We start from the raw sequence: 71,745 nt of genomic DNA, 5'->3' as shown, positions 1-71,745 counted from the left end.
GGAGTGTTCAGGGGTGGAGTCTGCAGAGGTGGAGTGTGCAGGGTGGAGTGTTCAGGGGTGGAGTGTGCAGGGGTGGGGTGTTCAGGGGTGGAGTGTTCAGGGGTGGAGTGTGCAGGGTGGAGTGTTCAGGGGTGGAGTTTTCAGGAGTGGAGTGTTCAGGGGTGGAGTGTTCAGGGGTGGAATGTGCAGGGTGGAGTGTTCAGGGGTGGAGTGTTCAGGGGTGGAGTGTGCAGGGGTGGAGTGTTCAGGGGTGGAGTGTTCAGGGGTGGAGTCTGCAGGGGTGGAGTCTGCAGAGGTGGAGTGTGCAGGGTGGAGTGTTCAGGGGTGGAGTGTGCAGGGGTGGGGTGTTCAGGGGTGGAGTGTTCAGGGGTGGAGTGTGCAGGGTGGAGTGTTCAGGGGTGGAGTTTTCAGGAGTGGAGTGTTCAGGGGTGGAGTGTTCAGGGGTGGAATGTGCAGGGTGGAGTGTTCAGGGGTGGAGTGTTCAGGGGTGGAGTGTGCAGGGGTGGAGTGTTCAGGGGTGGAGTGTGCAGGGGTGGAGTGTTCAGGGGTGGAGTGTGCAGGGGTGGAGTGTTCAGGGGTGGAGTGTGCAGGGGTGGAGTGTTCAGGGGTGGAGTGTGCAGGGGTGGAATGTTCAGGGGTGGAGTGTGCAGGGTGGAGTGTTCAGGGGTGGAGTGTGCAGGGTGGAGTGTTCAGGGGTCGAGTCTGCAGGGGTGGAGTGTTCAGGGGTGGAGTGTTCAGGGGTGGAGTGTGCAGGGTGGAGTGTTCAGGGGTGGAGTCTGCAGGGTGGTGTGTTCAGGGTGGGAGTCTGCAGGGGTGGCATGTTCAGAGGTGGAGTGTTCAGGGGTGGAGTGTGCAGGGGTGGAGTGTGCAGGGGTGGAGTGTTCAGGGGTGGAGTCTGCAGGGGTGGAGTGTTCTGGGTGGAGTGTTCAGGGGTGGAGAGTGCAGGGGTGGAGTGTTCAGGGGTGGAGTGTGCAGGTTGGAGTGTTCAGGGGTGGAGTGTGCAGGGGTGGAGTGTGCAGGGTGGAGTGTTCAGGGTGGAGTGTTCAGGGGTGGAGTCTGCAGGGTTGGCGTGTTCAGGGGTGGAGTGTTCAGGGGTGGAGTGTTCAGGGGTGGAGTGTTCAGGGTTAGAGTGTGCAGGGTGGAGTGTTCAGGGGTGGAGTGTGCAGGGGTGGAGTGTGCAGGGGTGGAATGTTCAGGGGTGGAGTGTTCAGAGGTGGAGTGTTCAGGGGTGGAGTGTTCAGGGGTGGAGTGTGCAGGGGTGGCGTGTTCAGGGGTGGAGTGTGCAGGGGTGGAGTGTTCAGGGGTGGAGTGTGCAGGGGTGGAGTGTTCAGGGGTTGAGTGTTCAGGGTGGAGTGTTCAGGGGTGGAGTGTGCAGGGGTGGAGTGTTCAGGGGTGGAGTGTGCAGGGGTGGCGTGTTCAGGGGTGGAGTGTGCAGGGGTGGAGTGTGCAGGGGTGGAGTGTGCAGGGGTGTAGGCTTTGAGGGTTCAGCAATTTGGGTTTCGGTGTGTGGGCGCAAGGTCACCGATTGGTTTAGACCTGACCACGGGTCGTGTGTGGAGGCGGAGCGGCTGTGGACGCGAAGGGTGGACACGAGCGGGCGACATTCGACATGAAATTAAGGTTTTAATAATTTCGGTGATGTTTATACAGTAATAGAAATCTCCATATATATAAAAGGCAAAGTTGTGATTGTGTGTCTGTTCGAAATGTTTAGCGTACTTCCCGACATGCAACAAACTGGAAATTTGCCATGTGGGTACTTTCCAGACTGTACACCATGCAAAAATTATAAAAATACACTTTTTTATTTTTGGGAGGGGGGTTGGGGAGCTCAATAATGCATTTATTTTTTGCACGGCAAGTGAGCTGTGATTTCAGTTCTGTCACGTGACCCGCGCATGAGGAAGCGTAACGCATTGTAGTGTAGTGGTTAGCGCGCCGCGCTACAAACCCGGCGACCCGAGTTCGATTCCCGCTCACGGCCACCACGATTATTTGAACCGGTCCTGGGCCTCCCCTAGGTCGACTCAAACGAGTAACTGGTGTGGTGTGTGAACATCGCCACTGGGGAGACAAAGACGGCCGGGCATCCCGGGCGAAGCCAGGTAGTCAAGCTAGTGAGATTATAAAAAGTAAAGATACATTTTATCATTATGGCCGGTGTCCTTCACGTGTTAGATGACGCTGTACCCATGGAGTACAGTCGCTGAACTACAGCATCTCTTAAGGACTCGTAAATGTGGCGATGGTGGCGAGGTGGCAGTTAAATGTTGGATGTGGTGATAGTCGATGTTGCTGCTGATGTTAAATGTGATGGTGGAGGTGAATGTGATGATGGATAATATGTGCCGGATATAGTGGTGGTGATAGTATGGTGTGACAGGTGACTGTTGCGATGTTTGTGGTAGAGGCCGACCGAAAACGAAACCAGACCGAAAGTTAAAAATTTACTTTCGGCCGAAACCAAAACTATGCCGAAAGAGGCCATTTGCCAACTTTCGGCGCCCAAACCGAATTTCGGTCGGCCTCTAGTTTGTGGTGATGGTGATGGTAGAGGTGGATATATTGACGTGGGACACAACGTAATAATGCTGGACGTGATGTTTATAATATCCGCAATTGCATCTCAGGGCAGCAGTTCTGTTGGTGGCTGAAGACCGTGGCTTTCGTCCTGGTGTGAACGCCTTCCTCCCCTCTTCCCTGCAGGCAGAGGTGCCCCCCAGGTTAAGGCAAGAAGCACGCATGCTGACGGCCCTGCACGAGCTGAGCGGCCACCTGGAGACGCTCTTCTCCCTGTCGCACGTGCCCCGGGTCCTCATCCTGCTAGGGCCGAGCCCCATGTCGCCGCTTGAGCTCTACGAGCTGGACTTCCACGAGCTGGCGCTGGGAGGCAGCGACGATTCACTGTGCCACGCTCGCAACAGCCGCCACGTGTTTCACTCACTCTTCGTGCAGAATGTGTTTGGCGAGCCGCGCGCTCTGCCTGTCACCTCGGCCACACTGCTTCTGTGGGCGCACAGGGACTGCGGCGTCGACTGGTTCAAGCCCAAGCTCAACTACAAGCCGCCCAACCGCGGGAGGAGGGTCGTCGTCGCGTTTAGCAACAGCCTGGAGGAGCTGCTGGGCACGGCCCTCGGCCAGCCATGCGAGGACGAATGCGTGTGGTTCCAGGCCCCTGTGGCCATCAAGGGCGTCCTGGACAGTGGGTCAGGCCAGGGTTAGAGGGGCTGATGGATGGGACCAGCTAGGCCAAAATTCTAGGGATGCTGCAAATTTTAATATTACTTATTTCAATATTATATCTGAATCTCCTTCCTTATGGTCAATCAAGGCCAACTATTAAAGATTCTGCCGTAAACGTATTCATCCATTAAATTGCCTAGTCTCACGTTTATATTTGGGGCAGTGTGAATTCACGCGCTACGTGGTTTTAATTTCGGAGCCGCAGTTGCACCCAGGAGAGTCTCTGATTCGCAACTTGTGCATCGGGCGTTTGCAACTCGCGTGCTTCGTGTGGGTCCGGGTATGTGCTGCCCCGTTGTTCCCATGGCAGTTGGAAGCCAGGGAAGTCGAGCTGGAATATAGTGCTTGCAAGGGTGTCCAGGGTATGGGGACACTTTAGTACATCGTACGATTCAAGGTCTGCAATAACACAATTTTTTTTGTTCCTGGGTAGTGAGTGTTATTTCCTAATTGCTTATGCCTCAAAAGTACAGAAAATGGCTATTATTCCCCACAAACTTTGCTTTTGTGACCAGGAGAGTGATATTTAGAAATTATCCTATTTTCCAGAACATTCCAGATAGATTCAGTGCTGAGTAAACTTGTAGTAACTTCTAGAACATTCTGGAACTTTCCAGTAATATAAATAGTAGTATAAATACAGGGGCCTTAAGCCCACCAGTTCAGTTTAGTTCCAGCTGCCTAAGTGGATACATATCTGCATTTTTCTGAGATGGCATCAAGAGGCTGCAAGCATCCGGCAGACGCATTTTGCCATGTCTGCGGCCAATTTATCAAGACAAGAGCGAAAAAGTACTCTGTGGAAGCATTACATATACATACACAGATACTCAGCTATTGTGAAAGCCTGGTGGGCCGTTTGCCCATTTCTCCACTAACAAAATTATAAGAGGCTTGCAGAAGTCTAAAGAGTTAAGAAATTGGGGAGTAAATATTTGATATAAAAGGTTCCCGAAAATTGTCGACCCCCCCCCCCCTCAAAAGCAAAGTATGTGCTTTGGTAACAAAGTTTGTGGGGAATAATAGCCATTTTCTCTATTTTATAGGCATAAGCAATTACGAAATAACACTATCCATTTCCAAAATAACATCACATTGTGATAATCTATACTGATTATGGTTTTTATAAATGTTATTTCCTGATTATTTTGTGAGATAAACTTTGTCATAAAAGTTGTCAATTTGTAGCCGTTACCCACAACATTGGTGCTTTGCAAAATGTCATGCAGAGTAATTGAACAGTGCTGGTTTTCATGATAATGTTAATAGTTCATTTATTTAATAGTTTTTGTTTTCATTTTACCGAAAGCATATACATGGTGAATGTTATATGTTGAAAAGTTTTAATGTTTGCAAGACTCATAGGCTCATGCTGGATGAACTGCAGTGGAAAGAGTTTACCGGTCTTTATTGGCACTGGAAGCCATCAAGGGTATAAAGACTGTCAAGGCAGCAGGCATTTGGACATCTGCACTGAACAGTTAAAGAATGTTGCACTAAAAACAAGGGATTGGCTCTTGAGAATGTTAAATTTCTGTGCTCATACCCAAGACACGGAAGACTTGTCACGTTTCCAAAGCCAGGAAAAGACCCATCTGACCCTAAGAGCGTCTGACCAATGTCCTTGTTCTGCTACCTCTTCAAACTTTTTGAGAGACTTATCTTGAAGCAGCAATCACCTATACTGGAGGAACAACTCTTTCCAGAACAATCTGATTTCCAGCCGCGCAAGTCCTGCACTGGCCAAGTGCTAAACCTCACCCAGTACATAGGAGACGGTTTCAAGAACAACCAAATTACTGGTGTCGCCTTGGTCAACCTATCAGCAGCATATGCCACTTGTTAACCAGATGTGTGTTAAATTTTAGTATTTGGGTGCTATAAATTTCCACATACACGCTTCGTTGAGCTATCAGTTATGTCCAGATGGCTTTCGAAAAAGAGCTATATAACTCAGCAGGCCTTACCTGGTAGAATAAAACATAGTTTTAAATCGTGTTATTACAGTCGCTGCTAAACCCAAAGCATATTACATCTACAGACCATACCCACCCTACAGCCTGTGTTCAAACCACAGACCATGCTCAACCCATGAAGTGTGTTCAATCCACAGACCATGGTTAACCCATGCAGTGTGTTCAATCCACAGACCATGCACAACCCTTAGCGTGTGTTAAATCCACAGACCATGTCCAATCCATTGCGTGTGTTAAATCCACAGACCTGTGTTCAATCCACCGACCATGATCAACCCATAGCGTGTGTTAAATCCACAGACCATGTCCAATCCATTGCGTGTGTTAAATCCACAGACCTGTGTTCAATCCACCGACCATGATCAACCCATAGCGTGTGTTAAATCCACAGACCATGTCCAATCCATAACGTGTGTTAAATCTACAGACCTGTGTTCAATCCACAGACCATGCCCAACCCATAGCGTGTGTTAAATCCACAGACCATGTCCAATCCATAGCGTGTGTTAAATCCACAGACCATACCCAAACCATAGCGTGTGTTAAATTTATAGACCATGTCCAATCCATAGCGTGTTAAATCTACAGACCTGTGTTCAATCCACAGACCATGCCCAACCCATAGCATGTGTTAAATCCACAGACCATACCCAAACCATAGCGTTTGTTAAATCCACAGACCATGCCCAACCCATAGCGTGTGTTAAATCAACAGACCATACCCAAACCATAGCGTTTGTTAAATCCACAGACCATGCCCAACCCATAGCGTTTGTTAAATCCACAGACCATGCCCAACCCACAGCGTGTGTTAAATCCACAGACCATACCCAACCCATAGCGTGTGTAAAAATACACAGACCATACCCAACCCATAGCGTGTGTTAAATCCACAGACCATACCCAACCCATAGCGTGTGTTCAATCCACAGATCATACCCAACCCATAGCGTGTGTTAAATCCACAGACCATGTCCAACCCATAATGTGTGTTAAATCCACAGACCATACCCAACCCATAGCGTGTGTTAAATCCACAGACCATACCCAACCCATAGCGTGTGTAAAAATCCACAGACCATACCCAACCCATAGCGTGTGTTAAATCCACAGACCATACCCAACCCATAGCGTGTGTTAAATCCACATACCATACCCAACCCATAGCGTGTGTAAAAATCCACAGACCACACCCAACCCATAGCGTGTGTTCAATCCACAGATCATACCCAACCCATAGCGTGTGTTAAATCCACAGATCATGTCCAACCCATAGCGTGTGTTAAATCCACAGACCATGCCCAACCAATAAGCGTTTGTTAAATCCACAGACCATACTCAGTCCCTGGTGTGTGTTAAATCCACAGACCATGCCCAACCCATAGCGTCTGTTAAATCCACAGACCATGCCCAACCCATAGCGTGTGTTAAATCCACCGACCATGCCCAACCCATAGCGTGTGTTAAATCCACAGACCATACTCAATCCCTGGTGTGTGTTAAATCCACAGACCATGCCCAACCCATAGCGTGTGTTAAATCCACAGACCATGCCCAACCCATAGCGTGTGTTAAATCCACAGACCATACCCAACCCATAGCGTGTGTTAAATCCACAGACCATGCCCAACCCATAGCGTGTGTTAAATCCACAGACCATACCCAACCCATAGCGTGTGTAAAAATCCACAGACCATACCCAACCCATAGCGTGTGTTAAATCCACAGACCATGTCCAATCCATAGCGTGTTAAATCCACAGACCATACTCAATCCCTGGTGTGTGTTAAATCCACATACCATGGCCAATCAATAGCGTGTGTTAAATCCACAGACCATGCCCAACCCATAGCGTGTGTTAAATCCACAGACCATACCCAACCCATAGCGTGTGTAAAAATCCACAGACCATACCAAACCCACAGCGTGTGTTAAATCCACAGACCATGTCCAACCCACAGCGTGTGTTAAACCCACAGAGCATACCCAACCCATAGCGTGTGTTAAATCCACAGACCATGTCCAACCCATAGCGTGTGTTAAATCCACAGAGCATACCAACCCATAGCGTGTGTTAAATCCACAGACCATACTCAATCCCTGGTGTGTGTTAAAATCCACAGCATACTGGCCTTAGAGAACACCGCTCGAGCACGTGTGTGCCACTGTTGTCGAGTGCCCGCCACAACAATCCATCTCCCCAGCCCGCCGCGGGCTGCCTGCCACACGGCACAATGGAGCCGAACTGCGGCGAACAGAGCGCCCAGTGAGGCCCGGCGAGCCCGTGTCCCCGTACTGCTCGCAGCCCGGTGAACAGCACAAAGACCCCGCTAGCTGGAGCCACGGGCCACGATGACCGCCGGGCGTGTGGCTCCGCTTCACGTGAGCCCGTGTTGCGGCTACTTCTAGAAGCGTCCTCGGTCGGGGTTCTTAGGGTTCGCCGTAGCGGAGTGATTCACGCCGACACGCAAAGGGCTGCGCAATGTGGAGTGGGATGCCGACGCGTTCCGACTCAACGCGTGCCAAGACCGAACTCAGCAGTGGATTCAAACGAAGGTCACAAAGTAGAATGCCCGTAAAATAAAATAGTTGTTTTCTGTTACACGTTTAGTAGTCTATGGGTAATGTTTTTACGATTAGATTCCATCGGCATTGCTGGTACCACGATAGTCTATGGGCATTACTGACACACCACGGTAGTCTATGGGCATTACTGTGATACACGACGATAGTCTATGGGCATTACTGTGATACACCACGATAGTCTATGGGCATTACTGTGATACACCACGATAGTCTATGGGCATTACTGTGATACACCACGGTAGTCTATGGGCATTACTGTGATACACCACGGTAGTCTATGGGCATTACTGTGATACACCACAATAGTCTATGGGCATTACTGTGACACACCACGGTAGTCTATGGGCATTACTGTGATACACCACGATAGTCTATGGGCATTGCTGTGATACACCACGATAGTCTATGGGCACGTGGAAGCGAAAGCGCTTTGAGAATTCTCGAGAGCGAGGGGGCGGGGCGGGGGGGTACGAAGAGAGGGAGAGACGGTGGGCGTGCCGACCCCCGCGGCACGACGGGGGGCAGGAGGGCGGCAGCGCCGGCGGTCACCGCCGGCGCCTCGCGGCCGGAGAAGGGGGCCTGGGGTCAATTCCAGAACTCGGGCGACTCTCCGCGTGGAGTTTTGCGCGGCAACGTAGGTGACGCACGCATGAAGCCGTCCCGGGCCTCCCTGGTGCGGTCGCGTGTAAAGCGTCGGTGCCACGCGCGGTTACCGGTCGTCCACCCCGCCTCGTGCGCCGTGGCCGTGCACCACGGGGGGTGGGGGGGGGCGCTCGCTCGCTTATGGCGCTTGCCCGCGGTACTTGCCCCGTGCGAAGGACGAGCTGGGGAACGTCGTCCCGCGTTCCCCAGGGTGACACGGGCGGCCTGAAGAAGCTGGAGAGGAAGTGGACGACGTTCCTCAAGTCGCGGCTCGACTGCTCACTGGGAGGGACGGCGTTCGCCGGACTCCGGCACGTCGCGTCGACCCGCGGCCTCCATGGCCGGCCCGGCACCGTGTTCTACGCCCTCTACACGGACCGCTGGTGCGCGACTCGCCCTCCGCCCCACGCCCCGCGGGTACCGACGCGCGGTCGCCGCGGGCTCTGACGCGCGGTCGCCGCGTCCGTCCTTGCAGGGGCGCAGGCGCTGTCTCGGCCGTCTGCTCGTACCGCGTGGACGAGGTGCGGCGCGTCTTCTCCGGACGCTTCAAGCACCGGGGAGGGGCCGACCGGCGGTGGGCCCCCTACGCGGGGGCCCTGCCCGCACAACGGCCTGGAGACGTGAGTACCGGCAGTGCGCGCCACGGTAGACTCCACGGTATACGTCACTGTACACGTCACTGTACACGTCACGGTAGACTCCACGGTACACGTCACTGTACACGTCACTGTACACGTCACGGCACACGTCACTGTACACGTCACTGTACACGTCACTGTACTCGTGACTGTACACGTGACTATACGTCACTGCACACGTCACGGCACACGTCACTGTACACGTCACTGTACACGTCACGGCACACGTCACTGTACACGTCACGGCACACGTCACGGTACACGTCACGGCACACGTCACTGTACACGTCACTGTACACGTCACGGTACACGTCACTGTACACGTCACTGTACACGTCACTGTACACGTCACGGCACACGTCACTGTACACGTCACTGTACTCGTGACTGTACACGTCACTGTACACGTCACGGTACACGTCACGGCACACGTCACGGTGTTGTATATGTGGGTGTGTGAAAATTGATGAAAAATAATTAAAATTAAATGAAATTCGAAATTTGCATAATTAATCCGAAATTATGCTAATTTGTGTAATTATGCGTGTAACTATGCTAATTAGAGAGGTAATCGGATTAATTTATACGAGTGGGTGTGGTTGTGTTAATGATAGCCTTTATGATAATCAGGCCCCGCCTCGTTGACGAGGTGGGGTTATCAATCAGGATAACGCAATCAATCGTGTGCAGTTACGCTAGTGTCAATTCGGCCTCGTCTAACTTCGTATTATTGATCAGCATAATACAATGATTCTCGCTTTAACACTCCCCGAGTGTTCATATTTTAGGTCCCAAGTTCATATCATTCGCTTTAAAGTTTAATGAGTGTGGATTGGTGTGTTTATAGTTTAGGTTCCCGAGTTCCTATCTCGTCGCAGGATACAGATCTTATGCAAAAATTTCAGGAAAGAATCACACGACCACTTCTGTATTAATCAATTTATTTTCTAATTAAACCTTAACTATAATATGTATGTGAACACTCAATCTCGGAACTTCAACACGGTATCCACACGGTATCAAGACAGTATCATCAACGACTGTACAATTTCACTTTGATAACACATGGACCCCACATAAAGCGATTGCTGTTAGTGAGAGAGAGAGTCAGGACATGCAAATGCTATGCTACACAAAAGCTTATACATTATAATATGAACGATCATTATGCTTGAAATGGTCAGCACATTATCACAGGCGATTGATTAACATGCAACGGTATTCATATAAAAAGACAATCAAGACAATCAAGTGTAGTGTATAGTAGTGTATAGTGTAGTATATAGTGTAGTGTATAGCAGTATAGTGTAGTGTATAGTGTATAGTGTAGTTTATAGTGTAGTGTATAGTGTAGTGTATAGTAGTGTAGTGTATAGTAGTGTATAGTGTAGTATATAGTGTGTTGTATAGTGTAGTGCATAGTAGTGTATAGTAGTGTATATTGTATGGTATAGTGTAGTGTATAGTGTAGTGTATAGTAGTGCATATTGTAGTGTATATTGTAGTGTATAAGTGCATAGTGTAGTGTATAATAGTGTAGTGTATAATAGTGTATTGTATAGTGTATAGTAGTGTAGTGTATAGTAGTGTATAGTAGTGCATATTGCAGTGTATAGTAGTGTATAGTAGTGTAGTGTATAGTAGTGTATAGTAGAAAACATTGCCTCGTTACGCGGTAAATGATGCGGCACAACAGGAGGGAACTGCAGGGATGAGGCTCTCCAGTCTTTGTGCTGAGAATTAAAACAGCGCCAGGGTGGAGTGTCCCGTCCCTAAAGGCTCGTAGCTGTGACGGAGAGTGATTAGCGGACAGCCACCATGGTTGCCAGGTAAGGGGAGACTTCACCCGGAACTCTCCCCCACACGTGTTCCCCTTGAACATTGTCGCAATAAACGTACGATCAGGAATCTTTAAAATATCCGACCTTTGTTGTTCCGCAAGAATATTAACGCTCAAACTCGTATCGAACTCTTCATGAATTCACTTGGTCAAACAGTTCAGGTACTCGGCAAAGCATTTCACCACCCGGTATGCAACAGTTAAACAATCTACTCCAAATCAACACCGAAATGTCAAATCATCATCCACAGTTGACTTCCACATCGATGGAAGCCATTTGCTATGACGTCCAAGCCATTAAACACCGGAACAACGAACGTGCCATTCAAGTACATCTTGAAACCCATTATCTGAAGCAGTTTGTATTAAACAATAACTAAATAATAGAAACACGTTTACAATATTGAGCGAAGTTATAGTCACGGACATTTTCCAACTTTAGCTCAACAGGACCACAAAAGCTCAGATATGTGGTTCATAATAAATGAATCAATCTGATTGAAATCATCAACTGGCTAAACACTTTTCGATTTCAACATCACCTTATAAAATAACATTTTAAATATAAGCGCACAACTTTATCTATGTGATGAGCGCTGCACTTTCCGTTGTTTTCATGCAGGGGGCGCTGCAAACCTACGCACCCCCTGCATGGACGACGGAGGCGCAGGGACAGACGTTCGATTACGTTGTAATCGATCTGCAGACGGCGGTCTTCTCGCACGGCCAGCTCCGTGTCGCCTTATCTCGATCCCGCGGTCCCAAACAGTTGAAAGTCCGCATCAAACCGAACCCCCGGCAAGGCCATCTACTTAACGACGAGAGAAAATTAACACGAAATGCCCTTTTCAATGAAGTCTTCCACATGTAAATTGATACAAGCTTTTAATGAAGAAATAAAATCATCTAATTCAAAACATAACACAATTCGAAGATGTTTCATTTTAAAACTTCAAAACGGAGCATGGGGTACTTGAGTGAATGCGTCCTTCGTGTGCAAATGTTGTTACTTTCCTGGCCTGAAGGCCGTCAATGTGTTGGACCCTTATTGGTGCCCAGCATCTCAACAACAGCAGTGGGGTTTGCTTCAACCGATAGGTAACGAACATCCAGACGTGAATCAGCAAGGTGCATTTCTAGTCCCAGTTAGACAAAATCTACGTCAACACGTAAGACAAAACTACAATTCGTGTTGTAGAGAATGTACCTCCTCCTATACGTGTAACTTTTAAGTGGTATGCCTTGTAACTGATGAATGATCCGAGCATGCTTCCTATTTCAAAGAAAATGAGTTGCTCCAGAGGCAGACGCTTCGTGAAACACAAAAGTACCCTTTGACCTGTATCACAAGAACAACGGGTCTCACCTGAGTTCTCTGTACAGGTTACTTCCAAAACACACACACACACTTTGTCCTAACATCACTTATTCAATGTTTGTTCCTCATACAAAATGTTACACGTACGCACACAATCAGACAAGTATTCATTCTAAATCATTGACGGGCATATTAACATTGGATTACTGCAGCGAAATTGACTGTATCACGTTACATCGTATTAACAAGAAGTTATTTAACAAATACGCACCGTCTGCTTAACAGTGTATGTACAACGTACTATTGTTGCGTCATTCAAAACGAGTAGGCCGTTGCATGCTGGCGTCTGGGTCAAAATGTAGCAAATTTAAAACATTACGCTACAAATAATAGATGACGGCGTTTCGATGGCAACACAAGCAATCGTCATCAAGTGGGACAAGCACAGCAGCAATAAGAGGAAACTACTGGAGTAGGCGCCTACTACTTCAGCAGTTTCTCTTGCTGTGGTTGTCCCACCTGATGACGATTGCTTGTGTTGTGATCTAAACGCCGTGATCTGTTATGTTTCTACCCACGTGGTGACTTTACCGAAAGAACTCAAGAGTGTGGATTCCTGCAGTCACGAAAGCTTCGAATCAAGATTACCTACAAACTACACAACTGAGATGACGCATCAATCATCGCCCCCTACTGACAGGCTCTTGTCCACATGCAGGCCGGTGCAGGGCCACCACCTTGTGCCACACAGGGGCAGCTGCTACTTGGGGATGCTCTTCGAATGTTTCAGACGAGGTACGACACAAAACTCTGAGTTGCTGATGCGATTAAGCAAGCACCGTGTAAATGCAATTATTATTATAACATAGCGAATGCTTGGGGGCTTATTGTCTTTCGCTTCTGGTTAAAGATCTACCCAACCCACAGGTCCACAAAGATTGGCCGCCCTTACTCTGCAGGTTGCACCTAGGAACTGAGTGTCCAACTTCACGTTCTTGTCATTAAAGGCCTGTGACAAAGGTGCTTCTATTGGAGCGACATCGTCTCTGGCTTACACATCTACCGGGTCACCACTTGACTTTGTATTGTCTAGGAGGAAGTCCACCCACACCTCCACTTCCACAAACTGCTGGGAGTTGCCTCGCTCTGCCTCACAGTCAGAATTCTCCTCCTGCTTTACGTTGCCTCCATCGATGTGAAGGTCCCATTTTGGAGTTGAATCTTCATCTTCACATTTTACCTTCACTTCTTCGCTCTTCACCATCACTTCTTCCCTCTTCACCATCACCTCTTCCCTCTTCACCATCACTTCTTCCCTCTTCACCATCACCTCTTCACCATCACCTCTTCACATTTCACCATCACCTCTTCACATTTCACCTCGATAACTTTAAAAGTGTCCAAGCTGGGATTTTCTTCCGGTTCGTGTTTCATGACGGGTGGGCTAATTGCGGCACTTTGACTTTCACAAGCTGATTTCAGACTGCACTCCTTGTGGATCTTCTGATGCTTCTGTGTTCTCTGGTGTACTTGAAGATTTGATGAATGTGCAAATGCCTTCCCGCACACACTGCACTTGAAGGGTTTCTCTCCCGTGTGTGTACTCTGGTGTGTTTTAAGAGCAGATGAATCTGAAAATGTCTTCCCACACACAGTGCACTTGAAGGGTTTCTCTCCCGTGTGTGTTCTCTGGTGTCTTTGAAGATTAGATGAATCTGGAAATGCCTTCCCACACACAGTGCACTTGAATGGTTTCTCTCTCGTGTGTGTTCTCTGGTGTTTTTTAAGAGTAGATAAATCTGAAAATGTCTTCCCACACACAGTGCACCTGAAGGGTTTCTCTCCCGTGTGTGTTCTCTGGTGTAATACGAGATCATATGAATGTGCAAACGCCATCCCGCACATCGTGCACGTGAAGGGTTTCTCTCCTGTGTGTGTTCTCTGGTGTTTTACAAGAGTAGATGAATGTGCAAATGCCTTCACGCACACAGTGCACTTGAAGGGTTTCTCTCCCGTGTGTGTTCTCTGGTGTGTTACAAGATGACATGAATCTGAAAACGCCTTGCCGCACAAAGTACACTTTAAGGGTTTCTCTCCTGTGTGTGTTCTCTGGTGTTTTTTAAGAGCAGATGAATGTGCAAATGCCTTCCCACACACACTGCACTTGAAGGGTTTCTCTCCCGTGTGTGTTCTCTGGTGTATTACAAGATTACATGACTGTGCAAACGCCATCCCGCACATCGTGCACCTGAAGGGTTTCTCTCCCGTGTGTGTTCTCTGGTGGTTCTGAAAAACTGATGGCCATGCAAATGCCTTGTTACACACAGTACATTTGAAGGGTTTCTCTCCCGTGTGAGTTCTCTGGTGCCGTGTCAAATTTCCAGTCCGGTCCGTGCTGTATGCACGCTGGTCGCATGGTTGACTTGTCATACCGAGCTGCGCTGAGGGCCTTTGCTCCATCAGACCAATTCTGCAGAGGAAGCGTCAGCTGCAGACATAAAAAAAGAATATCCACACCATCTACACGTCAGGCACAGAGGAATGCACATGTGACTTACACGTCTATACTTATTAATATATTCATGATGTAGTGAAAAAGTTTCTCAAATTCATCAGATTTGATGAACGTGCAAACGTCTTCACGCACACACTGCACCTGAAGGGTTTCTCTCCACGGGCTGTTATGGCACACAATGAGAGGGCAAATGTCATTAAAATGCCTGGAAGCCTTCATATCTTCAAGATGAATGTTAACCCAAAACTCTAAGCACACAATATCGGCTGTCTGACTACAAAAGGAATATTTATGAACGCTAAATTCAGCTGACATAGCAAAGGGTGTTGAAAACAATACTATTTGTGATATGCAGAAATGCATAAATTAACGTTCAATCGCAACTTAGAGGTGTGAATCCAGGCTCAGATGTCCTTTAATGCTGGGATGAACAGTTCCGACTTCAGCTGAATGTGTGTGCTGTGTTCACCTCCTGTTTCCATTCTTATGAAGAGTTCCAGAGGAAAACAAAAATAAACTATTGTTTTGATATAACCTCCGTGTTCAACAGAGTTAATAGACTTTACTGCAAACACAAACTTGACACTGTCACACACTGCCATGAGTAAACAGGTGGTGGTGTGACCAGAACCATGCCTGGCCACCTTCATCTGCTCAGCATTAATTCTTCCTCACTGCACCAAGTAATGAATCGAGGATCAATCAACATAGCCGAGGCTATCCGTGTGTCTGTCTCTCTCTCCCCGTGGTGAAGGTGTTCCCCTCCACACATTCAGAGTCAACAGCGGCACGCGCTTAGCGTCTTTGACCGATAGATACATTGACACACGTATTGTTGGTTCGTTCAGTAAAGTCACGTAGATAGAAAATAAGAATAACAGATTAAATTTAATAAGATAAAGACCACTTGTGTTGGGATCGAAACGTCGTGGGTTTTTTGCTTCATTTTCAATTTTTTTAAATTTATTATCTGTTATTTTTATTTTATTTTCTATCTACGTGACTTTACCGAAAGAACCAAGAATATTAATTCCTGCAGTCACCAAAGTTTTAAGTCAAAACATTCACACACGTTGACAAAGCCTCACCTTGTGTTGTTGTGGGCAGGTCGCTTCTGATAACAAGAGCGGTATAGCAGCTCAAGCGGGCTTGGCCTGCAAACAAAAGAACGAAAATAAAACTGCGTGAATATTTACAATAAAACAAAGTTACAAAGTGGCGAGCCGGGTGAAGACAAATTAAACTTAAGCGAGATAATTAAAGTGAATGCAATCAGGCGAGGGCAGGAGGCAAGGCCCCGCGTGGCTAGGCCCCGCGCTGTAAAGTTCCAACCTGGACATCGATTCCCATGCTCGCTGCTACTCAACTGACATCCCTACGAGAGAGAGGCTCTACCTTGGTAAACAACAACAACAACGACCACCACCACAACGATGAGAATGTCTCACCTCGGATTTCAGTGCAAGCGCGCACACGGCAGCTTCCTGTTACCTCGCGACAGCAGGAAGTAGTATGACGTCAATTCCCTCCCACGAGCGGCTCTGTAACTGAATAAATTATGTTAATGAGGCCGGCCCATATGTCGACGGATGGGGGCGTGGGCGCTGAACCCGTCGCAATAAACTCGTGACGGCTTTAACGGACACATTATGTTAATGAGCCACCAGTCACTGGGCGTGATGAGTACTAGGTGCCTCGGTGAATGTATATGCTCTGACTTTAACATAGCTATTTCTGTGACCAGTTACAAGCTAATCACTCAGCTATTTCAATGCTAAATTCTATGCTAATTCCTTTGTCAAGGGGTACCTCTGCGGATGTGTATACTTTAACTTAGCTATTTCAATGAGCCATTTCAATGCTAAATTATATGCTAATTCCTTTGTCAAGGCGCTTGGTCTTTTTCTTCTCACACAGCTTATAGGTCGTGATCTAAGCGTGGCTTCTTCCACTCCAGCGCTGTCCTCCAGACAGTCTCGTCCCTTCACCTGATGAAGGCCGCTTGTGTTGTGGCCGAAACGTCGTGATTTTTTGTTAATTTTTTTATTTTATTTTCACCTACGTGACTTTACCCAATAGAACCAAAGAGTATTGGGCGTAGCTTTGCCCAAATAAGGATTGCCACTGGAACGATATCGGCAGTGACCCAAGCGGAGGTGACGTCACACTCAAGAGCGCAGTGGACGGGGTTTGGGGTGAATACCTTGGTGACATGACGTCACTAGCGAGGTACACCTCCCCCTGGCGTTTCACGCCGATGAGGTATGCAGAGTGGTGACGTCACAGAGTTGGAGTTTAAGTTGATTTATATTCATTTTCCATTGCTCCCTCCCTTGGGTGCGTGGGCTCAGCAACGTGGACATTATTGTGTATACACTGTGTGTACACTATGTGTGTACACTGTGTGTGTGTGTACACTGTGTGTGTGTGTACACTATGTGTGTGTACACTGTCACTGTGTGTCACTGTGTGTGTACACTGTGTGTGTACAGTGTGTGTATGTACACTGTGTACGTATATACATTGTGTGTGTACACTGTGTGTGTACACTGTGTCACTGTTTATACACTGCGTGTGTATACACTGTGTGTACACTGTGTGTGTGTATACACTGTGTGTATACACTGTGTGTCGCTGTGTGTGTCACTGTGTCAGTGTGTGTGTCACTGTGCCTGGCACAAGCGTCGTGGTGACGTCACCGCCACTTAGTGGCGAATGGCGGTTATGTCACTGTGTCACTATGTGTATGTCACTGTGTCACTGTGTGTACACTGTGTGTGTCACTGTGTCACTGTGTGTGCACACTATGTGTGTCACTGTGTCACTGTCACTGTGTGTGTACACTGTGTGTGTGTACACTGTGTGTGTGTGTGTACACTGTGTATACACTGTGTGTGTACACTGTGTGTGTACACTATGTGTATACACTGTGTGTCACTGTGTGTCGCTGTGTGTGTCACTGTGTCACTGTGTGTGTCACTGTGCCTGGCACAAGCGTCGTGGTGACGTCACCGCCACTTAGTGGCGAATGGCGGTTGTTGTTGTGTCACTGTGTCACTGTGTGTCACTGAGTGTGTACACTGTGTGTGTGTACACTGTGACACAGTGTGTACACTGCGTGTGCACACTGTGTCACTGTGTGCCACTGTGTGTGTGTACACTGTGTGTGTCACTGTGTGTGTGTACACTGTGTACACTGTGTGTGTATACACTGTGTGTGTACACTGTTTGTGTCCACATTGAACCAAACCCCCGGCAAGGCCATCTACTTAATGACGAGAGAAAATTCACACGAAATGTCCTTTTCAATGAAGTCTTCCAGATGTATAGATTGACAGGTCTGGGTGTAGGCACTGATTAGAGATTTACAGGTCTGCGTGTAGGCATTGATAAGGGGTTGACAGGTCTGGGCGTAGGCACTGATAAGGGGTTGTCAGGTCTGAGTGTAGGCACTGATAAGGGGTTGACAGGTCTGAGTGTAGTCACTGATAAGGGGTTGACAGGTCTGAGTGTAGTCACTGATAAGGGGTTGACAGGTCTGAGTGTAGTCACTGATAAGGGGTTGACAGGTCTGAGTGTAGTCACTGATAAGAGATCTAACACCAAAATAAATATATAAAAACCTGTATTAGGGGAAGCCACCGTTGGCCAATTTGGACCCCCGGTTTTTTTGTTTTTCTCCGTTGGCTCCAAGCGCTTGATCATAGCCCCCAGGTTTTAAGGGCGGTCCGTGAATCGCTTCTTCTCGCCCCTTCCGCCAGGATGCTCGAGAGCGTGAATGCAAACATTAAAACGTTTCCCCGTCTTGACCGGGCTGTCTTTGTTTGTTACGTCCTGTTGATTTCGTTGCCTTGGGTGTTCTGATTGTCCCTGCGAGGCCATGCCGCCAGGACCCTTCTTGAAGAGACGCGCGGCCAAAGGAGATGCTGATACACATGGACCCAGAGCTGGAAACCCAGCATCTCGATGTCTCCGTCTTAACCATTGCGAATCCCCAGAGAGACACAGCCATTATGAATCCACTGAGAAAGAGAGAGAGAGCGCTATTATGAATCCCCTGAGAGAGAGAGAGAGCTATTATGAATCCCCTGAGAGAGAGACAACCATTATGAATCCTCTTTGTGTGTCAGTGTGTGTCAGTTTGTGTGTGTGTGATTTAATACCATTTGTAAAGGATGTGATTCCCAATCTCACTGCGGCAGCAGTGACATTGGGGAAACGAAACGACATGTCTCGGACCGCGTTCGTGAACACAAGGTAAATCTGAAACACCAATACCTCTGCCGTTGCCGATCATTGTTTTAACGCTGTGGGCTCACACGAAATTGATTTTTCCAAGACGAAGGTACTCTGCAAACCTACCGGCTACCTTCAGAGATTTGCTCATGAAGCCATCCAGATATATAAACACAGACAACTTCAACCGAGAAGATGGGTACAAACTGAGCAATCATTGGAAGGACTTTATTAACCAAGTAAATTATTAACTGACTGTGATGTTTCCCTCCTACCAGCCTATGTCAGCTGTTCTTTCCGACTCTCTGTGTGTCTCTCATCATGTGTACCTCTTGCTCTTAGGGGTTTTTGTTCCTGTTGCCCGGCTCTCTGACATTGGGCCGTCTCACGTTGACATGCTAATCTCCCACATTTACATTTATGTACAAATTCCTTCTCTAGCTCCACCCACTTATCAGTGGGTTGGGCCCACCAATATCCTATATAACCTCTTGTTGCAGCGGCTCTTTCTCCTACGGCAGCAGTCCTCCTGCTCTGTTTGTTTCACACCTGAAGATGGTTGCTTGTGTTGCGATGGAAACGTCGTGATTTATTATATTTTTTCTACCTACGTGACTTTACCGAAAGAACCAAAGAATATGAATTCCTGCAGTCACGAAAGTTTTAAGTCAAAATTTGAGTCTAAGGGTCGCAGTGTGGTGAATCTATGGATCCTTGCGTGATGCGTCTATGGATCTTCGTGTGATGCGTCTATGTGTCTATGTGTGGTGTACATGGATCTTTTCGTAGTTTATGGATCTTTGCGTGATGAGTTTATGTGTCTATGTGTGGTGTATATGGATCTTTTCGTAGTTTATGGATATTTGTGTGATGCGTCTATGGGTCTCTGTGTGGATTCGGGATCTTTGTGTGGTTAGTCTCCACTGTAATTGTAAATGTGGATTTACTCTCCAACATTCTCTGTACCAACGTTCAACGTGATAACACTTAGAACGTGAGAATTTACACCAGCCATGGTGAAAGTAGTTCGTATTAAAGTAATCTATATGTATTCGATACTAAACACAAAAGTTTACGGTTTAAAAACTACGGGTGGATTATGGCATGGCAAACAGTCATTGCAAGATGTTTTTGACGGGCTGAATTTCATAAACGTGTCAAGAATGTCCAGAATGCCATTCACATTTTTCTGAGCTTTACATCAGCGGAGGCCAATGTGGGTTGTGATCCATGATCCACATGGGTTGATCGCAAGAGATTTTATTGTGCATCTCAGGACAAACCAAGATATTATTTTTAACAATCTGACTTCCGAAATTTAGGTCGGACTTACGAACCAAACGGCGGATCTCTTTTGTTCAGCGGAGCAGTCCTCCGCGAGATGTAACGAGTCCCAAAATTCTGCACGATGCGCAACGAGTCAAGGTCAGTGAAATTGAATGCTTTTTTCTTTTCGTGTTACGTTATTTTATGTTTTATTTACTGCACGGTATTTATCGTATTACGTGCAAATATACAATATTTAATTTCATTTGTTCGTTTAACAACGCTTCCCTTTTTGTGATAACGCTGCCCATGTGTACAATTAAATATGAAGTTCCGAGATACGAACAAATGGACTTAAGAACGAGTCTCAGGAACGTACCCCGTTCGTAAGTCGAGGCCTGCCTCTATAATGTAACAAAAGTGGGATTTTAAAAATATAATATATTTTATGTTTTTTACACCCATGTCTGATTTAACGCTAGGTAAAAGTGATGTAACGTAAGCGAGCAACAGGTCCTTGTAAATAAATGCGTAGTGACCAACTCGGAGACAATAAGACGTGAAGGCAACTTCTTTATTAACGAGCACCATATTGGGTTAACATGCTTCACGTTCAGTCCGTCTACTCAGCCGGGACAGCTGGCGGGCTGCATGACCGTCAGCGCCCCCCCCCCCTCCCGAGATGGTGGAGACGGAGAGGACGACGAGAAGAATGGCGAAGGATGGACTTGAGCAGCACGACGGGGATCCCACTCCAACAGCAGCCACGAGGTGCCCCACAGGGCCCCACCCACTTACACTGCCGGCTCCGCCCACGGCCACGCCCCCTTTCTGGAACCTACCGGCGGGTTCCTGGTGGGCCCCTTCTGTGACCTTTCCCCGAGATCCCCCTTCTCGTGTCTATCACGTGGCCTGCTGACGTCAGGACTGCCGTTACGCCGCAGATTCCCTTTCCTGCCAGCAGCCGGCGCTGTGCCACTTCGCGTGTGTGCGTGATGACTCTTGGACAACACAAACTGTAGCAGGTCTGTAGGGGCAAGTGCTGCTCGTAGCGAGTAGCGGCACTTACGAAGACAGAGATCCCGCGTGTCGCCTCTGCAGACTGTAAAGGACAAAGCGCCCTTAGCCCTTTTGAAGGACAGCACTGTGGCACGCGGGGGTGGGGTGTGGCTAGAACCACGCCCGGCCGCCTTTGTCTCTCCCACTGGTGATGGTTCCTGTACACTACCACTACACCAGATACTCATTTGAGTGCGTGGGTTGAGAAGCGGGTGAATGAGCGGTTGAATGATTGAGCGTGCAGTTGAGCGAGCGGATGAGCGGGTGAGCGTGCGGGTGAGTGAGCGGGTGAGGAGTGGGTGAGGAGTGGGTGAGCGTGCGGGTGAGCGTGCGGGTGAGCGGGTGAGTGAGCGGGTGAGGAGTGGGTGAGCGTGCGGGTGAGTGAGCGGATGAGCGGGTGAGGAGTGGGTGAGTGTGCGGGTGAGCGGGTGAGGAGTGGGTGAGCGTGCGGGTGAGCGGGTGAGTGAGCGGGTGAGGAGTGCGTGAGCGTGCGGGTGAGTGAGTGGGTGAGTGAGCGGGTGAGGAGTGGGTGAGCGTGCTGAGCATGGGGTGAGCGTGGTGAGAGGGGTGAGCGAGGGGAGGATGGGGTGAGCGAGTGGTGAGCGTGGCTGAGTGGTGAGCGTGGTGAGCAGGTGGAGTGGTTCCGGTGGCGCCCTTCACGGCCATCACCGCTGCTGCTGTTCTCATATCTTGAGAACTGCTGCTGCTGCTGTTGTTGTGCTGTTGTTTAGTGGCGTTCACCTTCCCCCGCACCTCCAATTGTCTACGTATGGTGAGAAAGAAGTTCAACATATGTACATTTACCCAGCCAAATAGGGGCCGTCCATAAATGACGTCACGCGATTTTGGACGATTTCTGACCCCCCCCCCCTACCATCGTCACACAGCGTCACAAATGTCTGACCCCCCCCCCCCCTAGGTGCGTGACGTCATTTATGGACGGCCCCTTACCCACCCGCTCACTCACCCCACACCCACCCACCTAGTCACCTCGTCTTTAATTTGCACCCCCTGTGGTGGAGGCGTCTATGCACTGCGTTTGTCTGTGACCCAAAAGAGCTTTGTAGCCCTTCCGATTGCTCCTCCCTGCAGTCAAAGTAAAAGATTGAGACGCAGACAGACGGACGAAGCCCGCACGGCGTGAGTTGAGAATTCATTCGGTGGGGTCGGGAGGGGGGGGTCACTTACTGGAGGTGTAGCAGCTGCTGAGACTCGCTCTGAGACTCACTCAGAGAGTCGCTCAGAAACTCACTCTGAGACTCAGAGGCTCACTCAGAGACACTCAGAGGCTCACTCAGACTCACTCAGAGGCTCACTCAGACTCACTCTGCGACTCAGAGGCTCACTGAGAGACACTCAGAGGCTCACTCAGACTCACTCAGAAACTCACTAAGAAACACTCAGAGACACTGAGACTCACTCTGAGACTCAGCGGCTCACTCATAGACACTCAGAGACTCACTGAGAAACACTCAGAGACTCACTCAGAGACTCACTCAGAGGCTCACTCAGAGGCTCACTCTGAGACTCAGAGGCTCACTCAGAGACACTCAGAGACTCACTGAGAAACACTCAGAGGCTCATTCAGACTCACTCAGACACTCAGAGACTCACTCAGAGACTCACTGAGAAACACTCAGAGGCTCACTCAAAGGCTCACTCAGAGACACTCAGAGGCTCACTCAAAGACACTCAGAGACTCATTCAGAGGCTCACTCTGAGACTCACTCTGAGACTCAGAGGCTCACTCAGAGACTCACTCTGAGACTCACTCAGAGGCTCACTCTGAGACTCAGGCTCACTCAGAGGCTCACTCTGAGACTCAGACTCACTCAGAGACTCACTCAGAGGCTCACTCAGAGACTCAGAGGCTCACTCTGAAGCTCACTCTGAGACTCACTCTGAGAATCACTCTGAGACTGAGGCTCACTCAGAGACTCACTCAGAGGCTCACTCTGAAGCTCACTCTGCGACTCACTCTGAGACTCACTCAGACTCACTAAGAAACACTCAGAGACTCACTCAGAGGCTCACTCTGAGACTCACTCAGAGGTTCACTCAGAGACACTCAGAGACTCACTGAGAAACACTGAGACTCACTCTGAGACTCAGAATCACTCAGAGACTCACTCAGACTCACTCAGAGACTCACTCTGAGACTCTGAGACTCACGCAGAGACTCTCTCTGAGACTCACTCTGACTCAATCAGATTCACTCCGAGACTCACTCTGAGACGCATCCAAAGACCCACAGACTCACAACATAGAGACCCTTAACAAAGCTTTCTCAATGGGAATCGATTCACACATCTCTCGGTCGACCACTATCGATTCTCATGTTATCCCAATGGGATTCGATTCCATCCACTCGAATCACTAGCAAGATGGATTACCATGTTATCCGAATGTGAATCGATTTCATCAGAACAAATCACCATGGCAGATTCCCATGTTCTCGAAAAGGCATCCGATGCCATTATACTACTGTACTCGCTACTACTGTGGATTCCAATGCAGTTCCAATAGGAATTGATTCACTTCGTCCAATACTCTGCAATAATTAATTCCCAACGTCCCAATCGATTTTCTCTCCGTGTGGGGTTCATGGCGATGCGCAAACTCTGCACATTTGGCCTACTCTTCCACTTGATCCTGCCTCTCCTCCTCCACCACCACCTCGTCACGTGTAACTACGGTGAGCCGAGTCGGTCGATAAATCGGGTACCAAGTTGCGGTGGACGTTGTGAGTGGTGGTGCAGTGGTTAGTGTGGGGAGTGATGGTGCAGTGGTTAGTGTGGGGAGTGGTGGTGCAGTGGTTAGGTCACTGTGTGTAGTAGTGTGGGGAGTGGTGGTGCAGTGGTTTCGTCACTGTGTGTAGTAGTGTGGGCAATGGTGGTGCAGTGGTTAGGTCACTGTGTGTAGTAGTGTGGGGAATGGTGGTGCAGTGGTTAGGTCACTGTGTAGTAGTGTGGGGAGTGGTGGTGCAGTGGTTAGGTCACTGTGTGTAGTAGTGTGGGGAGTGGTGGTGCAGTGGTTTCGTCACTGTGTGTAGTAGTGTGGGCAATGGTGGTGCAGTGGTTAGGTCACTGTGTAGTAGTGTGGGGAGTGGTGGTGCAGTGGTTAGGTCACTGTGTGTAGTAGTGTGGGGAGTGGTGGTGCAGTGGTTAGGTCACTGTGTGTAGTAGTGTGGGGAGTGGTGGTGCAGTGGTTAAGTCACTGTGTGTAGTAGTGTGGGGAGTGGTGGTGCAGTGGTTAGGTCACTGTGTCTAGTAGTGTGGGGAGTGGTGGTGCAGTGGTTAAGTCACTGTGTGTAGTAGTGTGGGGAGTGGTGGTGCAGTGGTTAGGTCACTGTGTAGTAGTGTGGGGAGTGGTGGTGCAGTGGTTAGGTCACTGTGTGTAGTAGTGTGGGGAGTGGTGGTGCAGTGGTTAGGTCACTGTGTGTAGTAGTGTGGGGAGTGGTGGTGCAGTGGTTAGGTCACTGTGTAGTAGTGTGGGGAGTGGTGGTGCAGTGGTTAGGTCACTGTGTAGTAGTGTGGGGAGTGGTGGTGCAGTGGTTAGGTCACTGTGTAGTAGTGTGGGGAGTGGTGGTGTAGTGGTTAGTGTTGGGAGTGGTGGTGCAGTGGTTAGGTCACTGTGTGGGGAGTGGTGGTGCAGTGGTTAGTGTGGGGAGTGGTGGTGCAGTGGTTAGGTCACTGTGTGTAGTAGTGTGGGGAGTTGTTGTATATATAGGTGTTATGAAAATTGATGAAAATAATGAAAATTAAATGAAATTTAAAATTTGCATAATTTATCCGAAATTATGTTAATTAGTGTAATTATGCACATAAATTATGCTGATTCGAGAGATAATCGTATTAATTTCTGCGAGTGGGCGTGGTTATGATAATGCAGGTCGTTATGGATTATCAGGTCGAGCCTCGGTGACGAGGATTGTGTTATGAATTGGAATAACGCAATTAATCGTATGCAGTGACGCAGGCGTTGTGAGCGTGAATGAGAGAGAGTCGATTCGAATCTGCTCTTTAATTCCGTATTATCGATAAGGATACGATTACTCTCGATTGAACATTACGAATTATGTGTGTTATGGATTATGTGTGGTGATAGTGTGCTTATGATAGGTCCCCAGGATTCAGATCTCATACGCAGAACAATATTATGCAGAATTTCAGGAAGAATCACACACAAACCTTCTGCTTTAATCAATTTTATTTCTAGCTAACTTTAATTTTTGGATAATATAAAAAACTCAATCTCGGGATTTTGGAATTTCAACACAGCGTTAACATGATACCATCACGATTGCGTTGTTTCACCTCGATAGCGGCACCTGTGGTTAATTCCCGACGCGTAACGCAATCGATCGGTTGTTGAGAGAGAGATTAAAAACATGCTAACTATTCTATCAAACCTTAACTTTATAATATGCAAACTCGTATGCTTGAATTGTTACACAACACGGCACTTGGTCTTTGATTCGTATCCAATCCTTAATACATTCTGATATGCGAAGTTATTATGCTTGAAATCGTCAGCACAGTACCACGTTGATGTTCGTTCATTGATTCATAACGATTATGAATTTAAAGCGTTCGACTGAAATACTTCTAATTGCCTTATCAACACCACTCGATGGCCGCAATGCTTCGTTACTTGAATTGTCACACAACACAGCATTCGGTCATTGATCATGCGCGGCCCTTAATGCAATTATTGTCACGTTGTTAACAATAGGATGACTGATTATTATGCAACGCTACTCGTTGACAGGGCACTCCAACCAGTATTATTCTTGGAGGCACAAATATGCGTTTGAATTCGTTATTTCATTCGTGGATACCAGCAAGATTATGCAGAAAGACAAATATTAACGAACGACTCAAGTATTTCTAATCAACTTCTCAACGCGATTCAATGGGTGCCGATGTTTCCTTTTGAGATCCTTATCTCGGGCCAATCTTTTAATTAATTGTGGCCAGACCCCTGACAGGGAACCGGTTGAACACGCTCTCTATCCCCGCGAGCGGCGCTCCGTGGTGAGGTGTCAAGAATTAATCCTTGTTAATGGGTCAGTTGGTAATTTATGCGGTTAGAAGTACAGCCCCAGCACAATATTACAGAGAAAAATTATGAACACTCTTAAAAACGATGGATTATTCACTCGGTCGTTGCGATGTTTCCACAATCACGGATGGTTCAATGGCTTGAGGTTTTTAGGCTTTGTTAATGACCCGTGTGTGTGTGTGTGTTGAATGGTATGAGTGGTGAAAGAGTAGGCCAATGTTCGGAATCGATTCTTTGCGTCAAGCAGACGTCTGGTTTGTCGTGTAGTGGGGGGCAGTGTATCATACGTATCAGTTGATTCTTCTTTCAGTAGTTGGTTCGGACTCGACGGACGTTGGTGAACGAGTAGATGCGTTGTTGTAGCTGAGATGGCCGTCTGGTAGACGGCGTTAGAAGCACGCCCGCAGCGGCGCGGTTGTACGCGGACTCGGTAGGTAATGCGCGCAGTACGTCTGCGAGCAGCTGGCACGCTGGTGCTCCGTCGTCGGCGGTTGTAGATTGCAGGCTCACGATTCGCTCGTGGTGGCGTTGGCCGCTAACAGCGGCAGCGGGTCGCCAATCGGCGACACTCGCCAATTCGGCGAGTTGTAGAGACGTCTCCGGCGTCGGTGATGGTTGGTCTTCTGCTGAGATGAGTTGAGCGGGTCTTCTGCTGAGATGAGTAGAGATGAGTCTTCTTCTGTTGAGCTGAGATGAGTCTTCTTCTGTTGAGCTGCCCCCGAGGGCTGATGAGTTGGCACCGAGGGCTGATGAGCTGATTTCAATGCTGGAACGGCTCCTTTTTATGCCAAAAATCTCTCTCCTTCTCGGCTCCCCCTCACGAGGCGGAGCTATCTTTGATCTGATCGTATGTCGGTGGGGGGGGGTTCGTGTGTCGGTGGTGGGGGGGGGGGTTCGTGTGTCAGTGTGTATGTTTGTGTGTCAGTGTGTATGTTTGTGTGTGTGTCATTTATGACACGGTCCTGTTCGGGTCTTTCCTCAAGCCATAAACATCAAGACAACAGACACCTCGATTCATCTTGGTGGCGTCTGGTTGTCTAATCCCTCCACCCAGAGAGAGGGGCGGGTTCCCCCCCCCCTTTTCCGTACGCGTTCCGACACACAAAGAAATGGTTAAGATTTTTTTTAAGTTTAACATTTCACATCACAGTTGGTATCTTATCATACACAGTTATGATCCTGCTTGTGATTCATAGTATTTGATTTATTTCCAAGTGAAGATGCTCTTCTGAGCGTATGCATTTTATCACGTGCTGCAGGGAAAGACAAAGGTGGCCGGGATCTTCCCATCTTTCTATACTTTGCAAATATAATTTCGACTCCACATTCTACCAGCCTAATCCACCCCGTTACCTTGGCTCTTACTTAGTTTATTAATTTTCGTCACTTTGTGCGTTTATAAATGTGTGACAGTTTAACTTAAAGCTCGCTCGCTCTTTTGCTGCCCGTGTGCAGGGTGGGGTGGGGGCTACTACTAAGTTCCGTGTGTGGCAGATGGTCCCCGCGATAACGATCTGGTTGCCTTGGCGTGAAATTCCTCTCTCGCGCTCTTCGGGAGAGACAAAGGTGGTCGGGAGCACCTCTTTATACTTTCGACTTATATTTCTCAAATACCATTTGGTCCCATGTTCGCCACGACTCGTGTTTGTAACTACGTCCTCCCGACACCTCTCGGTTTACCGAGGTTCGAAATGTTATGATGGAATTATTAAAAATAAAAATAATTTTCATCCTGAGTTTAAGAGGTCCGTTTCCAGATTGTTGGAATCCATATCCCTTGGTTCTGTAAGGTTCTATAATGGAATATCGTTTAAGGTTAACACGTTGTTATTATTAATGTTATATTGCAATTTCTTTAAAACTTGTTTGTCTGGTTGCCGTGTGTGGGGTGGGGTGTGTCTCCTCATCAAACCCGGCTGGCTTTTCCAGATGGCCCCTTGTGATAAGGTGTAATTCCTGCTTCTCCGCGCTGTGAGAGAGACAAAGGTGGTCGGGGTTGCTTGGGATATTGTTTGAACTCTTTCGTAAGTTTGCCCGTTCGCCTCATTCCTTCTCGATAACCTTTGATGTGACTCGGTATTTTGTTTCCAAGCTTTGTTTTAACAGTAAAAGTATTAAAGGTGAAAATCATTTGATAGCGAATTAATTATTGGATAATAATTCACTGATGTATCTGGTGGCCTGGTCTTGATTGGAGTGAGCGCGAGGACCGCTAACTTTAGCTTATTCTTGTTATTGCATTTTAAATTTGAACCGTTGTTTTAAAAAAAAATAGTTTAACCCGTGGGCGTCCTCATTTCTGGCTTGCGGAGGGCTTCCCTCTGCGTGACCTCCCTTAGGGCACATCAAACTCTTGTTCATCTGGAGATCTTCGCAGATAGCTGCTAACATCCTTGCCTCGAGAGTTTTATTATTTCTTTATTTATTAATGGCCTGTTTATGACCGACACCTGGTTTTTCGTGTGCCTGGCTTACGGGTTTTATTAATTATTTTTTTCGTTTGTAAAAAAAATATGATATATAACGGCAAATATTATTGTTAATATCAATTTTGGAAAAGGCTCATATACAACAGAGTGGTGGTGCAGTGGTTAGGTCACTGTGTGTAGTAGTGTGGGGAGTGGTGGTGCAGTGGTTAGGTCACTGTGTGTAGTAGTGTGGGGAGTGGTGGTGCAGTGGTTAGGTCACTGTGTGTAGTAGTGTGGGGAGTGGTGGTGCAGTGGTTAGGTCACTGTGTAGTAGTGTGTGGAGTGGTGGTGCAGTGGTTAGGTCACTGTGGGGAGTGGTGGTGCAGTGGTTAGGTCACTGTGTGTAGAAGTGTGGAGAGTGGTGGTGCAGTGGTTAGGTCACTGTGTAGTAGTGTGGGGAGTGGTGGTGCAGTGGTTAGATCACTGTGTGGGGAGTGGTGGTGCAGTGGTTAGGTCACTGTGTGTAGTAGTGTGGGGAGTGGTGGTGCAGTGGTTAGATCACTGTGTGGGGAGTGGTGGTGCAGTGGTTAGGTCACTGTGTGTAGTAGTGTGGGGAGTGGTGGTGCAGTGGTTAGGTCCCTGTGGGGTGGTGTGGGGAGTGGTGGTGCAGTGGTTAGGTCACTGTGTGTAGTAGTGTGGGGAGTGGTGGTGCAGTGGTTAGTTCACTGTGTGGGGAGTGGTGGTGCAGTGGTTAGGTCACTGTGTGTAGTAGTGTGGGGAGTGGTGGTGCAGTGGTTAGGTCACTGTGTGGGGAGTGGTGGTGCAGTGGTTAGGTCACTGTGTCTAGTAGTGTGGGGAGTGGTGGTGCAGTGGTTAGGTCACTGTGTAGTGGTGTGGGGAGTGGTGGTGCAGTGGTTAGCTCACTGTGTGTAGTAGTGTGGGGAGTAGTGGTGCAGTGGTTAGGTCACTGTGGGGAGTGGTGGTGCAGTGGTTAGGTCACTGTGTGTAGTAGTGTGGGGAGTGGTGGTGCAGTGGTTAGGTCACTGTGTGTAGTGGTGTGGGGAGTGGTGGCGCAGTGGTTAGGTCACTGTGTGTAGTAGTGTAGGGAGTGGTGGTGCAGTGGTTAGGTCACTGTGTGTAGTAGTGTGGGGAGTGGTGGTGCAGTGGTTAGGTCACTGTGTGTAGTAGTGTGGGGAGTGGTGGTGCAGTGGTTTGGTCACTGTGTAGTAGTGTGGGGAGTGGTGGTGCAGTGGTTAGGTCACTGTGTAGTAGTGTGGGGAGTGGTGGTGCAGTGGTTAGGTCACTGTGTAGTAGTGTGGGGAGTGGTGGTGCAGTGGTTTGGTCACTGTGTAGTAGTGTGGGGAGTGGTGGTCCAGTGGTTAGGTCACTGTGTGTAGTAGTGTGGGGAGTGGTGGTGCAGTGGTTAGGTCACTGTGTGTAGTAGTATGGGGAGTGGTGGTGCAGTGGTTAGGTCACTGTGGGGAGTGGTGGTGCAGTGGTTAGGTCACTGTGTGTAGTAGTGTGGGGAGTGGTGGTGCAGTGGTTAGGTCACTGTGTGTAGTAGTGTGGGGAGTGGTGGTGGTGGTACAAGGCAACACCCGCGGGGTTGACGGATCACGGCTCGACCCCCGTCTGGACGACCCCTTCTAGGCGCGCCCTCGTCGCTGGCGCTCGCCTGGCCGCCCGCGGCTGTGGAGACGCCGCAGCAGCAGCAGCAGCAGCGCCGCCACCGTCGCTGCTTCTCCTTCAGCCGCTACGGCGACGCGGAGGAGGAGGAGGAGGCGGTGGGGGGGCTGTCGGCGGCCGGAGGCACCGTGGTTTGTGACGGTGTCGGCAGCGGTGGCGGCGAGGAGGAGGAGGTGGAGGAGGAGGAGGGGGAGGAGGAGGGGGAGGAGGAGGGGGAGGAGGAGGAGGGGGAGGAGGGGGAGGAGGGGGAGGAGGAGGAGGGGGAGAGTCGTCGCGGGTTCTGCTACGCGGCGTGGCGCAACGTGTCGGGCGACATCCTGCTGGAGCGTCAGGGCTGCTGGGTCCACGACTGCCGTGGAAGGTGAGGAGGCAGACCGGTCAGACCAGCACACAGCAGCCCCCTCCTCCTCCCCACCATCTCCTCCCCCCCACCTCCTCCCCACCATCTCCCCTTCTCCTCCTCCTCCTCCTCCCCACCATCTCCTCACCTTCATCTCCTCCTCCCACCCATCACCTCCTCCTCCCCCCCCACCTCCTGCTCCCTCGTCCCCCTCACGGTTTCCCACTGTGACCAGGAGCAAGTGCGTGGAGTCCAGTAGCAACCCGTTCGTCTACTTCTGCTGCTGTGACAGGGACCTCTGTAACATCGACTTCGCCCTACGGCCCAGGGCCCACGGTCAGTTTCGAGCCGGGAGAGACGCTGGAGATGGTTCGTGAGGCCGGGAGAGTTGATGCCATTCAAGCTCTCTCTCTCTCTCTCGCTCTCTCTCTCTCGCTCTCTCTCTCGCTCTCTCTCTCTCGCTCTCTCTCGCTCTCTCTCTCTCTTTTTACGATCAGAGGAAACAAGAAGATGCTCGGTGTAGTCGGCACTTTGCTCCGTTCATCATTTCGTTTTTTTTTGTTTTGTTTTAATGCTTTGCTTTATGTAAACCCCCCCCCCCCCCTTTTAAATGAAAGACCCAACAATATATATTTTTTTCTTCCCTCCTTTCCCCTTCCCTCTCTCTCTACCCCCCTCTCTGCCCCCCCTTTCTCTCTACCCCCCTCTCTGCCCCCCTTTCTCTCTACCCCCCTCTCTGCCCCCCCTCTCTCTCTGCCCTCTCTCGTCCTACTCCATTTGGCTTTCTCTCGCGCTCTCTCTCTTTTCTTTATAACTATGACAAGTGCTGCATCTGCACGCAGCCCTTCCCACAGTCAAATGGCCTCCGACGGGTAGCTTAGATCTGCATGCAGAGCTCTCCGTCATCTGCCACCGAGCACACGGCCTCCTCCAGCGCCCACTGCTCCTTGAAGGCCGGCGCGGCGTGGGTCAGTCGCGCGTGGCGGAACTCCAGCCACACCCTGGCTCCGACCAGAGTGCGGAAGATGCCCAGGCTGCTGGCTGGACGTTGCCCCTCCAGGGCCACCTTCCTCGCCCTGTATATGGCGAGCTTGGCGTAGCCGAAGAGCACGTTGACCAGCCCCTGAAGATGTTGGGGTCCGTCGCCCTTCGGGTATCCAAAGATGAGGACCGTCGGGGAGAAGTGGAGGCTGAACCTTAGGAGGATGTTTCTCAGGACCTTGAACAGCGAGTCCAGGCTCTTGCACTCCATGTATTGGTGCACCACCATCTCCACTTTACCGCAGAACCGGCACTCCGGGGACGTGTCGGTGAAGCGCGCCAGGGAGACGTTGGTGGTGACGGTGCCATGGGCGATGCTCCAGCTGAGGTCGCCGATGCGGTTGTACGTCGGGCTGGAGTAGAGTTGCCTCTAGCGAGGCCTCTCCGGAGAGACGCAGGGCAGGGCTTTCCTCCAGGCATGGTCCTTGTGGCTCCTCAGGGTGTCCTGTTGGTGGAACCGGACCATGTAGGAGTAGAGCACCTTCCTCTTTACATTTGCGAAGGCCACCTCCGGTAGGTCTTCTAGCTGGCACAGGTTGTGATCCGCCTTCGTTTGTCGGCATTGATGATGCAGTGGCACGACTGAGAGCTCCGGTGGAGGGGGATCGAGAGGGGCCTCGTCATCCCCAACGCCGATGGGGGGCGTTCTCCCCGCTGCCGCTGAGAAGGCCCCCTTGGCTTCGGCCAGGATCCGGGCAGCCACCCGGAGCGGCTGCAGCCCTGTCTTTGCGGCCATGTCTGCTGGTCCGAGCCACCGGCCCCGTGTTTCAGGCTCCACCAGATCCCCCATCCTGGTGAGCCGTGCGTTGGCGAGGTGCCTCTCCATGCCAGGGGTGGTGGTGGTGGATGGCAGCTTTGTCTGTGGGTTCCTGAGGATCGGTTCGAAGACCAAATCCACGGCGGATCGCGGTTGGTTCAGCCTCCTGACGGCAAGGGAGCTCCATGTCTGCAGGACGCTTCTGTAGAAGGGTGGCAGCTGTCCCAGTGGGAGGCCCTGCAGGTCCATGTAGAATAGTTGTTTTGAGCACTGCAGACCCCCAGCTGTTTCAGGAGGAAGGAGGCCGTGATGCTCCAGGCCGGTGCAGGGGCGGCGTGCAGGAACTTTTGCGCCGCCTGCAGTCGGAAGGTGGCCAGCTGACTCCGCACGCACACCAGCCCGTGACCGCCCTCGTCCAGTGTCAGGGCCAGGACCCCAGCCGCGACCCGGTGTCCTCCACCCGACCAGAAGAAGTCGAGGACTCGCTTCTGAAGTGCGTTAACGAGGCTCATGGGGGGGTGCAGGGAGAAGAGTCGGTGCCACAGCATGGATGTCACCAGCTGGATCACCACCAACGTCTTTGTCCTGAAGGTGAGGAACTTGCACAAGCGACCCCAGGTGCCCAGCCGCTCCTTCACCTTCTCCTCCAGCTCGACCCAGTTCCTCTGCGGTGGTTCCTCCTCTGGTCCGAGGAACACTCCCAGGTGGTGCAGCGATGTTGTGCTCCAATTGATGGCTTTTGCCTTCTCGGGACACTCGGTCATGTCCCACGCTCCAACCAGCAGGCCGCTGCACTTTTGCCAGTTCATTTTTGATGAGGAGGCCTTCGAAAAGACCTCCTGGCACTCATGCAGCAGGGCGACATCAGCCAGGGAGCGCAGGATGAGGAGGACGTCGTCGGCGTATGCCGTCAGGACCAACTTGACGCTTGGTTCCCTCAGCACCAGGCCGCTGAGTCTCCGCCTTATGAGACTCAGGAAAGGCTCTAATGCCAGGGCATAAAGTTGGCCCGACAATGGGCATCCCTGTCTCACTCCTCGCTCGAATTTGACCGGGGCAGTGAGGGCACCGTTGATCTTGATCATGCACTCCGCCTTGGTGTAGAGTAGGCAGATCGTTCGGACAAAGGCATCCCCAAAACCCAAGGTCTTGAGGGTTCCCAGCAGGTACTTGTGGTCCACTCTGTCAAAAGCCTTTTCCTGGTCAAGAGCCAGAAACGCGACTGGGATGCCCAACCTCTGGGACACCGCGATGAGGTCCCTGACCAGGAAGATGCCGTCGTGGATGGTTCGTCCGGGGATGGTGTAGGACTGGTCCCCGTTTACGACTTGTGCAATCACCCCTTTCAGTCGCAGGGAGAGAGCCTTCGTCAATATTTTGTAGTCTGTGTTCAGGAGGGACACCGGACGCCAGTTTTGTAGGTGCCTCAGGTCTCCGTTCTTGGGAAGCAGAGTGAGCACCGCCCTCCTCCAAGACTGAGGCATCACCCCGGCGACTGAGGCTTCCTCCAGCACCTCTCTGTAGTCCTCCTGCAGGTATGGCCAAAAAGCGGCGTAAAACTCCCCTTTTAGCCTGTCTAACCCTGGGGATTTATTCGGGGCCAGTCCTCTTACAGCTGCGTCAAGGTCAGTCCTGGTGAGCTTTTGCTCTAGCAGCTCTTTCCCGTCTTCCCCCAGGGTGGGTAGACCACTCCATGCCTCCGCCTGGGCCGGTTCCGATGTTTCTTCAGGGGAGAACAGGTTGCCGTAGAAGTCTCTGATGATGGTCGACTTCTGCTGGAGTTCGTGCACCAGGACACCGTCACCATCAAAGAGGCACTCCATGGATTTGTGTCTCCCATTCTGCCTCCCGAGGGAGTAGAAAAGCAGGGATCCCGTGTCGAGGTCCGTGATGAGCTTCACCCGGGATCGCACAAACGCTCCCCTCGTCTGCTCCTCATGTAGCCCTTTGAGACGCTCCCTATTCTCCTCGTATTCTTGGAGAAGAGCAGGGTCGCTGTCTTCGGCGAGGCGACCCTCCAAATTGAGGACTCGGGCTTCCATGTCGGTGATGTCCACGTTCTTCAGTCTGGTGCTCCCCCAGGTGTATTGTTGGCACAACAGCCTGGTGTGCACTTTGCCCATATCTCACCACTGGGCCAGAGAGTCGGACTGCGTTTTGCTTTTTCGCCACTCTTCCCAGAAGTCCTCGAACATTTCTAAGAAGGTGCCATCCTCCAGCAGTGAGTTGTTAAAATGCCAGTGGGACGCGCCCTCACGGGCCCTCTCCAGCCTGACACGGAGCACGATGAGGTTGTGGTCCGTGAAGGGTGCCGCCCTGATGCCAGTCGTTATGGCGCACATCACAAAGCTCTTAGAGATGTAAAATCTGTCGAGCCTGGACTGCGTCACCGAGCCATCGCGCCTCGTCCTCGTGTACGTGAACTGGCGTTGGCCCGGGTGATGTATGCGCCACACATCCACCAAGGCGGCGTCCTCCAGGAGTCCCTGCATTTCCCTCTTAGGCCCTACTCCCCCCAGCTGCCCCCCCGAATGATCCAGGGCGCCAAGTGTGCAGTTGTGGTCGCCACCCACAATCACGCACTCGTCGTCCGGAATCCCGGCCAGGTGCCTCCTCAGGAGGTGCAGAAACGGGATCTTCTCCTTGTTGGTCACAGGCGCGTACATGTTCAGTAGGTGGGTGGTGACATCGCCCACCCTGACCGTTACCGCGAGCAGCCTTCCCTTCACCACTTGGGTGTGGATGATGAGCTCGGGATGAAACCCTTTAGCGAACAGGGTCGCGACTCCACAGGAGGTGTTGTCAAGGTGGCTGTAGAAGGAGTCCCCTCCCCACTCCTTCCTCCAGTCATCCTCGTCCTCGACCGTGAGATGCGTCTCCTGAATGAAGAAGACAGAGGCAGCCTGTTTCCTCGCAAGAGACATTGCGGAAAACCTCCGCACTGCCTCCCTGCACCCGTTCACGTTCAGGGAGCCGATGTACATAGGCATTGCTTATTCCTTTCCCCCGTGGCCTCCCACCTTATAATTTGTTTGCGGAAAAATGTCAGCTTTGCCCTCTCCTTGCCCTGGGACTCGAGTCTCTGCTTGGCAAGGAGTCTCTCTGCTTGAGTCACAGAGGCCTTTATTGCCTTGCTGTCCTTCCATCGAGCCAAGGCAATGTCTGCTCTGTCTTTCCTCATGTTGGTCTCGTCGAGGAATTTCCAGAGATCTTCCGAGGAGATCAGGGGAGTCTGAGGGTCAAGGAGTGTAGACCCCTGGTTGCTCTCGCTCCCCATGCTGAAGCAGTCGTCCCGATCTGAATCGATTTCCTCGGCGTCCGGCTCCGCTAGAAGGGCTGCAGCGGCTGAGCTGGCGCATGGCCCAGCAGCGTCCTCTCCCCCAGTGTCAGGGATGGCCTGGGATGGCTCCTGCTCAGGCTCTTCGGGTGGATGGCCCGGTGTCTCTTCCGCTGGTTTTGGATCAGCAGTGGGACGGGGACCTTCCTCCTCATTCCCATCCATTTCGTCCTTGCCCTTGGTGAGTGTCTCTCTGCCAACTTCTACCTCTTGGTCAAGGACTTCCTGTATAGCTGGTGGGGAGTGAGTCTCTATGACAACAGTAGGCGGGTCGATTTCCGTGGTGATGTCGCCTTCATCGTCGACGGTCTCCTGCTGTAGAAACCCTTCCCCAGACGCACGCTGCTTCTTCCTCTTGGCGGGTTTCTTCCTCGCCGCCCACGCGTCACTCGGCGTGGCATCCGGGAAGGCAAAAACCGCGTCTTCGGCGTCTGGCAGCTGTTCTGCTTCCTCCCCTGGTGTGGGGGGTTTCACCGCTTCTTCCTGTTCGAGGTCTGGGAGGGGTTCCTCCTCTGAATTTGACCCTTGAGATCCGGGTCCTTCTGTATTCTTCCTCTTGCGATTTGTTCCTTGAGGCGGCGAAGTTGGGGCCACGACTTCAGGTGTAGGAGGATTCGTGGCTCGCGGGCCCGGTGTGGGCTGTTGGGGGGCTTGTTGCAATAGGGGCTCTTGCTGCTTTGCCCCCCTTGCTCTGCCTCCCTCCTCCCCGCTCTTTTCTCCGACCCTCGCCGTCGTTGGTTTAGGGCAATCCCTTCGTAAGTGCCCCTCTTCTTTGCAAAGATTGCATCTGATGCAATCTTTGGCATAAAACAGTCTATGGGCAATGCCTGCATTGACAATGACAAACGAGCCCTCTTCCTGCTGTCCGGTAGTCAGCAGGACGTGCACCTGCCTCTTGAAAGATAAAATGTGATTGAGAGCAGGATTTCTGCACCCCAGTGCCAGGGCACGTACTGGCACCACGATGGTGCCCAGCTTGGACACGTGTTCCAACACGGCCTTGTCGGGGATGTAGGGCGGCACGTTCCAAACGACTATTCGCGCCGCCACCGAAGCGATGGGTTCCAGCTGGACGTGGAGTCCCCCCACGGTCATCCCCTTCTCGACGGCCGCATCTGCCACCTTTTTCGTCGTCAGGAAGAAGACGGCTTTCCCGCTGACCTTCGAGGCGTGGGTGATGGTGGCTGGCGGGACGATGGCGGCCAGGGCCTCGACGTACGCCTCGATCGTGACGGAGCTCGAGGTGTAGCAGCGGATGCCGTTCTCGCGCAGCGGCAGTGGTCGCTGCGCGCTTGGGGGGGTTCGCTTTGGAGGAGAGGCCCTAGTGGGGGGCCTCGTGACTCCAGGCAGATTGGCAGCTGCGACCTTTGCGTAGGTGGCCATTTTATTCCTGCTGCCTTCAATTTCTACCTGACTGTGGTGCTGCGCTTCTGTACAGAGCTCCCCTTGAGAGAATGTAAACTGAGGATGAATAAAGAATCCTCGTTTAAGAAAATAATGAAAGGAAAAAAGAAAGGAAAGAGATATATTTATTCAATAAACTATTTTTATTGAATAAATTATGAAGCAGTAAATGAAAAAATAATTTGATAGTGATATCTAATTATAAATTTGCGTGTTAAATAAATTAATGTATTTTGCAAACAAATCTACTTTTTAGAAAAATGTGTTTATTAAATACATTCACTCATCGTTAAATAAATATAACTTAGAGTCCTTGCACACTCGTGGAGGCAAACAAAAAGCAGTGTTAAGGAATAATTAACTAATAGGTTGCTTTAGCCTCAAAGTAAACAATTGCTTGTGTGGCCTTAAATTGTGAGGCACCTTTGTCAAGGTTTGAAAGGGTCAAGGTGCCTCACTTCTGTAAACCAGCTTAAAAGACGCTACGAATCTTAACAACGTTCATTGAAGCTCTGTCGTCTCGACAGGTCTGTTCCTTTCACCTGAAGAAGGCCACTTGTGTTGTGGCCGAAACGTCGTGAGAATTTTATTGTGTTATTTTATTAATTTATTATTTTATTCTCATTCTACGTGACTTTACCGAAAGAACCAAAGAAGATGAACCCTTGCAGTCACAAAAGCTTTAAATCGAAATTTAAGATAGGAGAGTGGCCTCCTCGACGAGGGCATGGAAGTGGCGATGTTAATGTGAGAGATTAGCGTGATGTTATTGTAAAATCGAAGAGTGGTGCAATCCAAAGACATGCGTGCAAACCCAACGGGTGCAATCCAAAGGGCATGTGAGTATGTTAGTGCAATCCAAAGGCATGATAGTGCAATGCAAAGGACACGTGAGCATGAGAGTGCAATCTAAAGGACATGTGAGCATGAGAGTGCAATCAAAAGGACATGTGAGCATGAGATATCTAAGAGAGATGCATAGAGAGATACACACAGAGAGTCGGAAATAACAGCTGACATAGGCAGGTAGGATGGAAACATCACAGTCAGTTAAGACTGTACCTGGTTAATAACGTCCTTCCAATGATTGCTCAGTGTGTACCCATCTTCTTGGTTGGAGTTGTGTCTGTGTTTATGTATCTGGATGGCTTCATGAACAAATCTCTGAAGGTAGCCGGTAGGTTTGCAGAGTACCTCCGTCTTGGAAAAATCAATTTCGTGTGAACCCACAGCGTTAAAACAATGATCGGCAACGGCAGAGGTATTAGTCCTACCGTGTTTCAGATCTACCTTGTGTTCACGAACACAGTCCGAGACATGTCGTTTCGTTTCCCCAATGTCACTGTTGCCTCAACCATAACTCAGTTTGTAGACACCAGGGTATTGCATGTCAGGAATCACATCCCTTTCAGATGGGATTAAATCACTGATTTTGTGTACTGTGTTGAAATGAACCTGGATCTTGTGCTTGTTTAAGATTTTGGAAATCTATTTGGTAACCCCTGCTATGTACAGTAAAGTGATGGTCTTGGTTGGATCCTCAGAAGGTTGTCTCCGCATGGCTGGGGAGACAGCTTTGCAGATGTACGGTCCGAGTATCCATTCATCCTGAGGGCTTGGTGTACGTGCTCCAACTCACTGGCTAGGTGGTGCTGGTCGGAGATGCAACGGGCCCTATGGTGTAGTGTTTTGACGAGGGAATTCTTCTGGGCTGGATGGTGGTGGGAGTCAGGCTTTAGATAGGCATCCGTGTGGGTGGCTTTCCTGTAGACCGAATGTCCCAACAAGCCATCAGGTCTCTTCTCGATCAAAACATCCAGGAATGGTAGCTGATGACGTCGTGATTTATTTTATTTTATACCTACGTGACTTTGCCGAAAGAACCAAAGAGTATGGATTCCTGCAGTCACGAAAGCTTCAAATTCGATGGGAGCCTTTAACAATGGAGTCTATTGGAGCCTTTAACATTGAAGTCTATGGGAGCCTTTAACATTGAAGTCTATGGGAGCCTTTAACATTGAAGTCTATGGGAGCCTTTAACATTGAAGTTAATGGGAAACTTTAACATTGAAGTCTATGGGAGACTTTAACATTGAAGTCTATGGCAGCCTTTAACATTTAAGTATATGGGAGGATTTAACATTGAAGTCTATGGCAGCCTTTAACATTGCAGTCTATGGGAGCAGCCCCTGTGAGTGGCTTCACAGCTGAGCCTCCTGTTGCAGAGGGCACTCAGCAGCCTACGCCGGTGGCCAGGCCGGTGCCCACGCCGGTGGCCCTGCTGGCCGTCACGACGCTGCTGCTGCTCCTGCTGCTGCTGCTGCTCTCCGTGTGGATGTACCGGCGATGCCGCAAGCTGACGCACGCCACAACGCCTCCGCAGGTGGTGGTGGTACTATGTGTGCGTCTGTGTGTCTGTGTGTGTGTCTGTGTGTGTGTGTCTGTGTCTGGCAGAACAACCCCCTCCCTCCTCGTGGTGCCGGACGGGCAACGTCATGGGCAGTGCCGTGGGGGGAGGGCCAATTCCGATTGGCCTTTCCCCTCATTGCGTCTGTGGCCACCACAGCAGCTAAATGGGGGCTCTGGACGGGTGCGAGGGGCTGGTAACCCCTCCACCTTCAATAAATTACCACTAAACCATGTCTAAAATATCTAATGAATAAGCTTGTGCCGGAGGCCCCGGGGGGACAGGCGTCTTTGACGTCTCCTGGCCAAACCCCATTTGGCGGAGCCAGGAGATTGATTCTTTACCCTCGGGGCTCCTCCATAAACAACAAAAAGCCACTACGGATGGCCACGTGGAATGTTCGAACGCTCACTGCGGAGGAGAGGCTGCCACTCCTCTGTCGGGAGCTGGGCCGGTACCGTCTGGATCTCTGTGCCAATCAGGAGGTCCGGTGGACCAGCTATGGCTCCTGCCACTATGAGGAGTGGACAGTCCTCTACTCGGGGAGGAGACTACTAAACAACAGGGAGTGGCTCTTCTTCTGAACAAAAGAATGAAGGGGGCGTGGGAGCGTGGCGGTGATTTGTGGGAAGCTGTAAGCCCCAGGCTACTTTGGGCTCGCCTTCCCATCAACCGGAGGCGAGGAGTGGTGGTCAGGGTTACTTATGCCCCCACCGAAGACGAACATCCGTGGAGGGATGCTGGCAAGGTCGATGAGTCAGATGCCTTCTATGACCTCCTGTCATAGGTGCTGGCTAAAGTGGCCCCTCGGGATAGAGTCATCTTGTTGGGTCACTTTAATGCCCGAGTTGGTCATGATGCTGGCACCTGGTCTGGAGTGATTGGAAAGCATGGGCCAGATCAGCTCAATAACAACGGTAGGAGGCTGCTAGATTTTTGTGCAGCCCATGGGCTTTAAATTACCAACACGCTGTTCAGGCATCGGCGCATCCACACAACATCATGGACGCATGCCGGGTCCAAGCAAGAACATCTGCTGGACTACATAGTGACGGATCAGCGGATGTGGGTCCATGTCCTTGACACCAGGACCTACCGTGGAGCTGATCTGCCCTCTGACCATCGACTTGTCATCTGTAAGATGCGCCTGCCATTCTTCCACTCGGGTGGTGGGTATACACCCAGGACCCCATTCCAACCTAAGGTGGCCTGGTCTCAGCTAGCTGATGAAAGTTGCAAGCAAGAATTTAATCATCACTTGCGGCTGGGGTTAGCATCGTCCCCCACTCCTCCAGATGTCTAGGGTACATGGGTGAGGTTTAGGATTGTGACTGCGGTCCAGACCTCCCAGAAACCCTGGCTGACAGAGGAGGTGTTCAGGATAGTTGAGATAAAGCGACAGGCCCACTCGAATTGTCTACAGCATCCCACGTCAGAGAATGAGGAGGCTTACCGTAGCCTTCGCTCAGAGGTTCGGAGAGCCGTGAGGCGCTAAAAGGATGGGTGGTGGTCGCGGGTTGCTGTGGAGATGGAGTCTGCCTCAATGGCCCGCGATCACAAATCCCTATTTAACTCCATCAAAAAAGTAACCTGCAGCGCCATACCTATTACCATCATTAGGGGGAAAAACGGGGATCCAATCTCCGACCCCCACGAACAGGTTTGCAGATTTGCTGAGCATTTCTGTGAAGTCCTGGGGGAAGGGAAATCCCTCGACATGGGGATGAGCCTGCAGAGGCTGCGGTGCCCCAAATATTTTAAGAAGTCACCCCTTGTGAGTGGTTGGCTGAGGTGCCATCTGTTGAGGAAGTACTAAAAGTGATCCAGAGTCTGAGACCAGGAAAGGCACCGGGCAGAGATGATCTCCCAATCCACAGTCATTCCCTCCCTTCTCTACGCTTTAGAAACGTGACCCCCCCAAATGGAACATCTTCGCCAGTTAGAAACATTTTGGCTGGCCTTCCTACGATCCATCCTGGGTTTAACCAGGCTGGATTGTGTGAGGAGCTCACAAATCCTTGAAAGATTTGGACAAAGTCCCATCGGTGAGCTCCTACGGCAGGCAAGGCTGCGTTGGCTGTGCCATGTAGCCCGAATGCCCAGCCACTGCATGCCTAAACAGCTTTTGTTCAGCCGGATCGAGAGGGATAAATGGGCGCGGCACGGGCTAGAGAAGAGATGGAGTGATGTGGTACAAGAGGATGTGGAGCTGAGTGGATTTGCCGATGACTGGTACCAGCGGTGTCAAGATCGGCCTCTGTGGAGGAGGCTCGTGAAGGACGCTGCTGGGCAGTTGGAGGCAGTCGCCCTCCAACAACAACGGAGGGCGGAGGAGTGACGCTCACAACAATGAGCGGAGCGCTGTGTGGCTAAGGCACAGCAGGTTGGCACAGTAAGGGGCACAGGTGGTGCATCAGCCAGTCATCTCAGTCATCTCAGTCAGTCGACCCGTGGCACCTGCTGGGTCTGCCCCGTGACCTCCTGCCAGCGGGCGTTCGACACTTCTAGTGGCCTCAAGGTGCACATAACCTGGCACAAGCATCGTGGTGATGTCACCGCCACTTAGTGGCGAATGGCGGTTGTTGTTGTGTCTGTGTGTGTGTGTGTCTGTGGGGAGCGGCAGTGTAGTGGTTAGCGCGCTGCGCTATGAACCTGGCGACCCGAGTTCGATTCCCGCTCACGGCCAACACCGCGTGGATTATCTGAACCGGTCCTGGGCCTCCCCTAGATCGACTAAGCCTGAAATGAGTACCCGGTGCGATGTGTGAGCATTGCCATCGGGGTGACAACGGCGGCCGGGCATGGTGCTGGGCAACTCCCCCTCCAGAAAAGAGAATTGTTTTGAGTCAAATAAAAACGTTGTTTCGTTAAAACAACCACCACCCGACACGGCCAATCAGTAAGGTTAGTGTCACGTAAACAAGACGTGGCCAATTCATTACTAGTATATAGTGTAGTGCAGAGTGTCATGTATAGTAGTGTATAGTGTAGTGTATAATAGTGTAGTGTATAATAGTGTATAGTGTAGCGTATAGTTGTGTAGTGGACAGTGTAGTGCATAGTAGTGTATAGTGTAGTGGTGTATAGTGAAGTGGTGGATAGTGTAGTGTATAGTGTAGTCTGGAATATAGTGCAGTGTATCGTGTAAACTTGAGTGTATAGTGCAGTGTATAGTATGGTAGTGTATAGTGTTGTATATCTTGTGTATAGTGTAGTGTATGGTGTAGTGTATGGTGTAGTGTATAGTGTAGTGCATAGTGTAGTGTATAGTAGTGTATGGTGTAGTGTATAGTAGTGTAGTGTATAGTAGTGTAGTGAATGGTGTAGTGTATAGTGTAGTGTATAGTGTAGTGTATAATGTAGTGTAAAGTGTAGTGTATAGTAGTGTATAGTGTAGTCACTTGCCCTGCCGGTCTGTCGAGGCTACGCGACGGGGGGTCTCTGCCGTTAACGGCAGCAAGGGTGGCTGACGGTCCACTTCGCCAACAGGAGGCGGTGAGCCTGACGGCGCTGCTGCTGCGGCCGGTGCGCCTGCTGGAGTTTAGGGGCGGCGGTCGCTTCGGCTGCGTCTGGCGCGCTCAGCTCCTGTCTGAAATCGTTGCGGTGAAGATTGTCCAGCCCGTGGTGAGACCCCACACACACACACACAGACCCTACACGACACGTGTTTCTACAGACTGGCGGAGGCCCACAGAGACCTACAGTGACCCATAGAGACCCAAAGAGACCCACACTCAGAGAGACCCACAGGGACCCACAGAGACCCACAGCAACCCACAGAAACCCACAGTGACCCATAGAGACCTACAATGACCCATAGAGACCCATAGAGACCCATACTCAGAGAGACCCACAGCGACCCACAGCAACCCACAGAGACCCACAGCAACCCACAGAGACCTACAGTGACCCATAGAGACCCAAAGAGACCCATACTCAGAGAGACCCACAGCGACCCACAGAGACCCACAGCAACCCACAGAGACCCACAGTGACCCATAGAGACCCATAGAGACTCACAGCAACCCACAGAGACCCACAGAGACCCACAGTGGACCCATAGAGACCCATACTCAGAGAGACCCATAAACACCCACAGAGACCCATACTCATAGAGACTTAACAGCAACCAACAGAGACCCATCGAGACCCATAGAGACCCACAGCAACCCACAGAGACCCACAGCAACCCACAGAAACCCACAGTGACCCATAGAGACCCATAGAGACTCACAGCAACCCACAGAGACGACCCTTAGAGACCCACAGTGACCCATAGAGACCCACAGAGACCCATACTCAGAGATTCACAGAAACCCAGAGACCCACAGAAACGCACTGCGTGTGTCTGCGTGTGTTTCCATGCGTCTCCATATGTCTCCATTTCTCCGCGTGTCTCCCGTGTGTCTGCGTGTGTCTGCGGATCTCGCCACGTGTGTCACCCCACGTCTCCGCGTGCATTTCTGCTTCCCCCCGCGAGACTTCTGCGCCTCTGGACGTGACCTCGGACTGGGTAACTTCACGCGTTTGCTCCCTCCTCCTCTTCTCCCCGCCGTCGTCATCGGCATTGTCTTCGTCCGAGACGCTCAGCAGAACCAACGGCTGTGGCAGAACGAGGTGGATATTTTCGGCACGCCCGGCCTGAGTCACCGCAACCTGCTGGAGTTCATCGGCGCGGAGAGGCGGGAAGGGAACGCCGAAGCCGAGCTGTGGATCATCACCGCCTTCCACGAGCGGGTTCATAGACTCACTCACCATGCAGAGACTCATAGACTACTCACGTAGAGACTCATAGACTACTCACACAAACACACACGCACAAAAACACACATGTAGTGCGTTTAACCGAGGTGCACACTTGATCTTGGAGGCAACATGTTTATTACCACAGGTTAACATTCACAGGATAATGACTTAGGATGGTGACCACCACAGATGACTATATACTTAGGATGGTGACCACCACAGCTGACTATATACTTAGGGTGGTGACCACCACAGCTGACTATATACTTAGGATGGTGACCACCACAGCTGACTATATACTTAGGATGGTGACCACCACAGATGACTATATACTTAGGATGGTGACCACCACATATGACTATATACTTAGGGTGGTGACCACCACGGATGACTATATACTTAGGATGGTGACCACCACAGATGACTATATACTTAGGGTGGTGATCACCACAGATGACTATATACTTAGGATGGTGACCACCACAGATGACTATATACTTAGGATGGTGATCACCACAGATGACTATATACTTAGGATGGTGATCACCACAGATGACTATATACTTAGGATGGTGACCACCACAGCTGACTATATACTTAGGATGGTGACCACCACAGCTGACTATATACTTAGGATGGTGATCACCACAGATGACTATATACTTAGGGTGGTGACCACCATGGCTGAATATATACTTAGGGTGGTGACCACCACGGCTGACTATCTACACCAGGGGTCGAGAACCTATGGCTCGCGAGCCAGATGTGGCTCTTTTGATGATTGCATATGGCTCGCAGATAAAACAAAATATTCTCACTTGTTTTAATCCATCCATCGATTTTTCACTGCGCATGTCCTGTTCAGGGCTGCAGGAGCAATTGTCCATTATTTTAATTGGATGATACTGGCCTACGTTTGCCGTTGCTGGGTAAAACAGGTAAACGCCCCCTTTTGAATCAGTCTGAGACTGCATCTGCTCGGTCATTAGTTCAAAGCTAACCCTTCGACGAAGAAGATGGCGAAAAGAAAAAAAGACGACGAGTATCGTACATTTCAGGACGAATGGACCGAAGAATTCGCCTTTGTGGAGAGAGCGGGTTCTGCGGTGTGTCTAATTTGCAATGACAAAATTACATCGTTGAAACGGTCGAATGTAAAGCGGCACTTCGACACGCGCCACGCTACCTTTGCATCAAAATACCCTGCGGGAGACAGCAGAAAGAAAGCGTGCCAAGAGCTTCTGAGCAGGGTGCAAGCTAGCCAGCAGCAACTCCGCGTATGGACCCGGCAAGGTGACTATAATTCGGCTAGCTTTGCTGGTTCTTTAGCAATAGTGAGGAACGGAAAACCATTCACAGATGGCGAGTATGCTAAAACGTTCATGCTGGATGTAGCCAATGAACTTTTTGATGATCTTCCGAACAAAGACAAGATAATCAAACGGATACAAGACATGCCTCTGTCGGCAAGAACTGTTCATGATCGTACCATCGTGATGGCAAACAAAGTGGAGGAAACGCAAGTGAAGGACATAAATGCAGCGCCGTTCTTTTCTCTGGCTTTGGATGAGTCAACAGACGTGAGCCATTTGTCGCAGTTCAGCGTGATTGCAAGATATGCTGTTGGTGACACACTGCGCGAAGAAAGTCTTGCTGTTCTGCCATTAAAAGGGTCCACAAGAGGTGAGGATTTATTCAAGTCTTTCATGGAGTTTGCTCAAGAAAAAAGTCTACCTATGGATAAACTTCTCTCAGTGTGTACTGATGGTTCTCCGTGTATGGTGGGGAAAAACAAAGGATTTGTGGCGCTTCTCCGTGAACATGAAAATAGACCCATCCTAAGTTTCCATTGCATTATACACCAGGAGGCACTTTGTGCTCAGATGTGTGACAGGCAGTTTGGCGAAGTGATGTCGCTGGTCATTCGTGTGATCAACTTTATTGTTGCCCGAGCCTTAAATGATCGCCAGTTTAAAACACTGCTGGATGAAGTTGTAAATAACTATCCTGGTCTGCTTTTGCACAGCAATGTGCGTTGGTTGTCAAGAGGGAAGGTGCTTAGCCGTTTTGCGGCTTGCCTGAACGAAATCCGGACTTTCCTTGAAATGAAAGGCGTCGGGCATCCTGAGCTAGCCGACACCGAGTGGCTCCTCAAGTTTTACTATCTCGTAGATCTGACTGAACATCTGAACCAGCTCAACGTGAAAATGCAAGGCATTGGAAATACAGTGTTATCCCTTCAACAAGCTGTATTTGCTTTTGAAAACAAGCTGGAGCTTTTCATCACGGATCTTGAAACAGGTCGTTTACTACATTTTGAAAAACTGAGCCAATTTAAAGATGCATGCACAGCAAGTGAGCCCATTCAAAACCTTGATCTCCACCAGCTAGCTGGCTGCACATCCAGTCTCCTACAGTCCTTCAAAGCACGCTTTGGAGAATTTCGTGAGCACACTCGTCTTTTTAAGTTCATCACCCATCCAAACGAGTGTTCACTGAACACAGCCGACCTGAATTACATCCCTGGTGTCTCCGTCAGAGATTTTGAAGCAGAAGTGGCTGACCTGAAGGCCTCAGACATGTGGGTGAATAAGTTCAAGTCACTGAATGAAGATTTGGAAAGAATCACACGACAGAAAGCGGAGTTGGCGAGCAAGCACATGTGGACAGAAATGAAAAAACTCCAACCCGAAGACCAGCTGATTCTCAAAACTTGGAACGCGCTTCCTGTCACATACCACACACTGCAGCGTGTGAGTATTGCTGTATTGACCATGTTTGGATCTACGTATGCATGTGAGCAGTCATTCTCACATCTTAAAAACATCAAGTCCAACCTACGATCACGTTTAACGGATGAAAGCCTCAACGCTTGCATGAAGCTTAACCTCACCAAGTACCAACCCGACTACAAAGACATCAGCAAATCCATGCAGCACCAGAAGTCGCATTAATGGTGAGTGTTATAACAACATTATTTAAAAGAATAAATTCAGAGGCTTATTATACTGACATTTAGTTGAATTCACTTTTAAAATATATTATGTGGCTCTCACTGAAATAAATTTCCAAATTTTTTGCTTTCATGGCTCTCTTAGTCAAAAAGGTTCCCGACCCCTGATCTACACGCTGGACGGGATAATTACTGAGTCGGACCAGGACAGCGAACACGCTGCCTGGTCCACGCGCGCGAAGACCGGAGACCGAGGACCCAGGCTTGAAGATGGCGGATTGATTCCCAGAGACCGCCCAAATTTCAAAATTTCACTTTCCTCCGTCGAGACCGACCATAACAGCATTCAATTTGAAGAAATTAAAATCCCAATGCCTCCTTCCGATATCACCACAGAAGTCTTAAGCGTCCGTATCAAATCCCATCTCGGCCCACTCACTGTGATCAACGTCTACACCCCAACCGACCAGTTCTTGCCCTCGTAACTATCAGTTCAAGATAAATCGACTTTTACCAAACAACGACTCAATTTACACCATTGGAACCTCCTTTGCCAGTAGCAAAATATGATAATTGGTTTTTACCCTTATATCTGGCAACAAACTGACACCTTTTTTTTACAAGGAGTCATGTTTGCATTGACCACAATACCTGCGGTCCAACACCCATGTTAGACGAGGGCTCTAAGGAAAACTGTCTCGGGTGTGGACCAATCAATTTCAAGTACAGTGCCAATACATTATCAGAGTTCTGTGTTTTTTGTTTGCATTCTGACCGCAGGTATTGTGGTCAAAGCAAACGTGACTCCTTGTCAAAAATGTGTCAGGTTTGTTGCCAGATAAAAGGGTAAAATATCTTGAACGGCTCTCCCTATGGGGTACTCGGTGAAAATCAAACCAGAGTTCCATTATCTGGCCCTTCATCCTCACCAGATATCTCAATAGCATCAGGAAACCTCCTGTCGTCAATCGGCTGGTAAGTCTTTAGGGCCCTTGGATCCTTCTACCTACCAATTGTGTTGACCCTCAATGCCGCCAAGCCTTCACAAACTCCTGAACATCGCTTGTATTACAACTTTTAAAAAAACCAACTGGCCACTTTTTACTTCAGAATCAGAAGCATTATTCGCCGACAACATCAACCATATCCACACATCCGCACATAACTCTGAAAATATTTTCATAAGCATCATCGCAACCACCACCAATCACACCACCCCGGCGGGTTGCTACAACCAACGCCTCCCACTAGCAAAAACCCCCAAAATTCTAGGTGTAACCTTTGACACTATGTTTAGCTTCGCTCAACACGGCAGAAACGTCCATGCAAAGGTTAACAAACGAAATAACATCTTACGAGCCTTAGCCGGCACATCTTGGGGTCAACAAAAGGAGACTTTACTCCTAACCCACAAAGCCATTGGACGTCCCATCATCAATTACGCCAGTCCCATTTGGTGCCCAAACCACTCCTCTACAGGTTACCAAAAGCTCCAAACCTCAAAAAACCAGGCACTTCGCCTAGCTACAGGATGCCACCTCGTGGCGCCCATTGACCATCTCCACCAAGAAACCAAAGTTCTTCCGATTCAAGAACACTGCAAGCTTCTCACCGATCAATATCCGGCATCATGCCACTCGACAACGCATCCTTGCACAAAGCTACTCAGAGCCCCCCCCTGCACCTGCTAGGGAAATGAAATCCACCTTCCTTTACTTCAGCTCCACCAACGTGCAATAAATTTTAAACGCTCTTCCACCAAATAGCACCACCAAATCAATGTAGAACCACTTGTGCACCGCCACCACCGTGCACCGCCTGAACGCCTACAAGCCCCCAATGTCGTGCTAGGGGGTTGGCCCCCACCCATAGCAGACGATGAATAATCCCCAGACCCGGGCAACTCGCACAAGACCGGCTCGACTCCGTTCAGGTGACTGCTGCTCCGTGCTAGCCGAATACCAACATCGAATCGACCCAAACGTCCCAAACTGCTGCTGCCCTTTGTGCCAAGCAACGCCAGAAGACGTCTCCCATTTTCTCAGTTGCCCAAAACGCGGACCAAAAATTAGATCGATTGATCTCTGGCTAGACCCTTCCAAAGTGGCGATACAACGCCACCTATAAACAGAAAGTGCGAGGAAAAGAGCAACACACAGAGACTCATAGACTACTCACATAGAGACCCATAGACTACTCATCCAAAGACTTACACTACTACTACCACTGCAACCACCACTACTATAACCACTACCACTACTACCACCACTACTATAACCACTACTACTACTACCACCACCACTACCACCACCATCACCACCACTACTACCACTACTACCACCACCATCACCACTACCACCATTACCACTACTATCACCACTACAACCACTACTATCACCACCACCACCACTACCACCACCACTACTACCACCACCACTACCACCACCACCACTATCACCGCCATCACCACTATCACCACTACTGCCGCCACCACTACCACTACTATCACCACTACCACTACTATCACCACCACCACCACTATCACCACCATCACCACCATCACCACTACCACCACTGCCACCACCACTACCACTGCCATCACCACTACCACCACTGCCACCACCATTACCACTACTATCACCACCACTACCACCACCACTGCTGCTGCTCCCCTCTCATCACCCCAGGGCTCCCTGTCCGATCACCTCAAGTGCTCCACGTTGTCGTGGGCCGAGCTGTGCCACATTGGCGAGACGTTGGCATGCGGCCTCGCCCATCTGCACCACCACGTTCATGGAGGCAAGCCGGCCATCGCCCATCGGTATGTCAGTAGCAGGCCACCCACGGATCACCGTGGGTGGCGGAGTGGGTGGGGGGGGGGGGCCCTGCCAACCTTGGGTTCAGACTCCGCTTGCTGCTCACGCTGCTCTCTCTGACCCTTCGACCGCTCGAACGCGATGAGAGAAAACTAAAAACTAATCTAATCTTGAAACTCTTTTTGTTATTATATCACCCCAATACCCCCACCCCCCCCCCCCCGTCCATCTCTACCCACAGCGACTTGAAGAGCAACAACGTGCTGCTGAGGAGCGATCTGTCGGCCGTCATCGCCGACTTCGGCCTGGCGCTCAAACTCCAGCCGGGCCGCCCGCTCGGCGACATCCCGCGGGTAAACGCCGTCGCCGCTTGCTCGTCGGAGACGCCGAGCGTCGGACGCCGCCGCCGTTCGTTACCCGCCAAGAGACCGGAGAGCGTCGCGCCGAACGTGAAACCCGAGCGTCGCGCCCTGCAGGTCGGCACTCTCTGCTACATGGCCCCCGAGCTGCTGGAGGGCGCCGTCTGCTTGCGGCGCGACGCCTTCCTTCGCATCGACGTCTACGCCCTGGGGCTGGTTCTGTGGGAGATCGCCACACGCTGCACGGCCGGTGGCGGTGAGTGGCGGTGGCGGAGGCAGCGTGGCCCCGGGGGAGACAAAGGCCGCCGGGGCGTGATGCTGGCCGACCCCGCCCACCCCGATACCACGGTGCCGACACCACGTGATGTGTGTGGGGGGGATCTATGTGTGGGTGTGTCTGTGCGTGTGTCTGTGTGTGGGTCTGTGCGTGTGTCTGTGTGTCGGTCTGTGCGTGTGTCTGTGCGTGTGTCTGTGCGTGTGTCTGTGCGTGTGTCTGTGTGTGGGTCTGTGCGTGTGTCTGTGTGTGTGGTGTGTGTGTGTATCTTTTTCTGTGTCTGTGTGTGTATGTGTCTGTGCGTGTGTCTGTGCGTGTGTCTGTGTGTGGGTCTGTGTGTGTGTGTTTCTGTGTGTGTCTGTGTGTGTGTGTCTGTGCGTGTGTCTGTGTGTGTGTGGTGTGTGCGTGTGTCTGTGTGTGTGTGGTGTGTGCGTGTGTCTGTGTGTGTGTCTGTGCGTGTGTCTGTGCGTGTGTCTTTGTGTGTGTGTGTTTCTGTGTGTCTGTGTGTGTGTGTAATACCATCATTAAGGGAAAGAACGGTGATCCAATCTCTGACCCCCAGGAACAGGTTTGCAGATTTGTTGAGCATTTCTGTGAGGTCCTAGGGGAGGGGAAATCCCTCACCCAGGAAAAGAACATGGGACAAAGTGGGGATGACCCTGGCGAGGCTGCGGTGCCTCAAATATTGGAGGAAGAAGTCACCCCCTGTGAGTGGCTGGCTGAGGTGCCATCTGTTGCGGAAGTACTGAAGGCGATCCAGAGTCTGAGACCAGGAAAGGAACCGGGCAGAGATGATCTCCCAAGCGAAATGCTGAGGGAGGGTGGCGTTTGTGCACAAACTGCCCTACATGACATCATAACAACAGTCTGGACCACTGGATGGGTTCCGCAGGATTGGAAGGATGCTCTGGTGGTCCCCCTCTTTAAGAAGGCGGACCACACAGACTGGAACAACTACAGGGGCATCTCACTCCTCAGTGTGCCGGGAAAGGTCCTGGCAAGGATTATTCGACATCGCCTTGCCAGGCACGCTGAGGAGAGGCTTGCGGAGCCCCAATGCGGTTTCAGGAAAGGGCGGTCCTGCACTGATGCCATATTTTACGTCTGTCTGCTACAGCAGAGGTGTAGGGAATTCCAACAAGACCTACATCTCTGCTTTATTGACCTGGTCAAGGCCTATGATACCATCAGTAGGCCTGGGCTCTGGGTTGTTCTTCGTGCTTTTGGAGTACCTGACCCTCTGCTCACAATCATTAAGGACCTTCATGATGATGAGCGGGCCCGGGTAAAACTACGTGGCTGGGAGTCGGAGCCATTCGCTGTACACCTTGGGGTGCGACAGGGATGTCCTCTGGCTCCCACATAATTTAACATCTATTTTGACCACGTAGTTCATGAGCCCTTCAATAGCTGTACCGGTGGAATTTCCATCGGGTACAGATATAATGGGAGGCTGATCGATGCCCGGGTGCGGTCAAGGGATGGCTCCCTATTGCTCAACAATGTTACGTATGCCGACGATCTGGTGATAGTTGCTCACTCAGAGGAGGAGTTGGAGGCGCTGCTGCTGAACCTGGAGCTTGCCACTAAGAGGTAGGACCTTACCATCAGCCCCACCAAAACTAAGCACCTGCCTGGGTATTTTGTACCATCGGTCAATCCACCCCCACAACTCCCAATTGGTGACGGGGCAGTTGTGGAGAGAGTGGAGAGTTTCTCAAACCTGGGCAGTGTGCTCATGACCGGCTCCGGTTTAACAGCAGAGGTCTCACTCCGAATCAGTCGAGCGGCAATATCTTTTCATCGGTTGCGTAACGCTGTATGGAGCTACCTGGTCTCTCACTCCGCATCTCCAGGTCTTCTCGGCCACGGTCATTCCCTCCCTTCTCTACGCTTGCGAAACGTGGACCCCCCGGTTATAAACTTTTAGGGTGGCCTGCCTACGATCCATCCTGGGTTTAACCAGGCTGGATTGTGTGAGGAGCTCACAAATCCTCGAAAGATCTGGACAAAGTCCCATCGGTGAGCTCCTACGGCAGGCAAGGCTGCGTTGGCTGGGCCATGTAGCCCGCATGCCCAGCCACCACATGCCGAAACAGTTTTTGTTCGGCCGGATCAAGGGGGCTAAACGGGCGCGGCATGGGCTACAGAAGAGATGGAGTGATGTGGTACAGGAGTACGTGGAGCTGAGTGGACTTGCCGATGACTGGTACCAGCGGTGTCAAGATCGGCCTCTGTGGAGGAGGCTCGTGAAGGACACTACTCGGCAGTTGGAGGTAGTCGCCCTCCAACAACAACGGAGGGCGGAGGAGCGACGCTCACAACAACGAGCGGAGCGCCGGGTGGCTAAAGCACAGCAGGTTGGCACAGTAGGGGGCACAGGTGGTGCATCAGCCAGTCATCTCAGTCATCTCAGTCAGTCGACCCGTGGCACCTGGGTCTGCCCCGTGACCTCCTGCTGGCGGGCATTCGATACTTCACGTGGCCTCAAGGTGCACATGGCCTGGCACAAGCGTCGTGGTGACGTCACCGCCACTTAGTGGCGAATGGCGGTTGTTGTTGTCTGTGTGTGTGTCTGTGTGTGTCTGTGTGTGTGTGTCTGTGTGTGTGTGTCTGTGTGTTGTGTCTGTGTTGTGGGGAGCGGTAGTGTAGCGGTTAGCGCGCTGCGCTATGAACCTGGCGACCCGGGTTCGATTCCTGCTCACGGCCAACACCAGTGACGATTATCTGAACCGGTCCCGGGCCTCCCCTAGGTCGACTCAGCCTCAAATGAGTACCTGGTGCGGTATGTAAACATTGCCACTAGGGAGACAAAGGCGGTCGGGCGTGGTGCTGGCCACCCACCCCCTCGTGTACCGTTCCGGCCTTCATAGGTGCTCGCTAACAGCACTTGCCCCTACAGTCTGTTAAGGCTATATGGGGGATCTTTGTCTTTGTTTTTTGTGTCTGTGTTGTGTGTCTGTGTGTGTTGTGTTTGTGTGTGTGTCTGTGTGTGTGTCTGTGTGTGTTGTGCCAGGCGTGCTGGGTGAGCACCGCGCTCCCTTTGAGGACGAGGTGGGTGAGTGCCCCACGCTGGATGAGCTCCAGCACATCGTGGTGCACGGCAATGGCCGCCCAGCGATCCAGGAGCCCTGGCTCAAGCACCCGGTCGACATCTCACTCAGTCACTCACTCAGTCTCTCACTCACTCACTCACTAGCTCACTCACTCAGTCACTCACTCAGTCACTCAGTCACTCACTCACTCAGTCACTCAGTCACTCAATCACTCAGTCACTCAGTCACTCAGTCAGTCACTCACTCAGTCACTCAGTCACTCAATCACTCAGTCACTCACTCACTCACTAGCTCACTCACTCAGTCACTCACTCAGTCACTCTCTCACTCACTCAGTCTCTCACTCACTCACTAGCTCACTCACTCACCTGCTTACTCACCTACTCGCTCACTCACTCACTCAGTTACTCAGTCACTCCCTCACTCACTCACCCACTCAGTCATTCACTCACTCGCTCACTCACTCGCTCACTCACTCAGTCACTCACTCACTCACCCACTCACTCAGTCACTCACTCACTGGCTCACTCACACACTCCCTCACTCACTCACTAACTCGCTCACTCAGTCACTCACTCACCCACTCACTCAGTCACTCACTCACTCTCTCATTCACTCCCTCACTCTCTCTCCTACTCACTCACTGGCTCACTCACACACTCCCTCACTCACTCATTCACTGACTGGCTCACTCACTCACTAACTCGCTCACTCACTCACTAACTCGCTCACTCACTCACTCACTAAATCGCTCACTAACTCGCTCACAATACTCACTTACTCTGTCATTCACTCCCTCACTCACTCTCTTACTCAGTCACTCACTCACTGACTGGCTCACTCATTCACTCCCTCACCCACTCACTCCCTCACTCACCCACTCACTCACTCAGTCACTCACTTGCTTACTCACTCACTCACTCAGTCACTCACTCACCCACTCACTCAGTCACTCACTCACCCTCCTACTCACTCGTTCACTCACTCAGTCACTCACTCACTAGTCACTCACTCGCTCACTCAGTCACTCACTTGCTTACTCACTCGCTCACTCACTCAGTCACTCAGTCACTCACTCGCTCACTCACTTCCTCACTCACTCAGTCACTCGCTCGCTCACCCACTCACTCACTGAGTCACTCACTTGCTTACTCACTCACTCACTCAGTCACTCACTCACCCACTCACTCACTCAGTCACTCACTCACTCACCCTCCTACTCACTCGTTCACTCACTCAGTCACTCACTCACTAGTCACTCACTCGCTCACTCAGTCACTCACTTGCTTACTCACTCGCTCACTCACTCAGTCACTCAGTCACTCACTCGCTCACTCACTTCCTCACTCACTCAGTCACTCGCTCGCTCACCCACTCACTCACTGAGTCACTCGCTCACTCACTCTTTCCCTCCCCTCCTCCCTCCCTCTATGTCGTCTCCCTTCTCTCTTAGCCTCCTCTGTCGCACCTCCTGGTCAATGTTCCTAGGGTGCAGCGGTGGCTATGAGATGTTGACTACCTCACCTGGTCTACAGGAGGCCGTGGGTTCGATCCAGACCCTGACGATGTCTGCTGCTGTATTTGGAGTTGCGTTTTAACCTCTGATGATGGTCACTCATCCAGCAGTGGATTGACCACGACTGATGTCACATTTACCATCGTCTCTCCCGGTCTGTCAATCGGTGATTGATTTTGATCTTTCGCTATCGGCGGTGGTGGCGTGGTGGTGGTAGCGGTGGTGGTGGCAGTGGTGGTGGCTTGGTGGTGGTGGCTTGGTGGTGGTGGTGGCAGTGGTGGTGGTGGTGGCAGTGGTGGTGGCTTGGTGGTGGTGGCTTGGTGGTGGTGGTGGCTTGGTGGTGGTGGTGGCTTGGTGGTGGTGGTGGCTTGGTGGTGGTGGTGGTAGCGGTGGTGGTGACGATGTTGGTGCGTGACTCCCAGGGACTGTCCCAGCTGTGTGTCACCATGGAGGAGTGCTGGGACAAGGACGCGGAGGCTCGCCTCTCGGCGCACTGCGTGGAGGAGCGTCTGGCGCAGCTGCGGACTGACCCGGGGCTGCCTGGTGGCAGCGGTGGCACCACAGCCGCCGCTCCACCCACCACCACCACCACTATCATCACCGCCCCTCCACCCACCACCACCACCACTATCGTCACTGCCCCTCCACCCACCACCACCACCACCACCGTCACCGCCCCTCCACCCACCACCACTATCGTCACTGCCCCTCCACCCACCGCCACCGTCACCACCGTCACCGCCCCTCCACCCACCGCCACCACCACCACTATTGTCACCGCCCCTCCACCCACCACCACCACTGCCCCTCCACCCACCACCGCCACCGTCACCGCCCCTCCACCCACCGCCACCACCACCACTATCGTCACCACCCCTCCACCCACCACCACCGCCACCGTCACCGCCCCTCCACCCACCACCACCACCGCCACCGTCACCGCCCCTCCACCCACCACCGGCACCGCCAGGCCCTTCTGCTCCGACCCCGGCGTCGTTGTCCGTCTCTCCACCCCGACACCCCCTTCACTCCTCCTCCTTGTCGCCCCCATCGAGGAGTCGAGCCTCTAGGCCGGGGCGGGCGCGGTGGGTAGGGGTGGGGGGGGTACCCCATGAGTTGGACGAATGACCATCAGCTTTGCTAGGCCTGACTGGACAGGCTTTTCACTAGGCCTGACTGGACAGGCTTCACTAGGCCTGACTGGACAGGCTTTACTACGCCTAACTGGACAGGCTGTTTTCACTAGGCCTGACTGGACAGGCTTTGCTAGGCCTGACTGGACAGGCTTTTCACTAGGCCTGACTGGACAGGCTTCACTAGGCCTGACTGGACAGACTTCACTAGGCCTGACTGGACAGGCTTTTTCACTAGGCCTGACTGGACAGGCTTCACTTGGCCTGACTGGACAGGCTTCACTAGGCCTGACTGGACAGGCTTCACTAGGCCTGACTGGACAGGCTTTGCTAGGCCTGGTTGGACAGGCTTCACTAGGCCTGACTGGACAGGCTTTTCACTAGGCCTGACTGGACAGGCTTCACTAGGCCTGACTGGACAGGCTTTTCACTAGGCCTGACTGGACAGGCTTCACTAGGCCTGACTGGGCAGGCTTTTATACTAGGCCTGACTGGACAGGCTTCACTAGGCCTGACTGGACAGGCTTTTTCACTAGGTCTGACTGGACAGGCTTCACTTGGCCTGACTGGACAGGCTTTTTCACTAGGCCTGACTGGACAGGCTTCACTTGGCCTGACTGGACAGGCTTCACTAGGCCTGACTGGACAGGCTTTACTACACCTGACTGGACAGGCTTCACTAGGCCTTACTAAACAGGCTTTACTAGCCATAATAGAGGTGTTTGGGTCTTTACTAGGCCTGACTGAACAGACTCCACTAGGCCTCACTGGTCAATCCACAGCTGGATGAGTGACCATCAACCTTTCCTATACTGTTAAAGTCCTAGCGTGTTTGTGTCTTGTGTTGTTTTTGTTGTAACGTTCTGACACCGTGCCCCCTACTGGACATCTGTGACACACCAAGAGCTTTACAGCTCTTCAGATTCCTCCGGTGTTAATAAAGACTGGCATCACTCTCAAATGTTTGTCGTTTGTAAAGCTTCCGCCCCATTACGCTCCCAATGACTATGACGCATTAGCAAATCGTAGCCCGTTTAGGATCAGCAAGATCACACACCCACAACAGGGGTTGTGTATGGGTTAGTGTATAGGGTAGTGCATAGGAGTGTAGTGCAGTGGCGTCACTAGGGGGGTGCGGGGGGTGCGGACCGCACAGGGTGACACCATCAGAGGAGGTGACACCAAAATGACTGTACAATTTATGTTCAGTGTTTCAGTATAAATTTATTATTTTAATAAATAAATATATTCCTGCAGTTCTATAGCTAAGTCCAGCTTACACGCGCAGCGGGTTTTATGGAAGTCAGAGACAAATCTTGGAGGCGACACTTTTATGCAACATAAACACCCGGCAGTACAGTCCCAGTCTCACACAGGGCGATGGGCCCTTCCAACCACTGCCTGGGGAGTTACTGCCTCCGGGCAAGCGTTGCCCTGTCACGGGGCTACAACTCTGGGTCCTCCGGCTACGGGTGCCCTAGAGGAGGCTGCACCGACCCGACCCAGCCAAGGTGCGGGTTCCGACCACTGGCCCACTCGGACCCGGCCCTCACAAAGACATCGGGCCGGGGGTATCCCAGGGTCTCACAACTGAGCCACACAGAGTCCCGGTCCTTACAAGGGCAGCGGGGCTAGGGGGTCCCAGGGCACTAGCCAGCCGGTCTTCTGGCTTCTGTCTTGGACTGGCCCCGGACCCTTCCCGTGGTCCGGCTTTTATACCCAGCACCGGTGCGTCAGCCCCTGACTCCGCCCACCTTCCAGAGAGTTCCAGAGGGGGCTCTGGGGGATCCCAGGACACCCCATAGCCCCCTCCTGCTTTGGGGCTGGGGATATAGCGACTGCCCCTGCTGGACCCTGCCTGCCCCTGCAGGTAAGTGTACACAGCCCATTGACATCGCCACACGTGTGTTGTGTTGTATAATGACGAGTAAACTTCTTACGAGGCACACTCTGTTTATTGTCTTCTCTTACACAGTCCTTAACACACACAGAGGGGTATACGGTCCCCTCAACCGATACCCTAAGAAGGTACAGCGTCCGGACTTAGCGGGACCTACACACAAGTCTCTTGCTAACCTAAGGAGGTACAGCATCCTGTCTTGGCGGGACTTACACGTCTACCGCTATCCTACAGTCCTCCGGCTTGGACCTAGGGAGGCTATCTGACCCACCGCTGGCCTGGCGGGTCTTGACCACTGGATACGCCGAGCCTTAGCCCTCAGAAGGGCCGGGAAGCCGGGTCCAGGGTCCTGGCTATCTTCAGCCCGGGCTTCGGTCTTCGTGTAGGGAGAGAACTCACCCTTATACCCGTTTGTGGCCAGGTGTAACCAATCCCACATTCACACGTGGAACTGTCTGATTGGTTCTTACCAAACCGTGGCTACGACCCACTTCACCTCGTCTGACCCTAACCGTTATCTACACCGAGGTAACGCTGCACTGCCCCTTTGATACCTAGTGGCCATGCAGGTTACCGAACAGTGAGTAGTTAGCACCTCTACACGTGTACAATACACCTACAAAGGCTAAAACTCTATGCTAATTTACTTTTTAACCTAATGCGCCCCGGTCAGAGCTGTCGTTACTACCCAATCACAGTGACGCTTCGAAGTCACGTGGTTTCGTCTGCACGCGCTGCCGGTTTCGGTCACTGCTGGTGTTTCTATAGTCGCTGAATTTTGTCAGATTTTCTGGTGTTTTAGCTACAATATTGCGCCATTTAGTTTTTGTGAACCTATATCGATAACGTTTTTGAGAATGAAGTAGTAATTAAAAGCGATACTGTCATTTAAAGGTGTAATTTTAATGTTGCTCGTTGTTTACGTCACTAATATTGCCATTGCATTCAGTGATATATGGGAATTACGATGTACGAGTAACGGTACAAAAATCTCAGGAGTCTGTATGGTCTGGTGCGGGCAGAGGTCCATGAGGGGTGACAACATGGGTCACCGCACTGGGTGACACCAATCCTAGCGACGCCACTGGTGTAGTGTATCGCGTAGTGTACACTATACACTACACGATACGCTGTTTTATGTGTACACCACACCATGCACGCGTAAAAATACACTATACACTACCACGAAAACTCCATATGTACAGCAGCAGATATCGTCAAGGTCGAGATGGAACCCACGACCTCCTGTACTACCAGACAAGATAGTTAATCTCCAAGTCACCGTGGTGATGATGATGATGAGAGAGAGAAATAACTCCAAATGTACAGCAGCAGACATTCTCATGGTCTGTATTGACCCACGACCTCCCGTATACCAGGCGAGAGAGATAATCTCCTAGCCACCGTGGTGGTGGTGATGATGGTGATGAGAGAGAAATAACTCCAAATGTACAGCAGCAGACATCCTCAGGGTCTGTATTGAACCCACGACCCCCCGTGTACCAGGCGAGAGAGGTAATCTCCTAGCCACCGTAGTGGTGATGATGATGATGAGAGAGAGAAATAACTCAAAATGTACAGCAGCAGACATCCTCAGGGTCTGTATTGACCCACGACCTCCCGTATACCAAGCGAGAGAGTTAATCTCCTAGCCACCGTGGTGGTGGTGATGAGTGATGAGAGAGAGAAATAACTCCAAACGTACAGCAGCAAACATCCTCATGGTCTGTATTGACCCACGACCTCCCGTATACCAGGCGAGAGAGTTAACCTCCTAGCCACCGTAGTGGTGATGATGATGATGAGAGAGAGAAATAACTCCAAATGTACATCAGCAGACATCCTCAGGGTCTGTATTGACCCACGACCTCCCCTATACCAGGCGAGAGAGTTAACCTCGTAGCCACTGTAGTGGTGATGATGATGATGAGAGAGAGAGAAATAACTCCAAATGTACAGGAGCAGACATCCTCATGGTCTGTATTGACCCACGACCCCCCGTGTACCAGGCGAGAGAGTTAACCTCCTAGCCACCGTAGTGATGATGAGTGATGAGAGAGAGAGAAATAACTCCAAATGTACAGCAGCAGACATCATCAGGGTCTGTATTGACCCACGACCTCCATATACCAAGCGACAGAGTTAATCTCCTAGCCACCGTAGTGATGATGAGTGATGAGAGAGAGAGAAATAACTCCAAATGTACAGCAGCAGACATCCTCATGGTCTGTATTGAACCCACAACCCCCCGTGTACCAGGCGAGAGAGTTAACCTCCTAGCCACCGTAGTGATGATGATGGTGATGATGAGAGAGAGACAGACACTTTGCACCAATCCAAGCGGTCAATGCGTTGCCACAGAATCTCAAACAATGAGTCGACAACAACGCCGCCCCCCTCCCCCCACCCCCCCTCCCCCCACCTGGTTCGCAGCTGTTGAAGCGGCACGCGGTTTGACGGCCGCACCTGGCCGAAGCAATTAACCACTCAGTGAATTAAGGTGATGGGTTGGGGGGTTGGGCACCTGTAGCACAACGCGTGGCTGGGATAATGCAAATTAACACCACCACCACCACAATCATCTCGCGTCCAATGCTGATGTCATATCCCTGCACCACCATCACCACCACCGCCATCACCATCACCACCATCACCACCACCATCATCACGTGTGGAGAGGCAGAAGAGGGGAGGCGGTGGCGGTGGTGCAGAGAGGAGCTTACTCGAAAGACGGAGGAGGTGTGGAGGAAGGTGAAGTGAGGAGGAGAAAGGTGAGAAGGAGGAAGAGGAAGAGAAGGAAGAGGAGGGAGAGGAGGAGGGAGAGGAGCAGGAAGAGGAAGAGGAGAGAGGAAGAAGAGCAGGAAGAGGAGGAGGGAGAGGAGGAGGAAGAGGAGGAAGAGGATGAGGGAGAGGAGGAGGATGGGTGAACTGCATCTGCAGCGGCCCCACGCAGCAGGGAACTTTGTCCGCTACCTCCTCCTGCCCCTGCTGCTGCTGCCGCTGTGCGGAGTTCGTACTGCACCGGCCTCCTGCTGCCCCTGCTGCTGCTGCCCCTGCTGCTGCTGCCACTGCTGCCCCTGCTGCTGCTCCTGTTGCTGCCCCTGCTGCTGCTGCCCCTGCTGCTGCTGCCCCTGCTGCTGCTGCCCCTGCTGCTGCTTCTGCTGCCCCTGCTGCTGCTGCCCCTGCTGCTGCTTCTGCTGTTGCTCCTGCTGCTGCCCCTGCCCCTGCTGCCCCTGCCGCTGCTGCCCCTGCTGCTGCTTCTGCCCCTGCTGTTGCTCCTTACAATGTCCCCCCCTCACCTCCCTCACCTCCCCCCTCACCTCCTCCTCTCCTCTCCCTCCCCCCTCCCCCCCAGCAGTGCGACGCCTCTGGCGACTTCTCCCTGCAGGTGACTTCTCTCCAGGCCCTGCCCAGCGGGGGCGACGCTCTGCGTGGCTCCTTCCCCTCCTCCTTCGTGGTCCGCGTCTGCCTCGGGGAGGCGTCCCACGGGCTGAGGCCCTCGACGGGCCTCCGCCCGTGCCCCTTGGGCTCGGCCACCGCTCGCGGCGAAGGCGGTGCGGGGCTCCTCCTGTCAGTGGCCTTCGACTTCGCGTGGCCGGTGAGGGTGAGACGCTCACCTGGTGAGGGTGAGACGCTCACCTGGTGAGACGCTCACCTGGTGAGGGTGAGACGCTCACCTGGTGAGATGCTCACCTGGTGAGGGTGAGACGCTCACCTGGTGAGACGCTCACCTGGTGAGGGTGAGACGCTCGCCTGGTGAGGGTGAGACGCTCACCTGGTGAGACGCTCACCTGGTGAGATGCTCACCTGGTGGGGGTGAGACGCTCACCTGGTGAGGGTGAGACGCTCACCTGGTGGGGGTGAGACGCTCACCTGGTGAGGGTGAGATGCTCACCTGGTGAGGGTGAGACGCTCACCTGGTGAGGGTGAGACGCTCACCCGGTCGGGGTGAGACGCTCACCTGGTGGGGGTGAGACGCTCACCTGGAGACGGTGAGAAGCTCACCTGGTGGGGGTGAGACACTCACCTGGTGAGGGTGAGACGCTCACCTGGCGGGGGTTGTGGTAGTGGGAATTGTGGTGGTGGTTGTGGTGGCGGTTGTGGTGGTGGGGGTTGTGGTGGTGGTGGTTGTGGCAGTGGTGGGGATGGGAGTTGTGGTGGTGGTTGAGGTGGTGGGGGTTGTGGGGGTTGTGGCGGTGGTGGTGGTGGTGGTGGGGCTTGTGGTTGCCATTTGCGGTTTTGAGCTATCACGGGTGAAGGGTAACCTCCTTTGTATAACAATTCACAGCTTTCTCCAAGTAAGAGGGGAGGGGAGGGAGGCAGGGAGGGAGGGAGGGGAGGGAGGTAGGGAAGGAGGGAAGTGAGAGAGGGGAGGGAGTGCCGTGACCTCGCCGTGACCTCGCCATCAATGAGTGACTCATTGACGGTGAGCTTGAACTTTGCAGCTGTGGTGCTCGCTGGCTGTGGATGTGTGGGAACAGCACAACGGCACCGCGCCAGGTACGTGCGTGTGTGTACGTGTGTGTGTGTGTACTTGTGTGTGTGTACGTGTGCGTGTGTACATGTGCGTGTGTACGTGTGCGTGTGTACGTGTGTGTGTACGTGTGTACGTGTGTGCGTGTGTACGTGTGTGTGTACGTGTGTGTGTGTACGCGTGTGTGTGTACGTGTGTGTGTGGGGAGCGATAGTGTAGCGATTAGCGCGCTGCGCTATGAACCTGGCGACCCGGGTTCGATTCCCGCTCACGGCCAACACCAGTGACGATTATCTGAACCGGTCCCGGGCCTCCCCTAGGTCGACTCAGCCTCAAATGAGTACCTGGTGCGGTGTGTAAACATTGCCACTAGGGAGACAAAGGCGGTCGGGCGTGGTGCTGGCCACCCACCCCCTCGTGTACCGTTCCGGCCTTCATAGGTGCTCGCTAACAGCACTTGCCCCTACAGTCTGTTAAGGCTATATGGGGGATCTTTGTCTTTGTGTGTGTACGCGTGTGTGTACGTGCATATTGCTCACGTATGATGAGCGGTGGTGCAGTGGTTAGCTCACCGCGCTATTAAAATTCGCAGCCAATATTGATTTTTTTTTTAATGAATATAGTTTAAATATTTACGACCATATTTATTTAAATCTTCATATAACACGTATTTATTGTTCATATATTTATCTAGATATGTATTTACATAGTTACATAATACAGCAAAAAAATGTTACGTAAATATTCATGTAAATATTTCTATAAATATTCATGTAATATTTCTATACTCTTTGGTTCTTTTTGGTAAAGTCACGTAAAAAAACAACAAAAAATATTCATGTAAATATTTCAATAAATATTCGCACGCTTTTTATTTTGCACATTTTTATTTCGCTATTTATTTGAATCTTCACGCGACATCCTCCTCCTCCTCTTCCTCCACCCCCCCCCCCCCCCCCCCACACAGGAGGAGATCTCCGGCAGGTGACGCGAGCCGTCCACGTCATCGGCGACCGCCCCGGCGAGCCGTGGCGGACGCTGCACCACGCGGCCGCCGCCAACGCCACCGCCCTGGAGTACCGCGTCCGCGTGCGTTGCCACGCCGACTACTACGGCGCCGACTGCAAGCGGTGGTGCCGTCGCCGTGACGACCACTTCGGCCACAGCGAGTGCGACGCCCACGGACGCAAGGAGTGCATGCCGGGCTGGGCGGGGGAATATTGTGACAGAGGTGCGCTGGTGGTGGTGGTGTTGGTGGTAGTGGTGGTGGTGGCGGTGGTGGCGGTGGTGGTGGTGGAAGCGGTGGTGATGGTGGTAGCAGTGGTGGTAGCGGTGGTAGCGGTGGTGGTAGCGGTGGTAGCGGTGGTGGTGGCGGTGGTGGTGGCGGTGGTGGTGGAGGTGGTGGTGGTGGTGGCGGTGGTGGTGGCGGTGGTGGTGATGGTGGTGGCGGTGGTGGTGGCGGTGGTGGTGGTGGCGGTGGTGGTAGTTTTGGTGGTGGTAGCGGTGGTGGTAGCGGTGGTGGTAGCGGTGGTGGTGGTGGTAGCGGTGGTGGCGGTGTTGGTGGTGGTGGTAGTGGTGGTGGTAGCGGTGGTGGTAGCAGTGGTGACGTGAGGCCCTGATGAAGCACACACACACAACACAATCCTTGACACAAATAAACCCCCGACACCTCCCTCGCTGCTGCTGAGCTCGTCAAGGAGCAGGAACCACCACCACCACCACGCGAACTACGCTCATTCTCGCAGCAGCAGCGGCCTTCTGGAGCGTTCTTTCCTGCCGATATCTTGGGGAGCCGCTGGGAGGCCGTGCACTCTGAAACCGCCGCCCCGAATTGACGACCTCGTTGCTTTAGAAGCGAATTCTTTCTCAAGCTTGACGCGTAGGGAGCCTTTCACGACCGATATTTGTCATAACAAAGGTTTGTTGGTATCAGATTGTGTAAGTATCGATGTTGTGTCGTAACCCTCCACCACCCGACACAGCCAATCAGTAAGGGATTTGTAACGTCAACAAAATGCCAATTTGTTACTATTATAATGTAAAGTAATTTATAGTGTAGTGTATAGTGTCGTGTATAGTGTATAGTAGTATAGGGTATAGTAGTGTATAGTGTAGTAGTGTATAGTGTATAGTAGTGTTTAGTGTAGTGTAGTGTTTATTAGTGTATAGTAGTGTAGTGTATAGTGTAGTGTATAGTAGTGTATAGTATAGTGTAGTGTATAGTTGTGTAGTGTATAGTGTAGTGTATAGTGTAGTGTATATTGTGGTGTATAGTGGTGTATAGTAGTGTATAGTAGTGTGTGGTGTATAGTGTAGTGTATAGTGTAGTGTATAGTAGTGTATAGTGTAGTGTAAAGTGTAGTGTATAGTGTAGTGTATAGTAGTGTATGGTGTAGTGTATAGTGTAGTGTATAGTGTAGTAGTGTAGTGTATAGTTGTGTATAGTATAGAGTAGTGTATAGTTGTGTATAGTGTAGTGTATAGTTGTGTATAGTATAGTAGTGTAGTGTACAGTATAGTGTATAGTAGTGCAGTGTCTAGCGGTGCATAGTGTAGTGTATAGTCGTGTTTAATGTAATATATAGTGCAGTGTATAGTATATAGTGTAATGTATAGCAGTGTATAGTCGTGTAGTGTATATTAGTGTAGTGTATCGTGTAAAGTATTGTGTAAAGTATAGTGTAGTTTATAGTGTATAGTAGTGTGGTGTATAGTAGTGTATAGTATAGTGTACAGTAGTGTATAGTAGTGTAGTATATTGTAGTGTAAAGTATAGTGTAGTGTATAGTAGTGTGGTGTATAGTGTACAGTAGTGTAGTGTATAGTAGTGTAGTGTACAGTAGTGTAGTGTATAGTAGTGTGTAGTGTACAGCAGTGTAGTGTATAGTGTAGTGTACAGTAGTGTAGTGTATAATAGTGTAGTGTATAGTAGTGTAGTATATAGTGTAGTGGATATTATAGTGCAGTGTATAGTGTAGTGTATAGTGTAGTGTGTAGTGTATAGTAGTGTAGTGTATAGTAGTGTAGTGTATAGTATAGAGTATAGTAGTGTAGTGTATAGTATAGTGTATAGTAGTGTAGTATATTATAGTGTAGTGTATATTAGTGTAGTGTATAGTAGTGTAGTGTATAGTAGTGTAGTGTATAGTGTATTGTATAGTAGTGTAGTGTATAGTGTAGTGTATAGTAGTGTCTTATATTATAGTGTAGTGTATAGTAGTGTAGTGTATAGTGTATAGCAGTGTATATAGTAGTGTATAGTAGTGTAGTGTATAGTGTAGTGTATAGTTTAGTGTATAGTAGTGTAGTATATTATAGTGTAGTGTACAGTGTAGTGTATAGTAGTGTATTGTAGTGTAGTATATTATAGTGTAGTGTATAGTGTAGTGTATAGTGTAATGTATAGTATAGTGTATAGTAGTGTATAGTGCAGTGTATGGTAGTGTAGTATATTGTAGTGTAGTGTATAGTGTAGTGTATAGTAGTGTAGTATATTGTAGTGTAGTGTATAGTGTAGTGTATAGTAGTGAAGTGTATAGTAGTGTAGTATATTGTAGTGTAGTGTATATTGTAGTGTATAGTAGTGTAGTGTATAGTGTAGTATACGACATGAGCCCACCGGTGTGTTTGCAGAGTAAATCCACGACATTGACAATGTGTGTGAGCACCGTGACGTTTCGCCGTTACATCAACCAGCGGAATCGTCGCCGTGGTCGGGCGATTTGCCAGAATGGCGACGAATTTTCTCTTCGGCTTCCTGCCTCAGCAATTTGCAGGCCGGGCTGCGATTCGCTGCGTGGAGGCTGCGACGTCCCCGGACAATGCCGGTGAGCGAAACTTTGACGCCAACAACGCCGAAATGCACTCCCAGCGAGGCGTTGGACGACCTGCCGCTGAGCGCACCGACGTCGAGTGTCGAGTAGTGTAGTGTGTAGTGTAAAGTGTAGTATATAGTGTAGTGTATAGTGTAGTGTAAAGTATAGTGTAGTGTATAGTGTAGTGTATAGTGTAGTGTGTAGTGTATAGTAGTGTATAGTGTAGTGTGTAGTGTAGTGTATAGTGTAGTGTGTAGTGTAGTGTATAGTGTAGTGTATAGTAGTGTAGTGTATAGTGTAGTGTATAGTGTAGTGTATAGTGTAGTGTATAGTGTAGTGTGTTGTGTAGTGTATAGTGTAGTTTATAGTAGTGTAGTGTATAGTGTAGTGTATAGTGTAGTGTATAGTAGTGTATAGTGTAGTGTATAGTAGTGTATAGTGTAGTGTATAGTGTAGTGTAAAGTGTAGTGTATAGTGTAGTGTATAGTGTAATGTATAGTAGTGTATAGTGTAGTGTATAGTGTAGTGTATAGTAGTGTATAGTGTAGTGTATAGTAGTGTATAGTGTAGTGTATAGTGTAGTGTATAGTGTAGTGTGTAGTGTAGTGTATAGTGTAGTGTGTAGTGTAGTGTGTAGTGTATAGTGTAGTGTGCAGTGTAGTGGATAGTAGTGTAGTATATAGTGTAGTGTATAGTAGTGTATAGTAGTGTAGTGTATAGTAGTGTAGTGTATAGTAGTGTAGTGTGTAGTGTATAGTGTAGTGTATAGTAGTGTAGTGTATAGTGTATAGTAGTGTAGTGTATAGTGTATTGTGTAGTGTAGTGTATAGTGTAGTGTATAGTGTAGTGTATAGTGTAGTGTGTAGTGTAGTGTATAGTATAGTGTATAGTGTAGTGTATAGTGAAGGAATGAACAGGATTTGCATTTTTAAACCATTTGCAACCGTTCCCTGACGACGTCAGAGCTGCATTGTCTCGCAGCCACACCTGGCGATGTCCACGTGGGGTCTCGTCAGGGCCGTGGTGTCCAACAGGCCACAGTAGGCACCGTGGATGGGGGGAGGGAGGGAGTTGGGATGATGGAGGTACTAACACTGCCCACAGACTCAACACTACCCATAGACTCAACACTGCCCATACACTCAACACTGCACCATAGACTCAACACTGCCCACAGACACAACACTGCCCACAGACTCAACACTGCCCATAGACTAAACACTGCACCATAGACTCAACACTGCACATAGACTCAACACTGCACCATAGACTCAGCACTGCACCATAGACTCAACACTGCACCATAGACTTAACACTGCCCATAGACTCAACACTGCCCATAGACTCAACACTGCCCATAGACTCAACACTGCACCATTGACTCAACACCGCACCATAGACTCAACACTGCACCATAGACTCAACACTGCTCATAGACTCAACACTGCACCATAGACTCAACACTGCACCATAGACTCAACACTGCCCATAGACTCAACACTGCACATAGACTCAACACTGCACCATAGACTCAGCACTGCACCATAGACTCAACACTGCACCATAGACTTAACACTGCCCATAGACTCAACACTGCCCATAGACTCAACACTGCCCATAGACTCAACACTGCACCATTGACTCAACACCGCAACATAGACTCAACACTGCACCATAGACTCAACACTGCTCATAGACTCAACACTGCACCATAGACTCAACACTGCACCATAGGCTCAACACTGCCCATAGACTCAACACTACCCATAGACTCAACACTGCCCATAGACTCAACACTGCACCAGTGACTCAACACCGCACCATAGACTCAACACTGCACCATAGACTCAACACTGCACCATAGACTCAACACTGGACCATAGACTCAACACTGCCCACAGACTCAACACTGCCCATAGACTGAACACTGCCCATAGACTGAACACTGCCCATAGACTCAACACTGCACCATAGACTCAACACTGCCCATAGACTCAACACTGCACATAGACTCAACACTGCACCATAGGCTCAACACTGCCCATACACTTAACACTGCACCATAGACTCAACACTGCACCATAGACTCAACACTGCACCATAGACTCAACACTGCACCATAGACTCAACACTGCCCATAGACTCAACACTGCACCATAGACTCAACACTAACCATAGACTCAGCACTTCCCCATAGACTCAACACTACCCATAGACTCAACACTGCACCATAGACTCAACACTGCCCATAGACTCAAGACTGCCCATAGACTCAACACTACCCATAGACTAAACACTGCACCATAGACTAAACACTGCACCATAGACTCAACACTGCACCATAGACTCAACATTGCACCATAGACTCAGCACTGCACCATAGACTCAACACTACCTATAGACTCAGCACTGCACCATAGACTCAGCACTGCACCATAGACTCAACACTGCACCATAGACTCAGCACTGCACCATAGACTCAACACTGCACCATAGACTCAGCACTGCACCATAGACTCAACATTGCCCATAGACTCAACACTGCCCATAGACTCAACACTGCCCATAGACTCAACACTGCCCATAGACTCAACACTGCACCATTGACTCAACACCGCACCATAGACTCAACACTGCACCATTGACTCAACACCGCACCATAGACTCAACACCGCACCATAGACTCAACACTACCCATAGACTGAACACTGCACCATAGACTCAACACTGCACCATAGACTCAGCACTGCACCATAGACTCAACACTCGCCATAGATTCAACACTGCACCATACACTCAACACTGCACCATAGACTCAGCACTGCACCATAGACTCAGCACTGAACCCTAGACTCAACACTGCACCATAGACTCAACACTGCACCATAGACTCAACACTGCACCATAGTCTCAACACTGCACCATAGACTCAACACTGCCCATAGACTCAACACTGCACCATAGACTCAACACTGCCCATAGACTCAACACTGCACCATAGACTCAACACTGCACCATACACTCAACACTGCACCATAGACTCAGCACTGCACCATAGACTCAACACTAGCCATAGATTCAACACTGCACCATACACTCAACACTGCACCATAGACTCAGCACTGCACCATAGACTCAGCACTGAACCCTAGACTCAACACTGCACCATAGACTCAACACTGCCCATAGACTCAACACTGCACCATAGACTCAACACTGCCCATAGACTCAACACTGCACCATAGACTCAACACTGCCCATAGACTCAACACTGCACCATAGACTCAGCACTCCCCATAGACTCAACACTGCACGATAGACTCACCACTGCACCATAGACTCAGCACTACCCATAGACTCAGCACTGCACCATAGACTCAGCACTTCACCATAGACTCAACACTACCCATAGACTCAACACTGCACCATAGACTCAACACTGCACCATAGACTCAACACTGCACCATAGACTCAACACTGTACCATAGACTCAACACTACCCATAGACTGAACACTGCACCATAGACTCAACACTGCACCATAGACTCAGCACTGCCCATAGACTCAACACTGCACCATAGACTCAACACTGCACCATAGACTCAACACTGCCCCATAGACTCAACACTGCCCATAGACTCAACATTGCACCATAGACTCAGCACTGCACCATAGACTCAACACTGCACCATAGACTCAACACTGCACCATAGACTCAACACTGCACCATAGACTCAACACTGCACCATAGACTCAACACTGCACCATAGACTCAACACTGCACCATAGACTCAACACTGCACCAGACTCAAAACTGCCCCAAGGACTCAACACTGCCCATAGACTCAACACTGCACCATAAACTCAACACAGCACCATAGACTCAACACTGCCCATAGACTCAACACTGCACCATAGACTCAACATTGCACCATAGACTCAACACTGCACCATAGACTCAACACTGCACCATAGACTCAGCACTGCCCATAGACTCAACACTGCACCATAGACTCAACCATAGACTCAGCACTGCCCATAGACTCAACATTGCACCATAGACCCAACACTGCCCATAGACTCAACACTGCACCATAGACTCAACACTGCACCATAGACTCAACACAGCACCATAGACTCAACACTACACCATTGACTCAACACCGCACCATAGACTCAACACTGCACCATAGACACAACATTGCCCATAGACTCAACACTGCCCATAGACTCAACACTGCCCATAGACTCAACACTGCCCATAGACTCAACACTACACCATTGACTCAACACCGCACCATAGACTCAACACTGCACCATTGACTCAACACCGCACCATAGACTCAACACCGCACCATAGACTCAACACTGCACCATAGACTCAGCACCGGCCATAGACTCAACACTGCACCATAGACTCAACACTGCACCATAGACTTTGCACTGCCCATAGACTCAACACTGCACCATAGACTCAACACTGCCCATAGACTCAACACTGCACCATAGACTCAACAGTACCCATAGACTCAACACTGCCCATAGACTCAGCACTGCACCATAGACTCAACATTGCCCATAGACTCAACACTGCCCATAGACTCAGTACTGCACCATAGACTCAACACTGCACCATAGACTCAACACTGCACCATAGACTCAGCACTGCTCATAGACTCAACACTGCACCATAGACTCAACACTGCCCATAGACTCAACACTGCACCATAGACTCAACACTGCCCATAGACTCAACACTGCACCATAGACTCAACACTGCACCATAGACTCAACACTGCACCATAGACTCAGCACTGCACCATAGACTCAACACTAGCCATAGACTCAACACTGCACCATAGACTCAGCACTCCCCATAGACTCAACACTGCACCATAGACTCAATACTGCACCATAGACTCAGCACTACCCATAGACTC

At 50.8% G+C, this 71,745-nt stretch overlaps 3 protein-coding genes across 8 annotated transcripts in view; all 3 read left to right on the top strand.

The window, feature by feature from the left end:
- LOC142922471 (MAD2L1-binding protein-like) overlaps positions 1-5,140 on the top strand; it is a 15,593-nt gene extending 10,453 nt beyond the window's left edge. For all 6 annotated transcript variants that reach the window (XM_076063285.1, XM_076063280.1, XM_076063282.1 and 3 more), the window contains one exon: positions 2,707-5,140. In XM_076063285.1, coding sequence (XP_075919400.1) covers positions 2,707-3,222 — 516 coding nt within the window. In that variant the 3' untranslated portion in view covers positions 3,223-5,140. The remainder of the gene's footprint in view (positions 1-2,706) is intronic.
- An 18,596-nt stretch (positions 5,141-23,736) lies between these two features.
- Positions 23,737-57,577, top strand: LOC116957683 (activin receptor type-2B-like). The gene is made up of 11 exons (XM_076063277.1): positions 23,737-24,014; positions 30,442-30,838; positions 31,053-31,153; positions 39,582-39,739; positions 43,253-43,387; positions 44,354-44,500; positions 50,150-50,283; positions 50,520-50,631; positions 50,755-50,893; positions 53,928-54,058; positions 55,906-57,577. The coding sequence occupies exons 1-11, from the start codon at positions 23,924-23,926 to the stop codon at positions 56,551-56,553; spliced, it is 2,193 nt and encodes a 730-aa protein (XP_075919392.1). The 5' UTR covers positions 23,737-23,923; the 3' UTR covers positions 56,554-57,577.
- A 3,621-nt stretch (positions 57,578-61,198) lies between these two features.
- LOC142922468 (protein jagged-2-like) overlaps positions 61,199-71,745 on the top strand; it is an 18,883-nt gene continuing 8,336 nt past the window's right edge. The window contains exons 1-5 of the mRNA XM_076063276.1: positions 61,199-61,525; positions 61,872-62,114; positions 62,962-63,016; positions 63,958-64,221; positions 66,757-66,817. Coding sequence (XP_075919391.1) covers positions 61,418-61,525; positions 61,872-62,114; positions 62,962-63,016; positions 63,958-64,221; positions 66,757-66,817 — 731 coding nt within the window. The 5' untranslated portion in view covers positions 61,199-61,417. The remainder of the gene's footprint in view (positions 61,526-61,871; positions 62,115-62,961; positions 63,017-63,957; positions 64,222-66,756; positions 66,818-71,745) is intronic.

Source organism: Petromyzon marinus, unplaced genomic scaffold (genome assembly GCF_048934315.1).
Source record: "Petromyzon marinus isolate PM22_M1 ecotype Great Lakes invasive population unplaced genomic scaffold, UKy_Petmar_22M1.pri1.0 PM_G_Scaffold_98, whole genome shotgun sequence".
Taxonomy (NCBI): Eukaryota; Metazoa; Chordata; class Hyperoartia; order Petromyzontiformes; family Petromyzontidae; genus Petromyzon; species Petromyzon marinus.
This window is presented reverse-complemented; position numbering and strand designations above follow the sequence as displayed.

Bases quoted from the DNA above. Each gene is read 5' to 3' on its own strand.
- LOC116957683 (XM_076063277.1), top strand. From the start codon at position 23,924: ATGGCGATGCGCAAACTCTGCACATTTGGCCTACTCTTCCACTTGATC. The intron at 44,501-50,149 runs GTTCATAGACTC...TCATCACCCCAG, and splicing joins TCACCGCCTTCCACGAGCGG to GGCTCCCTGTCCGATCACCT. The intron at 50,894-53,927 runs GTGAGTGGCGGT...GTGTTGTGCCAG, and splicing joins ACGCTGCACGGCCGGTGGCG to GCGTGCTGGGTGAGCACCGC.